At 40.5% G+C, this 72,089-nt stretch overlaps 1 protein-coding gene across 3 annotated transcripts; it reads left to right on the plus strand.

The window, feature by feature from the left end:
• Nucleotides 1-9,115: 9,115 nt before the first annotated feature.
• POLD3 (DNA polymerase delta 3, accessory subunit) lies at nucleotides 9,116-59,388 on the plus strand. 3 transcript variants are annotated; one of them, XM_034933362.3, is made up of 12 exons: nucleotides 9,116-9,307; nucleotides 10,650-10,705; nucleotides 21,236-21,338; nucleotides 28,015-28,054; nucleotides 29,394-29,526; nucleotides 35,054-35,321; nucleotides 36,531-36,603; nucleotides 41,910-42,075; nucleotides 45,703-45,809; nucleotides 51,233-51,345; nucleotides 52,847-52,925; nucleotides 57,215-59,388. In XM_034933362.3, exons 1-12 carry the CDS (start codon nucleotides 9,248-9,250, stop codon nucleotides 57,415-57,417), a joined length of 1,401 nt encoding a protein of 466 aa, XP_034789253.2. In that variant the 5' UTR covers nucleotides 9,116-9,247; the 3' UTR covers nucleotides 57,418-59,388. The 3 variants fall into 3 exon arrangements, with proteins under 3 accessions (XP_034789253.2, XP_054950629.2, XP_034789254.2); XM_055094654.2 differs by lacking the exon at nucleotides 9,116-9,307 and adding an exon at nucleotides 9,329-9,799; XM_034933363.3 differs by lacking the exon at nucleotides 9,116-9,307 and adding an exon at nucleotides 9,329-9,626.
• Nucleotides 59,389-72,089: the final 12,701 nt, after the last annotated feature.

The following is a 72,089-nucleotide window of genomic DNA, read 5'->3' on the forward strand; positions in this document are numbered from 1 at the left end:
CTGTAGCAATGTTTGTTGAATGAATGAATGAATGAATGAATGAGTGATCTAATTACTAAATACATCTGTGTCAACAAGAAATATGTTGGTGTTAAGATTACTTCTTTTTTTGTTTTGTGTTTGATACAGGGTCTCACTGTGTTGCCCAGGCTGGAGTGCAGTGGCAGGATCTTGGCTCACTGCAACCTCCACCTGCCAGGTTCAAGCGATCCTCCCTCCTCAGCCTCCCAAGTAGCTGGGATTACAAGAGTGAGCCACCACACCTGGCTAATGTTTGTATTTTTTAGTAGAGACAGGGTTTTGCCATGTTGTCCAGGCTGGTCTTAAACTCCTGGCCTCAAGCGATCCTCCTGTCTTGGCTTCCCCAAGTGCCGGGATTATAGGCATAAACCACCGAGCCTGGTCTTAAGATTACTTTAATCTTATACTCCTTAGTTGACCTGTTACCCTGCTTGGAAAACGTTACCCCCAATAAACCTGTAGTATCCCTGAAGGCTAGCCAACTGATAGGGTTCCTAAGTTGCCCCCAAGGGCTTCCTTTCCTGTCCAGAGGCCTGGCCTCCTTCCCTCCTCTGAGTTTGGGGATCCTGTCTGCATATAGGTTGATTGCTCATCACCCTGCCCCAATATTGAGCCCTGTCTAGATTTCCCACTCCATGCCCTGTCAGAATCATTAGACTGTCTGATGCAATTATTTCTGGGATGAAGCGGGGATGAAGAAGAAGACAGAGGAGGGTCAGCCTTCTACTTCTGACACCTGTCTTAGGTTCTTTTTTGAGGCATGGAGGCTGAGGTGGTTCGGTCCTATGGTTCCCACTGCTGGTGGCACCTGACACCAACATCCCCAACAGTTTTGTCTGACCTCTCTTTTGGCTAGAAAATGCTTTGGCTGATTGATTATTCTGGCTTCTGGAGAACTGCTTTTGTTCTCAACATGAGGCACATATGGTAAGCCTCATCCTTAAGGAATAAGGAGTGAGTTTTTTTTTTTTAAGTGACATTTAAGATGTTGTAAGTAGGAATGGTGGTTCTAGTCCTTTCTGAAGATTGCCTTTTACATTTTATTTTTTTTGAAATGGAGTCTTACTCTGTTGCCCAGAGGGGAGTGCAATGGCAGGATTTAGGCTCACTGCAGCCTCCGCCTCCCGGGTTCAAGCGATTCTCCTGCCTCAGCTTCCCGAGTAGCTGGGATTATAGGTGCCTGCCACCACATCCAGCTAATTTTTGTATTTTTAGTAGAGACAGGGTTTCTCCATGTTGGTCAGGCTGGTCTCAAACTCCCGACCTCAGGCGATCCGCCCACCTCGGCCTCCCAAAGTGCTGGGATTATAGGCATGAGCCACCTCGCTCAGCCGCCTTTTACATTTTAAATAGGGAAACATTACAGAGAACTGGAATAAAAAGAGTTAATTTGACATTGCTAAATGCTCCATTTTTTTCAAAATGAAAATATGTTCATTCTTTTCTGATTATAAAAATGATACAGACTCTTGGCCGGGCGCGGTGGCTCACGCCTATAATCCCAGCACTTTAGGAGGCTGAGGTGGGTGGATTGCCTGAGGTCGGGAGTTCGAGACCAGCCTGACCAACATGGAGAAACCCTGTCTCTACTAAAAATACAAAATTAGCTGGGTGTGGTGGCACATGCCTGTAATCCCAGCTACTCAGGAGGCTGAGGCAGGAGAATCACTTGAACCCGGGAGGCGGAGGTTGCGGTAAGCCGAGATCGTGCCATTGCATTCCAGCCTGGGCAACAAGAGTGAAACTCCATCTCAAAAAAATAAATAAATAAAAATGATATGGACTCTTGTTAAAATTTCCAAACACATATAAGAAAAAATAGATATAAAGAAGAGAACAAAAATCAGCCAAATGCTATCGTGTAAAGATAACCACGGTGTTGAGAACATGGGCTTTGGGCATACCTGGGCTGGAAACACATCTTTACCACTTACTACCTATATGGTTTGGGATAAGTTACTTAATTTCTCTGAGCTCCAGTTTCTTCATCTGTACAATAGGGATAATAATTTAAGCTAAGTGACATCTATAAAATAGAGATAATAGTAGGTAAGTAAAAATACTTACTTTATTGGTTGTTCCAAAGATTAAATGAAAATATTCAAGTAAAAGGCCTAGCATCGTGCCTACACATGCAGTGAATGGTAATTCATAGTGAACACTCTTTGAGGTCTCCTTTTTTCTCAGTCCTATATTTTTCCCCTTAAATCTCACTGCTTTTAGTGTAATTACACATAAGTCAGGACAGGCGCCGTGGCTCACACCTGTAATCCCAGCACTTTGGAGGCCGAGGCGGATGGATCACCTGAGGTCAGGAGTTCAAGACCAGCCTGGACAACATGGTGAAACCCCATCTCTACTAAAAATATAAAAATTAGCCAGGCATGGTGGCAGGTGCCTGTAATCCCAGCTACTCAGGAGTCTGAGGCAGGAGGACTGCCTGAGCCCAGGAGGCGGAGGTTGCAGCTAGCCAAGATCGTGCCACTGCACTCCAGCCTGGGCAAGAGAGTGAGACTCTGTCTCAAAACACCAACCAACCAAACAAACAAAAAAACTAAATCAGTAAACATTTATTAAGAAGCTATTAGACACTGGTGGTGGTGTTGTCATTATTATTATATTAGGATGAGGCTAGTTGTAAAGTGCTACTTAGTTATTTGTTTAAGCAAATCTTGTCTTAGAACTTACATGGAATTGTTTTCTACTAACTCTTCCCATTAACAACATAAAATTGATCTCAAATTTGGGTCCTTTTTTCGTGAAGGGATAACTGAATCTAACAGGATTGGCTGAGGATTAAATGAGCCACTCTAGGCAAGGTACTCAAAACACGGTATGTGCTCAATAAATGATAGTTATTATCATCCAAGCAATGTATACAACCTAAAAGACTCTTCCTCTAGGATTCATGGCAGTAAAAGTACAGAGGAGTTCTCTTTTCTGGTTTACTTTTGACCCTAAAATGAAGCCTTCAGGCATTATCTAGATAAAATACTAATCTCCTGGACACAGTCCTAGGTTTCTTCACTGGCATTTGCTAGCTGTAGTTCCCTTCTAAATCTAATCAAAGGTCTATACTCCCCCCAAACTTCCCTTACCTCCAACACCTGACTCAAAAACTTTCAAGATTAACTTTTATTTGCCTGGACTCTATGTTGTCATATGATGTGATACTCAACATATCCAATTTGTTACTTGGTTTCTACTGAAAGCAATTCTCACTTGACTGATGTGCACAGGAATCCCAAAATTCTGCAATAAAATGTGTTAGAGTTCACTGTACTTATTATTGGTTTTATATGTACAGTTGTAAACTAATAATGAGATGGCAAAACACAGTGTTTAAGATCATGGATGCTGTAGCCAGATTGCCTGGGTTATACTTCTAGCTGTGTTGCTTTGTGACCTTGGGCAAGTTATTTAACCTCTCTGTGACAGAGTTTACTTTTCTGAATAAAGGGAATAATAACACGCTTTACTTTCTAGGGTTGTTACGGAGATTAGATGGGTTAATATTTGTAAAGCACTTGGAATGGAGCCTGTCATGTAGTCAGTGGTATATAAGTGTTTGTTATATAATAATAGTTGCCGTTTATGGAGCACTTAATTATCTCCAAGGCACAGAACATGTTACTTTCAACCCTCTCAATCATGCAAGGTAGATAAATTATTTACAGTGATGCACGAGAGCTGGTTGATGCACTTGCTTATGAGAGCTGAATGTTAAATTTTCAGAAAGTTTGCAAGTCAGTTAAACAGAACCATTACTAAAAATTAAATTATATAAATGTACAATCAAATTATATTAAACACAAGACAATATTCAAATTTCATCACTTCCTAAGTGTTTTACTACTATCTATGCTCTTTTTCATTTGTGTTTTTCTTTTATAGAGAGACAGGTCTCACTATGTTTCCCAAGCTGGACTCGAACTCCTGGGATCAAGGGATGCTCCTGTCTTTGCCTCCCAAAGTACTGAGATTACAGATGTGAGTCACTGTGCCTGGCCTATCTATGCTCTTGAGGTTATTTATGTTTATTGTGTCTGTATGATGGAAATAATGGTGTGATACTGTGCATCTCTTCCTAACTCTGCATTCTATGGCATCAATATCTGTAGCTTGAATTCTGCTATGTGGAGTATTTATACCACAGAAGTGCAACCACTTCAAATCAGGGCTTTTTTATTTAGCAAGTTGGTTATTACACATTTATCTGTACATCACTGGATATTATTATCTCTCTTCTTTTAAGATGATAAAAGAAGTTAAATGATTTGCCTAAAGCCACACTGCTAGTAAGTGGTAAAGCTGGAATTCAGGCCCAGATGTTTGTTTGTTTGTTTGCTTTCTTGCTTTTCACAAGAAAAATTGTTTCCAAAGCCCATATGCTTTTCATTCAATTACGCTCCAAATTGGAAAAGGAAAAATCAAACTGGATAGGCCTTAGACACAGAAACAGAAAAGCTATCTCTTCTCTTCCCCCTCCAGCTCTCCTGCCCTTAACCCAACCCCCAGCCTACCCAATCCTGTGCAGAGCTGTAGTCATTCCTTTCTAGTTCCATTATCCCAACCCAGACTTGGAGATACCTTTCATTATTTATCTTGATTTGATAATCCAATTACTGCCTTGCTTTGCACCACTTTTGCCCATTATCCCTTCTTCCCAGAATCTCCTTTCTATTGTGCAAGGTTAAGATTAAACCCATTCTTTCTAATACCTCTACCTATTTTCTATTTTCCTAGTTTGAAAAGACTTGACACTGTAGTTAAGATTCCTCAAATAATTTCCTTAAACTTTTGATTCATGCAAACATCCATATAGAAAACTATATATACATATCAAAAGTATATACCTCAAATCATTTTCACAAACTCAACACACCATGCAACCAGCACCAAGATCAAGAATATTACCTTCATCTCAAAAGCCTCCTCATACTCCCTTCCAGTTTCTACCCTCCCAAGGGTAACCACTAATCCAGCTAAGTCATTCAACCCTAATAGTGGCAGGTCCATTGGGTTGGGCTGGGTACTCTAAACAGTGTGGTTGATATAGGAGTTAAGAAGAAATCACTTAGGCAGATAGTAAGGGTATAGAAGTCCATGGTAAGGCTTTTTTTTTAAATGAAAAGCAGCCCCAAATCATTTTCTAACAAAGACCAGCCTGTAAAGTTGAGCTTCAGACATAGACAAGCAAGCTGGGAGCTTGCACGGGTGAATGTGGGCGGGAACTAGGGACTAGACATGTTCAAGATGGCGGCTCCATCATCCCTTCTCTGCCAGCCACGTGTACAGTAAGGAGCAGACAAGATGGTGCCAGCCAAGGAGAGTTCATTTGCATCATAAGATTAGGGTGGGGATACCAGCCTTCCCCCTGGGCTATGTAAATGTCACACCTGATCGAAACAATCTGTGAACCCTACATAAATCAGACACCACCTCCTCAAGCTGGACTATAAAGTCCAGTGCATCTGCCACCATGATGACTAGGAGACCCCTCTCTCTCTCTATAAAGAGAACTGTTTCTCTTTCTCTTCTGCCTATTAAACCTCCGCTCCTAAACTTTTCGTGTGTGTTAGTGTCCTAAATTTTCCTGGCGCCAGACTACCAACCCCAGGGTATATAGCCCAGACAATGTAGCCACCTCATTGTTATCTGCTCCATTTGGCATAGGGATAGTATCAAGACTCTTCCCTAGCTAATTATCTTGACTTACTTCCCACTCCTGTGGAGCATTGACAAGAGGCCTGAGTTCTGATCCCACAGCAACCACCTAATAATCCTGGAAAAATCTATTTCTCTCTGAGCCGCAACAATCCAGTCTCTAAAATATGGACAATGGCCAGGCACAGTGGGTCACACCTGTAATCCCAGCACTTTGGGAGGCCGAAGCGGGCGGATCACTTGAGGTCAGAAATTTAAGACCAGCCTGACCAACAAGGCGAAACCCCCTCTCTACTAAAAATACAGTTGGGTGTGGTGGTGCATACTTGTGATCCCAGCTACTCAGGAGGTGGAGGCATGAGAATCGCATGAACCTGGGAGGCAGAGGTTGCAGTGAGTGGAGATCATGCCACTGCACTCCACCCTGGGCGACAGATCAAGACTCCATCTCAAAAAATAAAACAAAATAAATAAATAGGCTGGGCACGGTGGCTCACACCTATAATCCCAGCACTTTGGGAGGCTGAGGTGGGCGGATTGCCTGAGGTCGGGAGTTCGAGGCCAGCCTGACCAACATGGAGAAACCCTGTCTCTACTAAAAATACAAAATTAGCTGGGCATGGTGGTGCATGCCTGTAATCCCAGCTACTCGAGAAGCTGAGGCAGGAGAATCGCTTGAACCCGGGAGGCAGAGGTTGCAGTGAGCAGAGATTGCGCCATTGCACTCCAGCCTGGGCAACAGGAGCAAAACTCCATCTCAAAATAAATAAATAAATAATAAAATAAAATATGGACAATATAATACATTTGCAGCATTGCTATGAGGACTGAATGAAATATTGCTCTTAAAATACCTGGTATAGTATGTCTGGTATATAATAATGTAATAGTCAACGATCATAGATTTTATTGTGTGCAGGTACTGCATGAGAGTTTTATGTATATTATCTCATTTATAACTGGCCAAATAGAATTATTTGATTTTCTCTTCTGCTTCCAGTCTTTCACGTCTCAGTCAAGGGCATCACCATTTACCTAAAGATTTATGTTCCATATCTAGGTATTTTCCTTGATTCCTGTTTTTTCCACACTCCACTCGTGTAATTCATCAGCAGGTTTTGCCGACTCTAAAACAAAACTCAAGTCACTCAGTTCTCTCGATTTCCACTACCACTACTCTATTTTTAAAAATGTATTGGTTGGGCGTGGTGGCTTATGCCTGTAATCCCAGCACTTTGGGAGGCCAAGGCGGGTGGATCACCTGAGGTCAGGAGTTCGAGACCAGCCTGGCCAACATGGCGAAACCCTGTCTCTACTAAAACTACAACAAAATTAGCCGGGTGTGGTGGCGCATGCCAGTAATCCCAGCAACTTGGGAGGCAGAGGCAGGAGAATCACTTGAACCCGGGAGGCAGAGGTTACAGTGAGCCGAGATCGCGCCATTGCACTCCAACCTGGGGAACAAGAGCAAAACTCTGTCTCAAAAAAAAAAAATTATTATTTTTTGAGACAGTGTCTCACTCTGTCACCCAGGCTGTATGCAGTGGCATGATCAAGTGCTCACTGCAACCTCTACCTCCTGGGCTCAATTCATCCTCCCACTTCAGAACTGGGACCACAGACCACAGACCACAGGCTCGTGCCACCATGGCTTTTTTTTTTTTTAGTAGGGACGGAGTTTCAGTATGTTGCTCAGGCTGGTCTCGAACTCCTGGGGCTCAAGTGATCCACTTGCCTTGGCCTCCCAAAGTGCTGGGATTATAGGTGTGAGCTACTGTGCCTGGCACTGCTACCCTATTTTATTTTATTTATTTATTTTGAGGGGGGTCTCACTCTGTTTCCCAGGCTGGAGTGCAGTGGCACCATCTCAGCTCACCGCAACCTCGGTCTCCCAGGTTCAAGTGATTCTGCTGCCTCAGCCTCCCGAGTAGCTGGGATTACAGGCGTGTACCACCACACCTGGTTAATTTTTATATTTTTAGTAGAGACGGGGTTTCGCCATGTTGGCCAGGCTGGTCTCGAACTCCTGACCTCAGGTGATCTGCCTGCCTCGGCCTCCCAAAGTGCTGGGATTACAGGTGTGAGCCACTGCGCCGAGCCATTTTATTTTATTTTTAGACGGAGTCTCCCTCTGTTTCCCAAGCTGAAGTGCAGTGGCATGATCTCGGCTCACTGCAACCTCCACCTCCTGGATTCAAGACATTCTCATGCCTCAGCCCTGGGAGTAACTGGGACTATAGGCACGTGCCACCACGCCCGGCTAATTTTTATATTTTTAGTAGAGACAGGGTTTCACTATGTGGGCCTGGCAGGTCTCGAACTCCTGACCTCAGGTGATTCATCCCCCTAGGCCTCCCAAAGTGCTGGGATTACAGGCGTTAGCCACCGCGCCCGGTCTGCTACCCTATTTTAAACCACCACTATCTTTCACTTAAAAATCTCAGAATATAAGTTACATGTGAACAGGCTCGGTTTATTATTGCTCATAGCTGCAGCCCCAGCACCTCAACACTCAGAATAGTATCTGGCCTTTCTCAGGATTTTGCTATGCTTTGAATGAATGCATGTCGCGACAAGCCTTTGAAGTAGGTACTGTTATTATTCCCATTTTATAGATAAGGAAATAGGCTCCTAGTGGCTAAAGAATTACCTAAGTTTACACAACAAACAGCAAAACCAGGATTCAAACCCAGTAAGTCTGACTCTAGAGCCCACTCTCTTACGCACTACACCTGCGATACTGAACTGCACCGGCTTATGCTTAAGTCAATTACTAAAGATTTTTGCGGGGGTGATACTAGGAGAAATTTGAGTTGAAATTCCCCAACCTGATAACTTTCCTCCAAGTTTTCCTGAGAACACAGCTCAAGCGCCTCTTCACAGTCTCCTAGGCACAACGATTTGGTTTCTCCCGTCTCTCTCATCCGCCTCTTCTCCTAACAATCCAGAGATAATGAACTCTTTTCCAGCAAATTCTCCTGCTTCTATCCGAAACACTCAGCCTCTCCTCAACCCCTCTGGAAAAACCTTCCCTAATTTCTCAACTCTGAGGGATTATAACAGGCAGTACTTTTCCCCAGTTGGCAGCACTACTAAAATTATTGTTTTCAATAGTCTCCCCTTTATCCTGGCTTTCCCGGGTTTCATCACGCGCAGCCAACCTCGGTAGGGAAATATTATACCCAATGACATCTGTTGAGAGACCATATTCACTAATGTTTATTACAGTATAATAATAATTGTTCTATTTTATCGTTAGTTATTTTTGTTAATCTCTTACTGTGCCTAATTTATAAATTAAACTTTATCATAGGTACGTAGGTATAGGAAAAAACCAGCCAGGAGGCCCCGCACTTCGGTGTTTTCTACTAGCTCTGCCTACCTCCGTCTGCGCCGTCTCCCTGACTAGTTTGACCCTTCGAGGGCCGCCGTAGTGCGTCGCCTCCGTTGCCGGGGAAACGACCCGGGACCTGGGAGGGAGCAAAGACGTTTCCCGCCGGCGGGAGCTGTGGCTGTGATTGAGAGAGGGGTTAGAGGCGGGTCCCAGCGCTGCCGCACCATGGCGGACCAGCTTTATCTGGAAAATATAGACGAGTTCGTCACGGACCAAAACAAGATCGTGAGCAGCTACTACTGGGGAACGCGGGCGTGCGACCGGGGTCCTGGGCCCGGCTAGGGCGGCGGGAGCCTTGACCCCCTGTCTGCTTGTGGCTTCGTGGGGACCAGGGGAGACAGGTCCCCACGAGGGGACCTGGGCGAGCTCTGTGCCCCAGAGCGAGCGAGGACTCGTCGGGAAGGTCCTCCGGCACACACGGAAGTCCGCGTCCCTTGGGTGGGCGTGCTGGGAACAGAGCCTGGGGCTGGAGCCGCGGAGACCGGGCGCGAAGGGAGGGCCGTTGGCTGAGAGTTCTAAGGCGTCCCTACACTTTTCTTTTAAGGTGGTTGGCGTTTAAAGTTTTAAGTTTACAGTTGAGGAAATCGTGTCTTAACTGTGTTAAGTTACAAGTTGCGTAACCTCCAGATACTGTTTCCTCTTCCTGGAAATTTAAGCATTGGTAGAGGTTTGATCCGCTTCACACGGGTGAGGAAAAAATCGAGCGAATTGATGGATGTGAGTGCACTTTGCAAACCGTGATGATTGAGTGCCTGCTGTGTGCCAAGGCACTTTAATCTTTACAGTGACCTCCCCGCACCCCATCCCAGGTCGGTGGTGGTATCCCGAGATGAGGAAATTGAAGCTGAGGGGCCAAATAACTTGTTTATTTGCGGTTGGTAAGGGATAGGCAGTTTTTCAACCTAGGTCTGTCTTCTTACTAATGCTTTCTTCTACATCACACTGCCTTTGCCTAACCTGTGCAAGTCTTCTAACTATTGGAAGCTTGACATTTGGAATTGGAAGAGACTTTGAGAGAAGAGAGTGCAGGCATCCTGGGTCTAGGAGGGATGAAGGCTTGATGCTGGTAGTTCCCAATCTAATCTCTTATAAAAATATTTACCCACTTTTTTCGTTTCCTGACCCCTGCACCACCTGTGCCCTTTAATGTTTGCATGGGTGCAACTTTCTTTAGAAGTTTCTGAGACATCACACTTCAAAGTCATCTAGCTTCTGAAAGAGTTTTAGGATGGCTTTGGCTGGTGGCCCCCAAAAAAAACATCATGAGGAAAGGGCCTGAGTAAAACAAGGAATGTGAGGAAAATGAGAGTTTTTTCTGTTAGGTATGTTCAGCTTGTCTTTTTAGATTACTTTTCATTAGTTCATGAAACAAACTTCTTAGCATTTTTAAGATAAATAGGTCCTGCCTACCCAGATAGATAGTTCTTGGCAAAACTGCAGTGGCATTTATTGTAATTTATAAGGCATAATCATCTAAGAATAGGAATCTTTAGCAACAGACCCTCGGGACTGATGTGCACTCTGGAGTCATCTAATAAAACATTTGAAAAATTTTTTCTTGTTACAGGTGACATACAAATGGCTGAGCTATACACTAGGGGTTCATGTTAACCAGGCCAAACAGTAAGTCCAATTTACTACCAATTTTAATCATATTGGAATTTTTTGTTGTTGTTATGCTTTGCTTTTAACTCTACAGATAGCCTATATAGATTAGAGCTAATTTGGTTTGCTGGCAATCATTGGCATTTCTTGGCTTGTAACTGCGTAATTCCAATCTCTGCCTTCATTGTCATGGCATTCTCCCTGTATATCTGTATCTTTGCATGTCCATCTTATATGAACACCAGTCATACTGAATTACGAATCCACCCTACTCCAATATGACCTTGTCTTAACTAATTACATGTGCTATAATTCTATTTCTAAATAAGGTCACATTTTAAGGTATTGGGGGTTAGGGCTTTAACATTACCTTTTTGGAGACATGATTCAGTCTGTAATATGGATACAACAAGTTTTGTTTATTCATCATTAATGGACATTTGGGTTATTTCCATATTTTGACTGCTATGAATGATGCTGTTATGAACATTCATGTATAAAACATTCATGTATAAGTGTTTATATGAACATATATTTTCAGTTATCTTGGGTATAGTGTTAGTCCATTCTCATGCTGCTATGAAGACACACCTGAGATTGAATTTATAAAGACGAGGTTTAATTGACTCACAGTTCCGCATGGCTGGGGAGGCCTCAGGAGACTTGGCGGAAGGCATCTCTTCACGGGGTGGCAGGAGAGAGAATGAGTGTCGAGCGAAGGGGGAAGCCCCTTGTAAAACCATCAGATCTCGTGAGAACTCACTATCCTGAGAAGAGCATGGGGAAACTGCCCCCATAATTCAGTTATCTCCACCTGGTCCGTCTTTGACATGTGGGGATTATTACAATTCAAGTTGAGATTTGGGTGGGGACACAGCCAAACTAGGATTGGAATTGCTGGGTCATGAGATAATTCTGTATTTAACATTTTGAGGAACTGACAAACTATTTTTCAAAATGGCTGCACTGTCTTACAGTCCTAACAGTATATGAGTATTTCAGTTTCTCCACATTCTGGTCAACACTATCACTTTTTTTTCCCTCAGACTTCTCATGGATGAACTCTTTTTTTTTTTTTTTTTTGAGATGGGGTTTCACTATGTTGCCCAGGCTGGATTTGAACTCAAGGATCCTCCCGCCTCAGCCTACCAACTAGCTCTACAGGTGTACATCACCACACCTGGCAAAAACTTTTTATTATGTCTTATTTTAACCATCCTAGTGGATGTGAAGTGGTGTCTCATAAATTATGTTGATTTGCATTTTCCTAATGACTAATGTTGCTGAATATCTTTTCATATGCTGCTTGGCCATATCTTTGGAGAAATAGATATTCAAACTTTTGCCCATTTTTGTCATTGGGTATTTTTGGTTGTTGTTGAGTTTTATGAGTTCTTTATATATTCTGAATACAAGACCCTGATTGAAAAATTATTTGCAAAAATTTTCTCCCATTCTGTGGATTGTCTTTGTACTTTCTTGATGGTGTGCTTTGAAGCACAGACATTTTTTGTTGTTGTTGTTGTTTGAGACAGGATGTCACTCTGTTGCCCAAGCTGGAGTGCAGTGGTGTGATCTCAGCCCACTGCAGCCTTGACTTCCCTGGGCTCAGGTGATTTTCCCACCTCAGCCTCCCGAGTAGCCGGGACTACAGGTGCGTGCCACCACACTCAGCTAATTTTTAAATTTTTTGTAGAGATGGAGTCTTGCCATGTTTCCCAGGCTGGTCCCAGGCTGGTCTTGAATTCCCAGGCTCAAGCCCCTGCCTTGGCCTCCCAAAGTGCTGGGATTACAGACATAAGCCACCATGCCTGGCCCATGGAAGTTTTTATTGCTGATGAAGTCCAATTTATTTATTTTTCCTTTTGTTGCTTATGCTTTTTTAAGTTTAAATTTTAAAATGATTAATTTTTTTAAATCTTATTATTATTATTTTTTTAATTAGAGATGAGATCTTGCTGTGTTGTCCAGGCTGGTCTCAAACTTCTGACCTCAAGTGATCCTCCCACCTTGGCCTCCCAAAATGCTGGGATTACAGATATGAGCCACTGTGCCCGGCCTAAGAAGATTTTTTTTTTCTTTTTTTTTTTTTGAGGCAGAAGCCTTGCTCTGTCGCCCAGGCTGGAGTCCAATGGCGTGATCTCGGCTCACTGCAACCTCTGCCTCCCTGGTTCAAGCTATTCTACTGCCTCAGCCTCCGAGGTAGCTGGGACTACAGGCATGTGCCACCACACCTGGCTAATTTTATTGTATTTTTAGTAGAGTTGGGGTTTCACCATGCTGGCCAGGCTGGTCTCGAACTCCTGACCTCAAGTGATCTGCCCGCCTCGGCCTCCTAAAGTGCTGGGATTGCAGACGTGAGCCATCATGCCCAGCCAAGATATTTTAAATTGAGAAAGTTGTATGTATTTATTGTGTACAACATTACGTTTTGAAGTATATATACACTGTGGAATAGTTAAATCTAGCTAATAAATGTATTACATCACACAGTTATTTTGGTGGTGAAAACATTTAATGTCTACCATCTTTGCATTTTTCAAGAATATAATATATCATCACTAACTGTAGTCACCATGCTATACAGTAGAGCTCTTGAACTTATTCCTGTCTAACTGTAATTATGTATCCTTTAGACCGACATCTCCCCATTCCCTCTCCCCTAACCACCTCAGCCTATGGAAAGAAAATTCTGCTTTCCACTTCCGTGAGATCACCTTTTACAGATTCCACAAATGAGTGAGATCATGTGGTATTTGTCTGTGTCTGGCTTATTTCAGTTAACATAGTCTCTTCCAGGTTCATCCATTTTGTTGCAAATGGTAGGATTTTATTCATTTTTATGGCTGAATAGTATTCCATTGTGTATATACACTATATTTCCTTTATCCATTTATCCATTAATGGACATTTGTTGATTCCATATCTTGGCTGTTGTAAATAGTGCTGCAATAAACATGTGAGTGCAAATATCTCTGACATACTGATTTCATTTCCTTTGGATGTTTATCCGTAGTGGGACTGCTGGATCATACGGTAGCTCTATTTTTGATATTTTGAGGAACCTCCATACCGTTTTACATAATGGCTGTATTAATTTACATTCCCACCAACAATGTATAAGCATTCTGTTTTCTCCATACCCTTGTTGTGTTTTCTTTTTGATGTGTTGCTTGTGCTTCTGACATAATATCTAAGAAGGCTTTGCCTAACCCAGGGTTATGAAGATTTACTCCTGTGCTTTTTTCTAAGATTTTTTAGTTTTTGCACTTATATTTAATTCTGTAAGCCACTTAGAGTTTAAAAAAATCATGGTTATCACTATGTTTTAAGTTTTCTACAGATCATGTGCTTGTTAACATCATTATTATTATTATTGTTGTTTTGAGACAGGGTTTCACCCTGTTGCCCAGATGGAAATGCAGTGGCGCAATTTTGGCTCACTGCAACTTCGGCCTCCCAGGCTCAAGTGATTCTCCCTCCTCAGCCTCCCGACTAGCTGGAACTATAGGCGCATGGCACCACACTTGGCTACTTTTTGTATTTTTTGTAGAGACGGGGTTTCGCTGTGTTGTGCAGGCTGGTCTCGAACTCCCAGGCTGAAGCCATCCTCCTGCCTTGTCCTCAAAAGTGCTGGGATTGCAGGCATGAGCCACTGCACCTGGCCATGTACTTGTTACCATTAGAAATGCTTCAGTCGGGTGGCTGTGGTGGCTCAGTTGTATTAGTCCCAACACTTGAGGAGGCTGAGGTAGGAGGATTGCTTGAGCCCAGGAGTTCAAGACGAGCCTGGGCAACATAGTGAGACCCACATCTTTATAAAAAGTTTTTTTAAAACATGAGCCTGGTGTGGTGACATGCACCTGTAGTCTTAGCTACTTGGAAGGCTGAGGCAGGAGAATTGAGCCTGAGCCCGGGAGTTCAAGGCTGCAGTGAGCTATGATCACACCTGGGTGACAGAGCAAGAACCTGTCTCTAAAAGAGAAAGAGAGGAGAGAGAAAAAAGGGAGGAAAGAAAGAAAAAGAAAAAAATGCTTTAGTTCCTACAGTAAGACTATACTAAAGCTTTCAGATTAGGTGTTAGTTCAAGCTAATTTTTAAATGAATCACTGAAATGTATAAATATTGACTATATCTTCTAGGAATCACTTGGAGTTGATTTTTTGTGTATGGTGTAAGGAAAGCGTCCAGCGTCAGTTTTTTGCACATGGGTATACGGTTATCCCAGCATTTTATAATTCATATTATTGTCTTGGCATTTTCTTGCTAATTATATGTCTTTCTCCACTAGAATATAAACTCTATGAAGGCAGGAAACTTGTCAGGTTCATCACTGTTCTGATTACTATTGCTGTGTCAGAAATCACCCCAAAATGTAGTGCCTGGAAACATTTTATTATGCGCATAGATTCTTTTGCTTTGGAATTTGGATAGGGCACAGTGGGAATGGCTTATGTCTGTTCCATGATGTCTGGCATCCCCGCTGGAAAGTCTCAATAACTGGAACCTGGTCATCTCTAGGCATCTTTATGCACATGTCTGGCTGTTGATTCTGGCCATCTGTTGGGCCTTTAGCTGGGGCAGTGGACTAGAGTGCTTGCATGTGGTCTCTCTGTATGGCCTGGGCTTTCTCACAGCCTGGTGTCTCCAGGTAGTCGGACTTCTTACATAGAAGCTCAGGGCTCCAAAAGCTTGTGTTCCAGCACAATGTAGAGCCAATTGCCTTTTCTGACTAGCCTCAGAAGTCAAGCAGTGAATAACTGGCCATACCAGATTCAAGGAGTGGGCTCTATTTCTCAATGAGAGAATGTAGAAGAGCATATGGAATGGAAGATGCTGTCTCAGCCATCTTTGGAAAATATAACATGCCACAATTATTCTGTCTTCAGTGTCAGGCACTCAATGAATGCCAATACATACTGAATGAATACCAAGCACTATGGTTTATGTTTGTTTTGAGATAGAGTCTCACTGTATCACCCAGGCTGGAGTGCAGTAGTTCAAACATGGCTTCCTTTAGCCGTGACCTCCTAGGCTTAAGGGATACTCCCACCTCAGCCTCCTGAGAGTAGCCGGGACCACAGGTATATGCCACCATGCTAGCTGATTTTTTTATTTCGTAGAGATGGGATCTTGCTGTGTTGACCAGGCTGGTCTTGAACGTCTGGACTCAAGCAGTCCTCCTGCCTCAGCCTCCCAAAGTGCTGAGATTATAGGCATGAGCCACCATGTTCGGCCTCACTATAGTATTTTCACAAACATTTCTCTCACTTAATTTTTTTTTTTTTTTTTTTTTTTTTTTTTTTGACGGAGTCTCGCTCTGTTGCCTAGGCCGGAGTGCAGTGGCGGAACTCAGCTCACTGCAACCTCCACCTTCCAGGTTCAAGCGATTCTCCTGCTTCAGCCTCCTGAATAGTGGGGATTACAGCGCCTGCCACCACGCCTGGCTAATTTTTGTGTTTTTAGTAGAGACAGGGTTTCACGATCTTGGCCAGGCTGGTCTTGAACCCCTGACCTCGCGATCTGCCCACCTCGGCCTCCCAAAGTGCTGGGATTACAGGCTTGAGCCACCGTGCCCGGCCTCATACTGTTTTTTTTTAGCATTATTTCAGGCTATGTTATACAACAGTAAACCTGACAGACAGGGTCCCTCCCCTGGTTGATTTAAACAAGATAATTTCAGACTGTGAAAATGCTGTGAAATAATTAAGTTGGGTTAGAGAAAGTGGTATGGGCAATACACTGTTCTCATCCTGGGGAACATTATGGGTGGAACTGATCAGGAGGGAAGATTAATGAATTAAAATGGGAAGCTATAATTAATCATATGTGTAGGAAGTGTATCTTGTAAGAAGTCATATATGTTGTTATTATTATTATTATTTTTTTTTTTTGAGACAGCTCTGTTGCCCAGGCTGGAGTACAATGGCGCAATCTCGGCTCACTGCAACCTCCGCCTGCGGAATTCAAGCACTTCTCCTGCCTCAGCCTCCCGAGTAGCTGGGACTACAGGCACATGCCACCATGCCTGGCTAATTTCTTGTATTTTTAGTAGAGATGGGGGTTTCACCATGCTGGCCAGGCTGGTCTTGAACCCCTGACCTCGTGATCCGCCTGCCTCGGCCTCCTAACATGCTGGGATTACAGGCCTGAGCCACTGTGCCCAGCCTGTTGTCATTCTTATTTAAGAATATTTTATATTTTGTTTATTAAAAAATATTTGGCTTAGGCTGGGCGCGGTGGCTAATGCCTGTAATCCTAGCACTTTGGGAGGCTGAGGAGGGCAGATTGCCTGAGCTCAGGAGTTTGAGACCAGCCTGGGCAACACGATGAAACCCTGTCTCTACTAAAATACAAAAAATTAGCCAGCATATGCCTGTAGTCCCAGCTACTTGGGAGGCTGAGGCAGGAAAATCACTTGAACCTAGGAGGCAGACATTGCAGTGAGCTGAGATCGCGCCACTGCACTCCAGCCTGGCGACAGCCCAAAAAACAGAAAAGTTTGGCTTAAATTAGATAAGACATGTTTTAAAGACTCAAAAAGTAGGCAGGAATTCTTTCCTTTTTTTTTTTTTTTTGAGATAGGGTTTTGCTCTTGTTGCCCAGGCTGGAGTGTGATGGCACGATCCCGGCTCACTGCAACCTCTGTCTCCCAGGTTCAAGTGATTCTCCTGCTTCAGCCTCCCGAGTAACTGGGATTACGGGCATGCGCCACCATGTGCCCGGCTAATTTTGTATTTTTAATAGAGATGAGGTTTCTCTATGTTGGTTAGGCTGGTCTCAAACTCTCGACCTCAGGTGATCTGCCTGCCTTGGCCTCCCGAAGTGCTGGGATTACAGGTGTGAGCCACCGCACCCGGCCACAGGAATTGTTTTTTAAAATAAGAGTTTGCTTTGCATTTTCTGTTAATATAAGAGAGAAGAACTGGGGTCAATTTGGGGAGACAAGTGCATAGAGGACAATGACTGATGATATGGGCAGGACTATTAGTTGTGGATAAAAGATAGTGCATTTGGCCAGCAAGCTTGCAAGCATTTTGGGCATGGTACCTGCCTATCATGTCTTCCTTTAGCATGGTCCAAACTAGCATCAATAAACCAAAATGTTCATGGATCCGTTAGCTCATTTATCCTTCTAACACAATTGTTGTAATGGAAAGAAACATTAGAGGGCAAAGAGGAGGAATCAGCAAAAATCCTGACTAGGGCACCTTTTTGTACTCAAGGTGTTAACAGTCTAGAGGGGATGCCTCATATGTAAAATAAATAGTTAGAAGGCAGGGTGATACGTGCTGTAATAATAGATATGGGATAAAATTTGTTAGAGCTTGGACGGCAGAGGCTCATTTTCTAGGCATGAAGGCTCACTCCTGTAATCCTAGCATTTTGAGAGGCCAAGGCGGGAGGATCGCTTGAGCCCAGGGGTTCGAGGCCAGGCTGGGAGATATAACAAAAGCCTGTTTCTACCAGGAAGAAAAAAAAATAATAATAACCAGGCATGGTAGCATGCACCTGTGGTCCTGTTTACTTAGGAGGCTGAGGAAGGAGGATGGCTTGAGCCCAGGAATTCAAGGTTATAGAGAGCTGCGCCACTGCACTTCAGCCTGGGCGACAGAGTGAGACTCTATCTCTTAAAAAAAAGATGTGCCCTGGTGACCTGATGGTGTTGGGGAAGGGTTCATACTTCATAGAGGAGGTGACAACTGAGCTGCTGTCTTGATGAGAAATTAGGTAGTTGCGGCCTGAGAAGAGCCTTCTAGGCAGAAGGAAGGGCATATACAAAGGAATAAAGAGAATTGTAGAATGTTTCATAAGGATGAAGATAGTGTAGGTATGATGGGGAATGGTCAGAGATACAGAGCCCAGAACAAGAAGGGTCTTACCTGTCGTTGCTAGAGATTTGAAGTTGATCCTTAGGGGATGAAGCTACTGAAAGCTTTGTTACACTTTTTTTTTTCTCCTCCCTTTGTGTGGAACATGGGGTCTCGCTATGTTGCCCAGTCAGGTCTCGAACTCCTGTGCTCAAACTATCCTCCTGCCTCTGCCTCCCTGAGAGCTGGGATTACAGGCGTGAGCCACCACACCTGGCGCTACTGAAAGCTTTATAACAAGGAATTATGTTTCAGACAAGACTCTCTAGCAACCTTTTCAACATCAACAGTGACTAATAGGCATTGCAAATTTAATATGCCCCCAAACCTAACTCCTGACTTCTCCCATCAACACCTGCTTTTCCTGCTGTTCCCCCATCTCAGTGAATTACAGCTTCCTTCTTTGGGTTGCCTAGTCCAGTCATTTTTGACTCTTCTTTCTCTTACACTTCAACACAGTATATCAGCAAATCCTGTTGTTTCTCACTTTAAAATATACCCAGAATTCATCCACTAATTACTACCTGCACTGCTACCGCCTCAAACTGAGCCACCCTGGTCATCTCTAGGCTGGGTTATTGCAATAGCCTCCTAACTGGTCTTGCTTCCTCCCTTGCCCCTCTACAGTATATCATCCACATAACCTTCTCAGATCCTTCTGAAAGGTGAGATCACATTACCTCTGCTCTCAACTTTCTAATGGCTTCTTAAAGTCCTATGGTAGCCACAAAGCCCTATGTGCCTGGCACTCTGCCCTCTCTCCCCTACTACTGTCCTTATTCCACTACAGCACACTGGCCTCCTTTCTGTTCCTTGGATCTTGCTGACCTTCCTGCCTCAGAACCTTGGTATTTGCTGGACTCTCTGCCTAGAACATTGTTTCCCAAGATATCCACCTTGCTGGCTCCCTCCTTCCCTGCAGGGCTCTGCTAATGAGGCCTTCCCTAATCACCTTATATAAAATAGCAAAACTTCTCAGGCACCCTCTGTCCTCCTTAACTTACTTAACTTTGTTTCCATAGACTTACTGTCATCTGAGATTATATATTATATGTTTATTGTGTGTCTCCTTTCTAGAATGTAAGCTCTAAGAGTGGACTTTGCTTTATTCACTGTTCTGTCCCTAAGGCATAGAACATAAAGTAACCACTTGGTAAAGTTTTGTTGATTGAATGACTTGATTTGCATTTTTTAAACTTCACTCTGGCAGCATCATGGATAATGAAGGTGAGGTGGGGAGGAGAAGAGGAATTGATACTTGGAATTGAAATAGTCTAGTCAAGAGATTTGGAGGGCATGGAGTCAAGAATTACTTGGGAAGGAGAGCTGATGAGACTTGGCAACTCATTGGATAGGAAGAAGTGAAGTATAATGACTCCCAGATTTCTGGCTTGCCTGGTTTCAGCAGATGATGATGTTGTCAGAGATGGATGAAATAAACCGAGGAAAATATGTAGTAGGGTGACTAGCCACCCTGGGTTTGCCCAGGATGGTTGGTTTTGTCACTGAAAGTTCCACATCCCAAGAAACCCCTCAGACCCAGGCAGACAGGAATGGTCAGTCACTCTAATACAGAGTGAAAAAATAGCTAAAGACAGAACACCAACAGTTAAGGAAAGGGAGGAGGTAGAGAAGTCTCTTCAGAAAGTAAAGCAGAAGCAGTGAGATGGGTAGCAGAAGACTCAGTGGGGCATGGTTTTATGGAAGCTGAGAGAGCAGGCTCTTCAAGAAGAGAGTGAACAGCAATGTAGGTTGAGTTTCTCTGGGGATTTTTAAATTTCTAGCTGTGCTTGGCAGAAGTATATTATAGAGAGATTGTAAATGTTTCTCGAAATAAAAGACATGTTATGTCTCTTTGTTGTTTTTAAACTAGATTATTGAAGGGAGCCAACTTCTGATACTTGCTGGATCATAGAGTAAAAATGAATTTAGAGATTTTACTAAAAGCAACATTATTTCTGCATTTAGTATTTGGCTATCTCAGGTTAATGAATTATTCTGAATACTGGGCAATGTGAGTAAGCTGTTACATTCTGCAATTCTGAACCGGCATTAAATCTGAGTAATCATAAAATTGGAATTTCAGAGCTGGACATTTGTGATCATATACTTAGTAGTTCTTAATGTTTTGGAGTAATTCACTCTTCAGAATCCATTGAAAACCCTCACACATCTCCCAAAAAAGCACATAAACATTTGCTGAAACTTTAGGATTGGAGGGTTATAGATGGCCACCTGAATCCCAGGTTAAAAGAATCACTAATCTAATATAACCCTCCTGTTTACGCCTTGGGATATTAAGAGGCCTAGACAAATTAATTAACTTATCCAGAGCTTAGACAGTTACCAAACTACTTCTTGATTCAGTGTTCTATTTATTATGTATCATTGCCACTGTTTTAATGCAGGTTCAGTCCCTCTTGGTCTATTATTAATCTTATTTCAGTTAATGTACTGATCACTGTGCCAGCTCCAAACACATGGACTCTACTCCCCATGTCCTGTCTAAAGTCCATCCTTTTTTTTTTCAACTGTCCATAGGCCAAGCAAAAATGCTACTGTTCAGAAAATCTGATGGACTACCAGATTTCATTTATCTTTTAAGTCATTAATTAAGAGTTGATCATGTAAAAACTCTTACTGATGTCTTACTTGTGCCTTCTTTTCTTTGGAATAGGATGCTGTATGATTATGTTGAAAGGAAACGAAAAGAAAATTCAGGAGCCCAGCTGCATGTTACCTATTTGGTGTCTGGCAGTCTCATTCAGAATGGACATTCCGTAAGTTCTCAGAGCCTTGTAATGAGCTTAAATGTGTTTGTGTTATGAAGAGTGTTATAACATAGTTCAGGGGAGAGAAAAAATCAAGATTCTGTGTTATAGTAGTTTTAAAGAGCTACTTGATGGTGATGATTATTTTGGATTTTTAGATTAAATCTAAAACTGAGAAGTTTGGGTAATATCTTGGCTGTGATGCAGAGACTGTATCATTATTATGCAATAAGATGTTAGGAGACTGCTTCTGTTATTCCCTATATCTCTTTTTTTCCTCTTGAAGGTATATGGAGAACAATGGTGTTTAATTTTCCACCTGTTCAAATTTCAAACCATGAATACAAGTGTTCAAAAATTATACTTTTTTTAACTGAACTTCTTTTAATTTTGAACATTCATTTGGGTAGGCTTACGTCTAAGTGCCTGAAGGGTAAGAGTTTTTGGCAGGAGCATAGCTAATGCAGTGCATAGGCTGGGAACATTTTATTCTCCTTCCTCTTCTTTTTGTAGTCCCACCTGGTATCTGGTCATCTGGCAACACAGGTGACTGCTGGATTTCATCATCCTGACTGTAAAGCTTTCTCAGGTCTGCTTGACTTTTCTCTTAACTATTTTCATGTCCCTCTCAGGGGCACAGGGATCATTCTATTACTCCCATGCCTTGGTGGCTACCAGAAGCTCTGCTAAGATATCTTGTTCCCTCTCCTGCACCAAACTGGGCCTTGGGAACTTTAATAATTCCCCCTCTCTGGCATCCTCCCAAAAGTAAGGCATACCTCCTCTGTTCTCACTTCCTCAAACTTCCTATCTGAAGGTTCTTTCGGGCATAAAAAGCCCCATGGGACTTGGCCCAAAGGTCAGGTGGCCGTTTCTCAGAGATCCACTCTTTTCCTCTTTCCTTTGATTTTCCCTTAGAATCATAAGTTCAGAGCCCTGATTTGTCAAAATATTGACTGGATTTGTTTTTTAGCGATTGAGTCCCCAGCATGTGAGATTTAAAACTGAAATGTCAGGCTGGGTACGGTGCCTTGCTCCTGTGATCCCAGCCCTTTGGGAAGCTGGGTTGGGAGAATCACTTGAGCCCAGGAGTTTGAGACCAACCTGGGCAACCTAGCGAAACCCCATCTCTACAAAAAATACAAAAATTAGCCAGGCATGGTGGCATGCGCCTGTAGTCCCAGCTACTCAGGAGGCTGAAGTGGGAAGGATTACTTGAGCCCATAAGGTCAAGGCTGCAGCGAGCTGTGATTGCGCCACTGCACTCCAGCTTGGGTGATATAAAATAAAATTGGAATGTCAATTTAGTAATTTACAAGGAGCCACAAAACTGCTAGAGGGATCCTATCCTTATACTCTGTAGCGAACATATTCTTTTCTTGTTTCCAGGCTATTTGGCAAGCCAAATGATAACCAAGATATTTGCAAGTGTAAAATAAGATGTCATTTATATGTCTGAAGCAAAGTTAAACAGACGTGACTCATTTACTTGCAGAGATAAACCTGCCTCCAGAGTTCTGCCACTGTAGAGCTCTTGAATGGATACTGTCAAAGTTTATGGCTGATTGTCATATTTTCTTCTGTTTCCAGGGTCAACTGACCTTCTGTCTCTTTCTCTAATTATGTCAGTACCCTCAATCTAGTCATATTCAAGCCTTTACTTGGAAATCATTATGTTTCTTTAAAGCAGTGATTTTTATTCTTTTTTTGGTCATTGATCCCCTTGAGAATCTGAAAGAAAAATGCATATGTTGACATTCATAAAATTTTGACCTCATGGATCTTCTGGAATAGGATCCAAAGTTAAGAATTTACGTTTTAAGATAATGTAGATTTTTACTCAAACTAACCCATTATAACAGGGGCTCTTAATTTAGGATTCTTAGATGGTCTTTATGGTTGGTCTTCAAAGTCCAGGGTTTTCTTGGATGACACTGAAAGTGTTCAAATTGTGTTCCTCAGTGCATATTTCCGAGACCATTTTTCAAAATGATGTATAACCTATAATCAGTTAAAAACTAAGCCATGGCTTGCTTATAAAAAGGTCTTCTGTTTCTAAGTATAAGATGGCATTTAAATTCTGCCTATCTTTTTTTAGCAGCAGAGTGCTTTTTCAAACAAAATCTTAATCAGAGTTCTATATATAAAATTTATTAAGAGTGGGGTTGCTGTGGTTGAAGTGGTTGTGAGGATTTCAGAGCCCTGGACTTGCCCTCCCACTAGCCTCACTGGGAAGCTCTGTGGAACCCTGTAGAACGAACTGACCAAATGTGGATGCTTACGTATGCCTTTTTTCCCTTAAAGGGAACCCTCCTAAGGAAAGGCAGATTATTAAGCATTATGATCAGGTTTTGTTCTTTTAATTCTTCTATTAATAATTTCCTTTTTAAGTTTTTAGTGCTTCTAGAAAGAAAAAAGACATTACGCAGCTTTGTATGGAATTTATTATTATTATTATTTATTTATTTATTTATTTATTTTTTGAGACGGAGTTTTGCTCTGTTGCCCAGGCTGCAGTGCAGTGGCGTGAACTCAGCTCACTGCAAGCTCTGCCTCCTGGGTTCACGTCATTCAGCCTCCTGAGTAGCTGGGACTACAGGCGCCCGCCACCACGCCCGGCTAATTTTTTTTTTTGTATTTTTAGTAGAGACGGGTTTCACCATGTTAGCCAGGATGGTCTCGATCTCCTGACCTTGTGATCCACCCGCCGCGACCTCCCAAAGTGCTAGGATTACAGGCGTGAGCCACCGCGCCTGGACTTATTTTTATTTTTTATTTATTTATTTATTTTTTGAGACAGGGTCTCACTTTGTCATCCAGGCTATAGTGCAGTGGCAGAATGTCGGCTTACTGTAGCCTCAATCTCTTGGGTTTAAGCCATCTTCCTGCCTCAACCCCCCCAAGTAGCTCGGATTACAGGTGCTCGCCACCACGCCCAACTAATTTTTGTACTTTTCGTAGGGACGGGGTTTTGTCCTGTTGCCCAGGCTGGTCTTAAACTTCTAAGTTCAAGTGATCTTGAACTTAACTCAAGTGATCTGCCCTTCTCGGCCTTTCAAAGTGCTAGGATTACAGAAGTGAGCCACTGTGCCTGGCCTGGATTTTTTTAAATGTAAATAATTTTTATTTTTCCAATGATTATTATAAAAAATGTTTAACAATATATAGAACGTGAAAGCTTCCTTCAAATCTCATCCCAGAGGTTCTTCCAGAGGATTATTTGAAAATTTCAAGGAAATGTTTGGTTGGTTCTTTTTGTAATGTGAAGAACTGTCAACCTGATCTGTGCTTTATGGGTTCCCTGTTAGCTTTTCATCTAATAATTTTAGCTGAGATTAGTTTTAAACATTGCCTAAATCATTAATTCACTAAAGGTTACAAAATGGTGATGTTTTGCCTTGAACTCCTGGGTCCAAGCGATCCCCTTGCCTCAGCTTCCTCAGTAGCTGGGACTGCAGACATGCACCACCATGCCCAGCTTATTTTTTATTTTAATTTTTATTAGAGACGAGGTCTCACTATGTTGTCCAGACTGGTCTTAAACTTCTGGGCTCAAGTGATCCTCCTGCTTCGGCCTCCCTAAGTGCTGGGATTACAGGCATGAACCACGGCACCTGGCCTTTCTGTTTTTTTAGCTGTAATTTTTCTGTGAATAATTTTCTCTCATCAACTAGCCGTGTTTTCCCTGTTATGCTAAGAACAGAGGGCTTACCCCCTCCTAGGCTCTGGGTTTGTGGATGCTCCCTAACTCCCGTGTCCACTTTAATAGGAACCCATTGAATCAGAGCTCCACTCTGGTCTGCATTGTTTTAGCACCAGCTGGCATTTCCATTCTGTTGTTTTTATGTACTTTCAGTATCCCCCAAGGCAGTATATAGCCACACGGACCTGTCTGGTCTATTCAGATCTTCTCATGAGGTGCGAATTACTGTTTTTAGGGCTCTTACTGCAAAGCTGCATAGGTTTTGAGTGGTTCATTCCTAATGGTCTGTAATTTTTATAATAAGCTCTGTAATTTTTAGTGTACAGTTTTACGGAACATGACTTTTTTCTTCCCTTGAATAAACCAATGAAAATGACATTTTTAGGAGTGCCAGTTTTAAGAGAAAATGCATTATGAGAACATTAATAATCCCAGCTCAAACTTATGGTTACACTTTTTAAAAAACTTATTTGATGTTTAGATTGCTGTTTTTTTATGTTGTGAATTTTGGTGGTTCTGAACATTAACAAAAATATCTATTTGCTTTAGACAAATACACGAGGTTTAGAAAAGCAAAACCAGTATTATTACCAACAATTTGATTACTGAAAATAAGATTTCTTTGCAGTTCTTTGTCTGTAGGATATGTTCTGCTAAGGATGCACAGTCATCCTGTATTTTAGAATCACTTGAAATAATTCCTCACTGTACTGAAGCCACCAATTCAATATCTAGTTCAATTCATTTTTTTTTTTCCATTTTGCTTTCAATTGATAGGTTCCCTCCTTTCCCTTAGAGGTAACTGTTACATTGAGTTTGCCTTCTCCTTCCATTGTTTTTAATATATATATATATATATATTTTTTTTTTTTTTTTTGAGATGGAATTTTGCTCTGTTGGCCAGGCATTGGAGTGCAGTGGCGTGATCTCAGCTCACTGCATCCTCCGCCTCCCAGGTTTAAGCAGTTCTCCACCTCAGCCTCCCGAGTAGCTAGGATTACAGGTGCCCACCACCATGCCCAGCTAATTTTTTTTGTATTTTAGTAGAGACAGGGCTTCGCCATCTCAGCCAGGCTGATCTTGAACTCCTGACCTCGTGATCCACCTGCTTCGGCCTCCCAAAGTGCTGAGATTACAGGCGTGAGCCACTGCGCCTGGCCTGTTGTATATATTTTTAATATAAGAAAATATGTATTCAGTTTGCCTCTCTTTGTTAGATAAATGTTTTCATACGTGCAAACTATTTTGCACTCTGCCTTTTTTTACATAACAGATTCAGAGCATCACTCCACAGCAGTTATAGAAATATTCCTCATTAATTATTACAGCCACATAGTGCCACATTGATAGATATACCTTAGCTTATTCAGCAATCCCTTATTGGTAGTTGTTATTTATGATCTTTGGCTATTACAAATATTAATAGTGCTGTAGTGAATAGCTTAGTGTCTGTGTGTTTTGTATATTTTTGCTAGTGTGTTTTAGGGTTACATTCCTAGAGTAGGATTGCTCGGTCAAAGGGTGAGTGCATGTGTACTTCTGTTGGATGTTGCCAAATATCACTCTGTTTCTTGTTCCCACCAACAATGTATGAGAGTGCCTGTTTCCATATAGCATTATGTTATAATATGTTTTAGGGCTATTTATATTTCTTTTTCTGTGAACTGTCTGTTCCTACCACTTGCCCCCCTTTTTTTTTTCCTTTTTTGAGACGGAGTCTTACTCTGTCACCAGGCTGGAGTGCAGTGGCGCGATCTCAGCTCACTGCAACCTCTGCCTCCCGGGTTCAAGTGACTCTCCTGCCTCAGCCTCCCGAGTAGCTGGGACTACAGGCATGCGCCACCATGCCCAGCTAATGTTTGTATTTTTAGTAGAGTCAGGGTTTCACCATGTTGACGAGGGAGGTCTCCATCTCTTGACCTCGTGATCTGCCTGCCTCGGCCTCCCAAAGTACTGGGATTACAGGCATGAGCAGCCAGCCACATCTGGCCTTTCTTGCCCATTTTCTAAAGAGTTGTTAGTCTTTGTTTTCTTTATTTTTAGAAGTTGTGTATTAACCCTTTGTGATGTAAGTTGCAGTTTTTTTCCGCTTTATCATTTGTTTTTGTACTTAAGTTTTTTTTTTCATTTAAAAGTTGTTTTTTTTAAATAGATTATTTCAGTTATTTCTGGATTTTGAATTATACTTAGGAAATGTTCCCTCTTTCTTAGCTTATAGCAGGTTATAGAATTCACACATGTTTTCATGTGCATATATGTGTTCTTCTCTTTTTTTTGAGACCAAGTCTCACTCTGTCACCCAGGCTGGAGTGCAGTGGCACAATCTCAGCTCACTGCAACCTCTGCCTCCCAGGTTCAAGTGATTGTCCTGCCTCACCCCCCTGAGTAGCTGGGATTACAGGCGCCTGCCACCACGCCCAGCTAATTTTTGTATTTTTAGTAGAGACAAGGTCTCACCATGTTGGCCAGGGTGGTCTTGAACTCCTGACCTCAGGTGATCCACCCACTTCGGCCTCCCAAAGTGTTGGGATTACAGGCGTGACCCACCACACCCGGCCTTATTTTTTACATTTAAATCTCTGATCCATTTAGAATTTATTTTGGTATATGATGTGAGGAACAGATCCAATTTTTATCTGGTTCCATGTGATTATACAGTAATTCTTATTAAATCACTCACTAAAAAGCCTTTGCTCACACTGATTTGAGATGCTGTATTTTTTTAATTGTAGTACTGAAATCTGTGCTAGATCACTTTCCTTAACCTTATTGAGAAGTTTTAAGATAAGCAAATTATTATTTTTTTTCCTGAAAGTAAGCAAATTAAAAGTGAGTCTGACTTTATTAAATTATAACATATATTTTAAGGAGTGCCTGGTGTTTTCCTAATTTCACATCCAAGCACAATTGAATTATTGGAGCAAGGAAACTAAAATTGCAGATTCTTACATTAAGCACTAATAAAGTGTTATTTTCTTACAGTGCCACAAGGTTGCAGTAGTGAGAGAAGATAAATTGGAAGGTAAGTGTTTTAGTGACTTAGCAACTTTTTCCTCTTATGGCATCAGTGTAGGTGCAATAAAAAATCTGCCTCTAACATCTGCGTATAATATATTTAGCTATTTAACTGAATAGCCCAATATTCATTTTATGAGTAGTTTTTAAAGCATGTTAAAATATGATACTACAGCTGCCTGACTTCCCATTTTTAGGGCCAATAGCTGCTGACATTTATAAAGCACTTTTATCACAGAATTTCAAAACTCGTGACACATGCAGAAACTGTTATGAATACCATATGAGCTACCTCATCAACTGTAAAAAGACAGTGGCAGTTTTTTTAGGAAACAAGTTAAAGAATGCTTTTCTGGAAGTCAGAAAGACTTCTAAATAACTTCTAAATTAAATTTGTCTAACTGTTTCAAGACTATCAGTGCTACCGTTCGATTGTTTAAAAACCCAATTCAAAGGAATTTAATAACAGTCAGGGTCCTCATGATCTTGGACCTATATCTCAAGACAAAACCTGTACTGTTGTACTTTGTATATAAAGGCTCCTTGGCCTGCAGGCCCCATTTCACAGATTGGGACTGAGGAGGGTGGAGGGCAGCCACCCCAGGGACACAAAAAATATGTGTATTTTAAAAAGAAAGCGTTCTTGTCCATGGGGGTAGGGTGGGGGTATTTTACCAAATTTAACTCTGAAGTATTCAGAGTGGTGGGTTTGTCCACTTTTTACTTTCTGAATTCCCACAGTGTTAAGCAAAGCAAAATGTCTTTATTCTGTAGATATGTAATGATTATCTACTATGTGCCAAGCTCTATACTAGGCACTGGGGACATGGAACAAGTTAGCTGCAATCCCTTCCTTCGCGGAACCTAACATTTATTCTTGTGGTGTTCTTTTGTGTTTCTCCTCCGTAGACTTATCTAGTTAGTAGTGTTTTTATTATAGAGTTGCCTTCTCTAAACTAAAATTGAAATATATAAATGAGTATTCTCAGATAGAAATTACTTAGTCCTCTTTAATTATATGCTATAGTGTAAGGCTCTTTTCTGACCGAAAGAAAAAGATCATCGTAGTCATCATCAATCATTAATATTTACTAAATGTCCACTGGATGAGTGATACCCTCACAGGTGCTGTCCTTAGAAATGACTCACCACCACCTACCTTGTCATAATGTCCCCATTGCAGACAGAAGAGTTGATGTTTTACTGTATATGTGGCTGTGTGGCCTTTAGAGTTTTTTGGACCACCACAGATTACAAATGCTTTAATGCAGAAGGGCTTCTTGTTAAAGTCCCCACATGCTATGAAGTTTGTATATTAACAGACTGCTTTTCCTGTTGACTTGTAGCAGTGAAGTCCAAGCTAGCTGTGACTGCCAGCATCCATGTGTACAGCATCCAGAAAGCCATGCTAAAGGACAGTGGGCCTCTGTTCAATACTGACTATGACATCCTTAAAAGCAACTTGCAGAACTGCAGCAAGTAAGCTTCTTAATGTTCCTTGTGGGCTTCTTTACGAATTGATTTTGTAAGATGTTTACACAGTGGCTGCCTCTTAAGAGTGAATGCCAAGTCTAGTAAAACCTCATTTATCTTGCAGTAAGAAACATGCCTGGTTTTATTAGTACATCATAAGGTGAAAAATAGCAGCCACAACCCATATTGAAAACCCCAGTGGACTCTCCATAAATCTGTTTCTCATGTATTTATCCTGTCACTGCCACCAGAAATGTTTGTCGTGCCCTCTGTAACTCCCTTACCCAGTCTCTGCTTGTCTAAATCCTACCCATCCTTCAAGAACCAGTTCAAATGTTGTCCTTAAAAAAACAGTTCCTAATTTGATATCCCTCTACTTTTCATCCAAAAGCAACTTTTTCTTGAGCTTCCATAGCCAGGATCAGGTTTTTAAAAATCTTTTATATCCTTAACAGCACAAGGAGGTAACGGACTATAATGCGTGTACATTTTGGAAATTGGTGGTCACAGGCTTGAGTTGTGGCTTTGCTGCTTAGTAGCCCAGTGGCATTGGATAAATTACTTAAACTCTTTGAGCTTTGGTTTCTTTGCCTTTAAATTCAATGTAATAATGTCTCCTTTGTGGGGTTGTATTGAGAATTCAGATCAGTTCCCCAGACATACATTGAGCACCTACTACTTTGACAGGTACTGAGCAAAATCATTTGAATTCATTCAGGAAATAACTCATGAGTACCTATGACATACCATACAGTATAGAGTGAATGTGCCCGCGTACCTTTTCATGTAACTGAGGGGAGACAGGCAGTTATGGTACAGTGTAAGAGTACTGTAATAGGAATATTGGGGGAAGATGTTGGCAGGGGCACTTATCTCCCACTTTTGGATGGAGTGAGGGGACAAGACTGTTATGACTTATGACACAGAAGGTTATGATATCTCAGTTGAGGCCTGAAGGCCCAGTAGAAATAGCCAGGCAAAGGAGAAATGAGAGACTAAGGACAGAGCTAAGAGAGAAAACATGCTTGTGCAGAACCACGATCGTTTTCTATGGGTGCAACTTAGACTGAAAGGTAGGAAATAATTAGATAGAAGACTAAAGAGGCCAAGCAGGAATTACATTATGCTTTGACTACTAGGATAAAAATTTAGACTCTATTCTGAGAGCGCTGGGGAGCCACTGAAAATATTTAAGCAGATGGAGTGAAATTATCAAAATTGCATTTTAGAAAGATTGCTCTGGTTGCAGTATTGAAGATAAATCAGAAGAGAATAATCTGGAGGCAAGGCCATCAGGGAGGAGAAATGTGGCAGTAATCCAGGTGGATACGACAGTTTTCTAATGTAAAGTTGTGCTGTTGGGGATGGAGAAGTATGAAGGTTAATGAGTCATGACCATCAAAAAACCTCAGTTTGGCTGGGCACAGTGGCTCACGCCTGTAATCCCAGCACTTTGGGAGGCCGAGGCAGGTGGATCACGAGGTCAGGAGATTGAGACCATCCTGGCTAACACGGTGAAACCCCGTCTCTACTAAAAATACAAAAAATTAGCTGGGCGTGGTGGCAGGCACCTGTAGTCCCAGCTGCTTGGGAGGCTGAGGCAGGAGAATGGCGTGAACCCGGAAGGCGGAGCTTGCAGCGAGCAGAGATCGCTCCACTGCACTCCAGCCTGGGCAACAGAGCAAGACTCCATCTCAAAAAAAAAAAAAAAACCTCGATGTATGGTAGTGGTTGGGGACAAGGTGTGTGGGGGTAGGGGATGGTGGAAGACAGCCTTTCTTGGTATTGAAAGGTTGATACCCATGCTTCTGGCTTGGGCAGCTGGGTACTAAGAAGGGGAATATAACAGGAGGAGCAGGCTTTAGGAGAGATAGAAAAATGACAAATTGGGTTTTAGAGATGTTGAGTTTGAGAAGCCTGTGAGAAATCCAAGTGAGGATGTCCATCGCAAAAGATAGGTGAATCTAGAGCTAAGGAGAGAAATCTGGGGTAAAGATAGAGATTTTGAAATCAGAATAGTAAATGGGCCATAGCAGTAGATAGAGTTTTCAGAGAGAATGTATAGAATGAAAGAAGGGCAGAAAGTAAAACTGTAGGCCAAAGTACTAGTTGTGTGACCTTGGGCAAATTATTTAACCTCTCAGTGCCTCCCTGTACTTGTCAGTAAAGCTGACAGTAGTACCAGCCAGATAGGGTTGTAGAGGATTAAATGGACTATTATATGTTAAGCACTTAGAATAGCACTTGGCACGTAGTAAGCACTATTTAATGATAGCTGCTTTTCAAGGGAAGAATAGAAAAAGAGGGGTCCAAGGGGAGCCACCAGAGATAAGAGTATATGGGGTTTCAGCCCCTAAGGAAAGAGATTCAAGTAGGAGGAACCAGTCAACAACGTCAAACATTGCTGAGAAGCCAAGTAAGTTAGGAAGTGAAAATTGTCCATGGCATTTAGTGATAGCCTTGGTAAGAGCATTTTCAGTGGAGTGACCAGATTCTGGTGAGCTAAGTAAATGGGGACAGAGGAAGTGAGACAGCAAATATGGACAGCTCTTTCCAGGAGATTAGACTGCAAAGCAGAAAAGAGGGTGGTAGCTAAGGAGGGATTGAGACGGGAAGGATATATACATTTCTTAAGTTGAGAATAACTTGAACTTGGGTTGTTAGAAAGGTGCTGTAGGAAGAAAAGGTTGAAAATCCTGGGGAGGTGGGATGACTGATAAAGATGGGTCCTCAAGGAGAGAAAGATACAGAATTGCCGTAGTTTCTGTAAGTTCCATGAGAATAGGGATCGTGTCTAAATTGTTAACTATATACCCAAAATAGTGCCTGGCACACTAATAAGTAGTTACTGAGTGAATTAATGATAGACATTAGTTCTTTTTTTTTTCTTTAGCTCAAAACCTTGAGTATAATAAGCATACAAATATTTATTAAATAAATATATGGCCAAAGAGGAATAATTTACAAGTCTCTTATCTTTTAGGGAAGGATTTCAAGAAAATATTAACACCCTGATAAGTTTATTTGAAATATATTACTAGATTTCAAAAAATTTTAAAATCTAGTTGGGTATTCCAGGCTCTAAAAATCAGTTCCCTTGTTATATCTAGCAAGTAAGCAAACAAGAATAAAAGTGACGCAAAAGTTCAAAATGAAATCTGCCAGGGCCCACTAAAATAAACATGGCAAGTAGAAATGTGGTAATAGGAAGCACTTCAGTGAAACTTTACCTAAATACTTAAAGTATCCTCAGTAGAAAAGTGAATTTATCTCCAACAAATGAGTTTGTATTTAGTCCCGAGAATTATGGGCCAACTGAGATCTGACTTATGATTTCGTGTGTTTCAAGAAGTGCCGTGACATGAAGAGAGTTGAAATTTTAGGATTGAGCAGAGATCTCTTGTCATCAGACATACTCCTAGCCTAACTCGGTCTCTTCCTCATTGCCAATTCCTGGTCCTGACCCTAAGGTGTAGAATTCAGACCAGAGGAGAAAGAGTTGTTTCAAGGCCAACTTCAGACGTTGACAGTGAAATAAAACATTACCCTTTTCCTTGTATGTGGAAGCACTGCAAGGTCAGAGAGGAAGAGCAGTGGGTGAAAGCAAATGATTTCCGTCTGTTCTTAACTCTGATGCATAAAAGATGTGTGTAAATACAGAGTTTTCTGATGAAGACCATAATAAATCAGTGGAAGATTTTTGGAGCTTTTGACTCTAGCTTTGGGGCTGCCCAGTCTAAAGTTACTTCTGAGATGAAATGATGTATCAGGGATTTTTTTTTTCATTAGGCCAGGTATTCTAGCAGTTAATCTTGAAGTTGTGCCTGGTTGATCTTTTAAGATAATTGCTATAACCACATAGCTTAGAAATCTCCCACCCCAAGTTGAAGGTGATACACTAAAGAAGGGAGAGAAGCCAGAAGCCTCACTTTCATTCACTTAGTCATTCTTTCAACATGTCGTTTCTAACACTTTTCTATGTGCCAGGTCTTGAGCTGGGTGCCTGAAATAAAAAAGATAAATAAGACTTCAAGGAGGTCTTACGTATGCTCAATAAGCAAGACTGGGAAAAATAAAATATTTTTCTTTGTTAGAAAAAGCTGGGGAACTTTGCTTTAAGTACAATCCTTTGAGAAGGCTAAATCAATTACCCATTCACAATGTGGAATGTTACATTATGGATTTGTGTGAAACGACACTTCTATAATGATTAGAGAGAGATGTATGTTCCCTTTAATATGCCACACAAGCTGTTCCACCAATTTTCTTCGCTTGGCCTTGGGCATACTTACTTGTCCGGTGCTGTTAGTATTATTAGAAATTATTAACAAATGGTTGTAAAGGACTATAGGTTATAGGAGCCAGTGGCTCTGCTTCCAGCTTCTCCCATTTTTTTTTGTTTTTCATTTTGAGACAGAGTATTGCTGTGTCGCCCAGGCTGGAGCGCAGTAGTGTGATCTTGGCTCACTGCAACCTCTGCCTCCTGGGTTCAAGCAATTCTCTTGCCTCAGCCTCCTGAGTAGCTGGGACTACAGGCACGTGCCACCATGCCCAGCTAATTTTTGTATTTTCAGTAGTGACGGGGTTTCACCATGTTGGCCAGGCTGGTCTTGAACTCCTGACCTCATGATCCACTTGCCTTGGCCTCCCAAAGTGCTGGGATTACAGGCGTGAGCCACTGCACCTGGCCTCTTCCTTGTTTTAAAGCATGATTTATTTATTTATTTTGAGACAGCATCTCACTCTGTTCCTAGGCTGGAGTTGAGTGATGAGCTCATGGCTCACTGCAGCCTTGACCTCCTGGATTCAGGTGATCCTCCTACCTCAGCCTCCTGAGTAATCAGGGCTGTAGGCATGCGCCACTACACCCAACTAATTTTTGTATTTTTTGTAGAGACAAGGTTTCACCATGTTGCCCAGGCCCGTCTTAAATTCCTAGGCTTAAGCGATCCGCCCGCCTCAGGTTCCCAAACCGCTGGGATTACAAGCGTGAGCCAATGCGCCCAACCCTACAGCATGATTTACTCTGGCCAAGAGAGTTGCCAGGAAATTTGTTAATATTTAAAGCTTAGTTTTGATTCAGTCAATATTTATTGCAAATCTAGCCCTATCAGAGGAAGGTCTTTAAAAACAAAGGCTATTTAATTTCCCAAGGATAATGAAATTACTGCATCTTTTATTATTGTTGGTTGCATTCCTACTCTTTTGAATTAGAATACTTTTATCAAAAAAAGCAAGAATATTGAATTAGTGGTAGAAGGCACCTAATTCCAATCCTATCTATTACTAACTAGATGTATAACCTAGTAAAAGTGACTCACTTCTCTCTAATATTTGTTTCTTTATGTAATAGAGAGTTTCATACATTTTTCTAAAGTCGATTCTAAACAATATTAGAGTTAAGTATTGTGTGGAAGAAGCAAGAGTTTGAAAATAAAGTTTTATACTGACATTAGTTTTTTTTTCTTTTTTTGTTGAACCACCCAAGAATGCATATGCTGACATTAACTTAATGTAACATTTCTGTCCCCAGATTTAGTGCTATACAATGTGCAGCTGCCGTCCCTAGAGCTCCTGCTGAATCCTCTTCATCTTCCAAAAAGTTTGAGCAGTCACATCTTCACATGTCAAGTGAGACACAAGCCAACAATGAGCTGACCACCAATGGTCATGGCCCACCTGCATCCAAGCAGGTTTCCCAGCAGCCCAAAGGAATTATGGGAATGTTTGCCTCCAAAGCTGCTGCTAAAACCCAAGAAACCAACAAGGAAACGAAAACAGAGGCGAAAGAAGTAACAAATGTAAGTCTTCTTTGAAGATACCCCTTCATTGCAGCTCAGAGTGGGTAACTAGAAAAGCATTAATGGTTGCAGTGGTAGTAGTTTATTTATATAAGATTCTGATATTCAGTTCTGATTTTTCTACTTTAGTTTGAACCCTTTAATACTTGATATTGTTATCTGAAAGAGTTCTTTTGCTTTTGATAATGATTCTCACCAAACCTTGGATTTCCTTTGCAAAATGGTAATGCCTACCTTGTGCACATTACAAGATTGTTGTGAAACCCAGATGAAAACATGTGAAAACACCTCGAGAATTGTTAACATTCAAAAAAATGTTTATTTGCAATATGTCATTCTGAGGAACATCTTATATTCTGGGCTTTGCAACATATACCTTCCTTCCTAGTGTATTTCCCATTCTTATACTTTATGCAGGTTTTTTTGTTTTGTTTTTGCCTTATTTGCTTCTCTTAGATTTTTATTGTTCAGTCATCTGAACTAACTCAACGGCATTGACTTAAGAAAAGTATCATTAAGATACTATTTTAAAAATCCAGAAAAGTATAATTATTGTTGTTACTATTATTATTATCACTGTCATTTTCCAGTGTCAAGTGTATTTAATTCAGATCACTGTCATTTTCAAGCATCTGTCTTGGGAAAGAAGAAGGATGGAGGAAAACACTAACGTTTATTGAATTTCAACTGTGTGCCAGTGTCTTTGTTTAAATCCTCTTATCAGTTCTGTGGGGGAGATATTAACTATTTCCCTTTCGCATATGGTAAAACTGAAACCTAGACTTAAGTAATTTGCCTGGAGCCCATATTGCTACTAAATGGTGGGAACCAGGAATTCAGATCTACTTCTGATGATTAAAAATGTAATGTTTTAGGTTTTCCCGCTTTGACATACTGCCTCTGATCTTTTTTAATTCTGTCAAATTAAATAGTTTTTAAATGTGCTCAAGAAAAGTTTAGATATATCCATGGATAATTAATTTTATAAGATATATAAGAAACTAAGCTTTAGAGATTAACACCAGTTACTATCTGGTGTGGATTATTGTTCTAGATTTGTTCTTATATCTAACACCTACGCGTTTTGGCATGATTATATAGAGACTATACCATCGCAACAGTTTGCTATAGAAGAGATTGTTTGAGACTGCTACTTCATGAACAGCCTAAATGCCAGCAAAAAATCATATGTGTTTTCTGTGCTTGTAGGCATCTTCAGCAGGCAACAAGGCACCAGGGAAAGGGAATATGATGAGCAACTTTTTTGGAAAAGCTGCTATGAGTAAGCATGTTCTTACCTCACTTTGACTAACGAATGAATGTTAATGTAATGACATATTATACCTGAAGTGAAAGCCACTTTGTCTAGTTTTTGCCAATCCAAGAGACTACCTGCATTCTAACAAATTTACAGTGTACTGCCCAATATATTGATGAAAGTAACTCAGCTAGAACTTTATGGGTGAGTTAGGCTCAGTTGAGATCTCTTCGAGAGCAGTTTATTATTCCTGGTTTAACTTCCTGCCTTGAAAAGATAATGAACTATTTGCTTCATAGGGCCCTTGAAAATGGGTGATTAAAATAAAAGGGAGGCTGCCTGGCTACGCAGTATAGTGTTGAGGTTAATAACGTGGATGCTAGAGTCAGTTTGCCTGGTGTGACCTTTATTTCTTCTATCTCTCAAGGGTCCACAAAAGCAAATATTTTGCCTTTCTTCAGTTATTTTTTGCAGATTACTCACAGTAATGAATTAGACTTCCAGTGTGAATTAGAAGGGCCCAAGTAGTAGTGAACGTTTAAAAATCTTTTTTGAGAAAGCAAAAATCTTCTTTATTTTTAAAAAGATACTTAAGTAAGAATTCTTTCGTATGGAAAGAACCAGTAGTCACATATTTTCATACTTCTCATATCAAGTGTACATCCCCTGAGAGTATGTGGTAGAATACCAGGAAGAATGCAGGAGCCACAAGATAATTATGGCACACTTTCTTGGAGCATCAGTTTTACAAAGATTTTTCAAGGAGGCATTTTGTTACATGCCTATGCAAGCAAAATTAGTTAGAATTCTGCCTTTCCATGATGGCTAAATTGGTGGTCACGGGAGGGATTGAAGTGACTTTTTTTTTTTTTTTTTCATATTCTGCTTATGTAAGGGTGACAGTTTTTGTGTTTGCTGTAAAAGCTATCAGAGAACGTTTTTGTGTTCTTGCAGCTCAGAATGGGTAACTAGAAAAGTGAATGGAAAATGTGATACTTAAAGGTTACTCGGAAGCATTATTGTATTACTGCAGGCACAGTCGGTGCACAGGGAATGCTTCCTACTTCTGTTAAAACAGGTCCCCAACCCACAGGCCACGGATGGGTAGCAGTCCGTGGCCTCTTGGGAACCGGGTGGCACAGGAGGTGAGCAGCGAATGAGCAAGTGTTATTATGCCTGAACTCCACCTCCTGTCAGATCAGTGGCGGCATTAGATTCTTATAGGATTGTGAACCCTATTGTGAACAGCACGTGTGAGGGATCTAGATTGCGGGCTCCTTATGAGAATCTAATGCCTGATCTGAGGTGGAACGGTTTCATCCTGAAACCACCGCCCCCGACCCCCCACCGCCGCCCACCACCACCCCTGTCTATGGAAAAATTGTCTTCCATGAAACTGGTCCCTGGTGCCAAAAAGGTTGGGGACTGCTGTGTTAAAGCATCATGCTGTCACTGACCTGCCTGGCTGTTACGGTTTTTTTAAAAAAAATCAAACTATACAGAAGTATGCTTATTTAAATCATGTGTTTAGTTAGCAAATAGATTGAGCACCTGCTATGTGCTTGGCATTGTTATGCAGTGGTGATACAATAGAGGAAAAAGACAAACAAGGTCCCTGCCCTCAAGTCCTTATATTCTACTGAGAGAGATGGACGAATAAATATGGAAAAAAAGCCAGGCATGGTGGTACATGCCTGTAATCCCAGCTACTCGGGAGACCGAGGCAGGAGATTTGCTTGAGCCCATGAATTCAAATCCAGCCAAAAATGTAGCAAGACCCCATTTCTTTTTATTTATTTATTTATTTATTATATTATTATTATTATACTTTAAGTTTTAGGGTACATGTGCACAATGTGCAGGTTAGTTACATATGTATACATGTGCCATGCTGGTGTGCTGCACCCATTAACTCGTCATTTAGCATTAGGTATATCTCCTAAAGCTATCCCTCCCCCCACCCCACAACAGTCCCCAGAGTGTGATGTTCCCCTTCCTGTGTCCATGTGTTCTCATTGTTCAATTCCCACCTATGAGTGAGAATATGCGGTGTTTGGTTTTTTGTTCTTGCGATAGTTTACTGAGAATGATGATTTCCAATTTCATCCATGTCCCTACAAAGGACATGAACTCATCATTTTTTATGGCTGCATAGTATTCCATGGTGTATATGTGCCACATTTTCTTAATCCAGTCTATCATTGTTGGACATTTGGCTTGGTTCCAAGTCTTTGCTATTGTGAATAGTGCTGCAATAAACATACGTGTGCATGTAAGACCCCATTTCTTAAAAAAATAAAGGGAAAGGAAAGAAAGAAAACATTTGAATAGTGGATGATTGTAATTGCTAGGTAGGAGTAATAGGGTGTTATGATGGCACGTAACACAGTGAGGGGGAAAACCTGGATAAAATAAAATACTATTAAATATTAATCTAAAAATTGCTTACAAAGTTAATTTATTTGACATTTCTTCAAGGCTGAATGTTCAGAGTAAGATTATGACTTTTTTATTATATTTGACACATGACAAGATCATTACAATGAAAATGAAGCTTGAGAATAGGATGAAGAGAGTTCATTGTGGGGACTTGAACCATTTAAAACTTAATACTGGACAGTAACAAGTGTTGACAAGGATGTGGAGAAATTGAACCCTTGTGCTCTGCTGTAGGGAATGTAAAATGATGTGTACTCACTTTGGAAAATGATGTGGCAGTACTTCTAAAAGTTAAACGTAGAGTTTACCCAGCAGTTCCTCTCCTAGATATCTACACAAGGGAATTAAAACTGTATGTCCACACAAAAACTTGTACAAGATGTTCATAGCAGCATTCTTCATAATAGCCAAAAATTGAAACAATCCAAAAGTCTGTCATCTGATGAATGGATAAACAAAGGTGGTATATCCAGACAATGAAATGTTATTCAGCTATAAAAAGTAATGAAGTACAGATGGATATGTGATATGCCATGGATGAACCTTGAAATATTAAGTGAAAGAAGCCAGATAGAAAAGATCATATATTATTTCATTTATATGAAACGTCCAGAATAGGCAGGTCTATAGAGACAGAAAGTAGGGGCCGGGTGTGGTGGTTCACGCCTGTAATCCCAGCACTTTGGGAGGCCGAAGCGGGCGGATCACGAGGTCAGGAGATCGAGACCATCCTGGCTAACGCGGTGAAACCCCATCTCTCCTAAAAAAAATACAAAAAATTAGCTGGGCCTGGTGGCGGGCGCCTGTAGTCCCAGCTACTCAGGAGGCTGAGGCAGGAGAATGGCATGAACCCAGGAGGCGGAGCTTGCAGTGAGCCGAGATCGCGCCACTGCGCTCCAGCCTGGGCGACAGAGAAAGACTCTGTCTCAAAAAAAATAAAAATAAATAAATAAATAAATAAATAAATAAAGGTTGTCAGGGGCTGGACTGGGGTTGAGGAGGAATGCTAATGGGTTCAGGGTTTCTTTCTGGGGTGATGAAAATGCTTTAAAATTCGACAGTGATGGTGGATATACAACTAAAACACACTGAATGTAAAGTGATGAATTTTATCGTATGTGAATTATATCTCAATTTTTAAAAGTAACGCTTTATATGTAATAAAATTCAGCATTGATGACAAAATTTAAAGGTCATAATTGGTTATCTTTATTTGCTTAAAAAGGTTTCATGTTTTCTTGAGTATAAGAAGGAAATGCTTTTAATCAGCTAGAAGATAGGTGACTTGATCATTCAGGTAACAAAAAAATGTCATTAAATTTTCCTTAATAATCGCCTTACAATGTTGCATTGAACTACCTCTTTACCAGTTAATTGGCTATTGGTAGCTGCATATATGTTTAAGTTGGAGTTCTCAAAATTCTGTGAAACCAAGACAGAAGAAACTCTGGATGCTGAATCTAATGTTTGATCAGTGGCATTTTAATTCAGATCAGTTTTCTGTAATTGGTAAACTCAATGCAATAGCCTCTCTTTCCTTAATCCATAGGTAGGTAGGAAGTATTTGGAGGTTTTTTTCTCCTAATGATGCAATTTTTAAAACAATTGCTATTAAAACAATATAATTTATGTGATAGATTGCAAAATTTGCATAAATTTTAAAGCTACACATGTGACTCCAGTGAACTGTATTTTTTGGCTTGGCTGTTGACCCCTAGACCCCTGGAGATGCATGTTTACTCTTCTATACAATTTGGGATATTTGAGAGGCACTGACACTTGAGAACAACAGTTGAAAATGCAAGAGTATGCCATCGTTGGGAAGGTGGATTCCACCATTCGCATTTTCCATTCAAGTCTTCAGGAAAAAGAAAAGTATAAATAGATTGCATTTTACACTTTGGTCCATCAACTACCCTTCAAATAATACATATTATTTATAAAGTATTATACTAAGCTATGCATAATAGCCCAGATTATGATGCCAATTTTTTTCTGCACTGTAGATGGTTTAAGCTATTATACAACATATAACCAAAACTACTTATTGAAGCACCTCCAGCTAATGACAGCTTTCTAATAGTATTTTATGCCTTTACTTGTGAAAAGCTATCACTAAGTACAGCGTGAAGGCTAGATGACATGCTTCTATAGTTCCTCAGATGGCTAGGCCTGTTTGCATTTCTTAGTTCTCCCTGCTGCACTGTAGTCATTCTTCAGCTTGGTGTAGGGAAAGGGTTAAGGACTTTGAGGAGTTAAACTGACTTTGGTTCAAATCCCTACTCTTTTCTGTCAGTGTTACCTTGGATAAATCATTTAACCAATACTGATCTCTTTTAATCCTTATGATAATCTTGTAAATATTATCTCAGGTTTAGAAAAGACTGACTTAGATAAAATAACTTGCCCAGAGTGAAGCGGGGTTTGAACCAAACTTCTTTGACTCCAAAATAGTCTTTAAATTTTATCATTAAGGTAGTAGTGAGATATTAAGGGTATCCAGGCATTAAAAGATAGAATATATAGAAAGCAAAGGTCTTGCTGCAAATCGTTGTCACCATTTGTAAACTGTGTATTGTTGGGAAACGTCTTGTAATCCTTCTGATTCTTGATGATGATACCTCATAAAGTTGTATGTGTTTTTTCTAAGCCTTGCTTTTACTATCATTTAGCCTGGGGGCTGTGATACAATGAGGGATTAGCAGGAGGCAGAAATGAAAAGTTACAGTTAGAGTGGTAGTTGGAAAGGAGGAATGTTTTCTGAATAGTCCATGAGCTCCTTTTTGCCCCTGCTCCTAACATGTTACCTGGCACACGGTAGACTGTCAAAAGAATGATGTATTAATATTGCATGATGGGGTCATATGTCGTCTGCTATACTTTATTTATAGATAAACTTAAAGTCAATTTGGACTCAGAACAAGCAGTGAAAGAAGAAAAAATAGTGGAGCAGCCTACAGTGTCTGTCACTGAACCAAAGCTGGCAACTCCTGCAGGCCTGAAAAAATCCAGCAAAAAAGCAGAGCCTGTTAAGGTGCTGCAGAAGGAAAAAAAAAGGTAGGAAAATTTTGTTGCTTATTGGGGAAGAGTCTCCACTGGGGGTGAGAAGGTCTCTTTGGGCTTATTGACAGCAGGCAGTTTTCAGTTAAGTACTAAATCCCACTTAATGCCTAAGGGATACAACTATACAACCAAAATGGAAAGAGAAGCCCAGTAGCTTATCTAGTGGAGTAGGACCGTGGGATCAGCCAGTTTGGATGATTTAAGGACCAAAGTCGTATTTTTGGCCGTATTGATCTAAATTGATTGTTGATTTTTGTTTTAAATTTGTGGACATGGCATAAGTGTGCCTAGTTTGTGTGTGTGTGTGTGTGTGTGTTTCACTTCAAATTGCCAAATGAACAGTTACTGTTTCCAGTCAAATTTAAGAGAAAAACTTCTTTGTTTTCTTTTTATATCAATGAGTTTATTTTTCAAGTGGTAAAATGTAATTAGAAAAGAAAATAAAAAGCACATAAAGCTATTAAAACTAGATCCAGGAATTGGAGACACTACCTCATAGTTGGTAGAATTAGTCTGCTGAAAGAAATTCTAAAGGACACTGTCAACACTGATAGGCCTAGAAAGACGACTTTTGTGACAAGATTGGGACTACTCTCGTTGAAAACATCAACAAAATGGTGAAATTTTAGAGGGTTAAAGTTCTGTCCAGTGGGCCTCACTGCCTAGGAACATATGACTTGTATGGATTAAAATGTCCACAACCATGGGTACGTCACTCACTGTTGATACTTATTGCCAGCAATGCATTCAGTATTTCACTACGAAATGTGATGATAAATGTAGATTTTTAATAGATGCCCTTAACCAGATTGAGGAAGTTGTTTTCTGTTCCAAGTCTGCTAAGAGGTTTTACCATGAGTGGGTATTGATTTTGGACAGATGCTTTTTTGAATTGATTGGATGCTCAGATGGTGTTTTTATTAATGTGGTGAATTACACTGATTTTAAAATGTTAGGCCAACCTTGTGTTCTTGGGATAAACTCCACTTGGTTATGATGTATTATACTTTTTTATATATTGCTGGATTAGATTTGTTAATATTACACTAAGCATTTGTTGCCTGTGTTTATGAGGTCTACAGGTCAGTTACATTCTTTTCTGGTAATGTCTTTATCAAGTTGCTGTGTCAAAATTGTGCTAACTTCATAAGATTACTCATGCGCTGCAAACGATGTTTGGGTCAACAATGGGCTGCATATATGACAGTGGTCTCGTAAGATTATAATGGAGCTGAAAAATTCCTATTGCCTAGTGACATCATAGCTGTCATGACATGGTAGCGCAACACATTCCTCACGTGTTTGTGATGATGCTGGTATAAATATACCTACTGTGCTGCCAGTCATGTGAAAGTATATCATATATATTAATAGTTATATATACATAATACTTGATAATAAAAATGACTATGCTACTATAATTACTGCACTATACTTTTTATCATTTTAGAGGGTATTCTTTCTACTTATAAAAAAAGTTGACTGTAAAATAGCCTCAGGCAGCCCTTAGGAGATATTTCAAAAGAAGGCATTGTTATCATAAGAGATGACAGCTTCATGTGTGTTACTGCCCCTGAAGAAGACCTTCCAGTGGGACAAAATGTGGAGGTGGAAGACAATGATCATTGATGATCCTGACCCTGTGTAGGCCAAGGCTAATGTGTGTTTGGGTCTTAGCTTTCAACAAAAAAAGTTTAAAAAGTAAATAAAAAATTTTTAAAATAGAAAAAGGCCTATAGAATAGGGATATAAAGAAAATATTTTTGTACAGCTGTACAATTTTTTGTGTTTTAAGCTGTGTTATTACAAAAGAGCCAAAAAGTTATAAAATTGAAAATAAAGTTAAAGTAAGCTGTTTATTATTGAAGAAAGAAAAACATTTTAAAATAAATTTAGTGTTGCCTGAGTATCCAGTGTTGATAAAGTCTACAGTAGTGTACAGTAACATCCTAGGGCCTTCACATTCACTCACCACTCACTCACTGACTCAGCCAGAGCAACTTTCAGTACTGAAAGCCCCATTCGTGGTAAGTGCCCTATACATGTGTACCATTTTTAATCTTTTTTATACAGTATTTTTACTGTATCTTTTCTCTTTTTAGATGTTTAAATACACAAATACCGTTGTGTTACAGTTGCCTACAGTATTGAGTACAGTAACAATGATGTACAGGTTTGTAGCCTAGGAGCATAGACTATACCATCTAGGTTTGTGTGAGTATACTCTGTGATGTTCACACAGTGAAATCACCTAACAATGCATTTCTCAAAATATGTCCCTGTCATTAAGTGATCCATGACCGCAGTTGGGAGAAGTTTCCTCTGTTTTCTGAAGGAGTTTATATATACGTGTATATTTTTCAAATGTTTAATAAAATTTACCAGTGAATCCAGGGCTGGATTTTATTTGTGGGAAAGGTTTTTATTGTGAATTTGATTTAACTAGAGCTGTTCAAATTCTCTAGTTCTTCTTGGATCAGTTTTGACTGAGTTGTGTTTTTAAAACTCAGTCAAAATTTGATCTAAATTGTTGAGTTTATTGGCATAAACCTGTTCATTATATAACTTTATTCTTCGAGTTTGTAGAACCTGTACTCGATACAGATTTCTTTACTGTTTCATTCCTGATTGATAATTTATATTTTTCTGTTTTCAAAATGGGTTTTATAAAAGGCTTATTAATAAAATTAATCTCCCAAAAATAACAACTTTGGCTTTGTTAATTTTCTCTTATTTTTTATCTCATTGTTTTCTGCTCTTATCTTTATTGTTTCCTTTTACTTTGGGTTTAATTGTTCTTTTTCTAGTTCAAGGTAGAAAGGAAAGTTGGTATTTAAAGTTATATAGGACATAAGGTACTTGATGGCAAAGATTATGTCTTGTATATATTTGTTTCTCTAACATTCAGTAGGCCTTTGATAAATTACTTGTTGGTTGCATGAGGAGTGTGATGGAGTATCCATTCATCCAGAGGAGCTAAATAATGTCATGATGGAGTCTAGGATTTTTTTTTTATTATTATGTCATTAGAATCACCTTAAAAGGATATCTCTGCCTTTGCTCATATTGTTCTTTCTCTTTAAAATATGTTTCCCCTTTCTACATGATGAACTTCTACTTAGCTTTTAAGTTTTCCAAATATGAATTATATTCCATAACATTTTATTTGTCCAGTTAAATCTACCACATTGCCTTATAGCCAGTGGTGTTTGCCAGAGCTTCTTGAAAACAGTATTTTCTTCTGTATTGTTGCATTCTCAATGGCTAGCAAAGAGCCTTGTATGTATGTAGTAGCTGCTTATTTAAATGCTTGTTGGATAATTGAAAGGCCAATCAGGGAAGTAAGAAGGAATTTGGAAAGATTCTTGATAACCTGGTTGTAGCTTCCAGCAGTCTCTAGAGAACTCTAGAACTTTTTTATTCAAGTCACCTCATGAAGTGACCTAGTTGTGGTCAGTTAGCAGAGTATCCTTAACAAGAGTCCTTCTTGGACTATTTGGCCGTCCTTTTCTACCCTCTGGAATTAAGACCACGAGTTATAAAGCAAAACCCATAAGAGCATGTGAATACTTACATTTTTGTTCTGTGTAACACGCTTAATTTATTTCTGGATGGCAACAGGGGGAAGCGAGTAGCATTATCTGATGATGAGACAAAGGAAACTGAAAACATGAGGAAAAAGAGGAGAAGAATCAAACTTCCTGAATCTGATAGCAGTGAAGATGAAGGTGGGCATTACCATTCATTTTGGGTTAGGGGGATCAATTTTACTTTCAATGTTCAAGGAGCTAAAAAAGTAATGGATTAAGGATCACAATGAGAGTAGTAATTCTAGCATTAAGAGACACCATAACACCTCTTTCTGTTTGAAATCTGCATTAGCCTTTTGACTAGAACCATGATCTTTTGGAAATTTGTCAAAATAACACAGAAGGAAAGAGGATAAGAATTATTATTATACATACTATCTAAGACTTTTTCTTTCCTTTTTTTTTTTTTTTTTTACTTTTAAGGGGACGATATTCCTTTAGCTACCTTCATGTGAATCTTTTAAGAGTTGTGACGTTCTAGGCAGCCAGGGTATTACTGGTGGTGGTCCACACAGGTAAAACTAGGGTTAACTGGAATAACCTACAGTGTCATTGTTAGAAGGGAATGACACTGTGGACCCTTCTAGTTTTAGGCTGTGGGCAATGTTGTAAGATAAGCAAACCTCATAAGGGCAAGAGTCTTACCGGGAACATTAATATGCTTTTAAAAAAATATCAAGTATTTTGAAGAGCCAAGATCTTGCCCCAAATTGTATAAAGTATATAGAAAAAGAAGGAGGTTAAAAAGAAAGTTAAATGGGTTGAACTGATATGCTGGACGACTCTACCTTGAAAAGCCCACTTTGAGACATAGTGGTGAAAAGTTTGAACTGCTCTAATCAATTGTCCATGAATTCATGGCATAATGGGTATAAAACATTTTAAGTAATGAGGGGAAATCTAGTCCAAAGGATTTCAGCATCACATAAAGATGCAGAGACAAACACAAACAGATACTAAAAGGGAGAGTAAAGAAGAATAATGAATGCGAAAAAGGAACCTACTGAGCTATCAAAGGACAAACTTGTAAGATTCTGAAACTTGTAAGATTCTGCTTTTTCCAGAAACTACTCTAAGAGGAATTGAAAATGGTAAGAGAGGCTTCCGAAAAAAGGATATTAGCTCAGCTATACAAGTGAGTGAAAAAAAAACAAATTATATATACAGATGACAGTAATGCAAAAGAAATGAACAGACCCAAGAAATAGTAGCAGGAAGCTGAATCTGTGATAGAGGTGTAGCATCTTTGACACTTCTGTGGATTTAGATTCTACCATTCATGCTATGTGTTTAGAATTACAGCCTGTGATATCCTGTGAGAGGTACGATGTCCTTCTGTGGGTTTTAGTGGCTCTTTAGAATGGGTAGGAGTAAGACACGTGAGCATCCCAGAGAGGCAAATGCTGTATTTTCATTCCATTGTCATTTATCAAAATGCTTTGGCCAAGGCTGCTGAAAGGAACAACTCCATGTAGACACATGGGAAAATAATTAGGAAGTAAATGTAGGAATAGGTGCTAATTGGAACAGTCTTCCCTATTTCCAATCAGTAAAAGACCTTGGGAAGATTGTGGAAAGGTCTTTGAAGCTATCAACTAGATACTCTAGTATTAGTAAAGGAATCAGTTCTAAGTTAAGGAATGACTATGGTTGGTTGAGCACTCATTATATCCTTCTGAAATATTCCCTATAGTTCTGATCTGTAGCCTACAAAAATAATACTGTTGGGTGATTAGAAATGTGAGTGGGGTTATTTAGTTTTGAAAGGAATGTGAAGAAATGCAATAGAGGTGCACAGCCTATAATAACAGATGATATACAGCAGAAGCTCTTAGATTTTTTTCCTCTGGCAAAGATAATTTTTGGCATCTGACTAAATTTATAAACCTCTGCCATTTTATTCTTAAATTTCATCTTTGTATCAAAGCCAGTGGGATTTTATTTTCAACCTTTACACAGTCTTTAACTTATTATTGCTTTATTTCTGTTACACTGAATATGTCATATTAGTTCAATATGCTGTCTTCAGCCAGAAGTTAGAAAAGGAACAGCAGGAGTAGAGAAAATACAAGAACTTTGGAGTCAGGCAGACCTGGGTTTAAATTTTACCGTGACCACTTATTGTGTGACTTTAAGCAGATTAGTTAACTTGTTTAATTCCTTGTTTTTGCATCTCTAAAATGGGGATTTTTATCACAGATGGTATAGGCTTTTTATGAACATGAAATAAGATGATGTGTCAGAAGTGCCAAGACAGTGCTTGGTACATGGTTTTCTTTTGTTTTGTCTTGTCTTTTTTTTTTTTTTTTTTGAGACGGAGTCTTGCTCTGTCGCCCAGGCTGGAGTGCGGTGGTGCGATGCGATCTCGGCTCACTGCAACCTCCGTCTCCCGGGTTCAAGCGATTCTCTGCCTCAGCCTCCTGAGTAGCCAGGATTACAGGTGCCTACTACCACGCCCAGCTAATGTTTGTATTTTTAGTAGAGATGGGGTTTCACCATGTTGGCCACGCTGGTCTTGAACTCCTGACCCCGTGATCCACCCACCTCGGCCTCTCAAAGTGCTGGAATTACAGGCGTGAGCCACTGCGCCCGTCCTGTTTTTTTCTTTTACCTGTGTCTGGAAACAAGTTGAGATAGTTTTCTTATTACTCACTCTACTCTTCCTGCTGAGGTGCCCATACTTGCAAGTACCTTCAGTTTTTTCAGAAAATTCCCCTCCACTTCTGTTTGTAACTTTCTATGCAAGGGACTGTTCCTTTCTCTTTTACCCCTGCGGGGTCATAAGCACCTGTAGTACTATATACTCTCTTTTTAAAGCAAAAAAAGAGGCCAGACCCAGAAAGAAATAACATTAATAATAACATCTACATTGCTAGGAAGAAATGTAGTTTTAACTGATATAGTTAAGTCTTTGCTAATATTTTCAGTCCTTGCAAGTTGCTTATGGAGAATGTTAAGCAAATGATCCCCATTTTTAGGTAAAGGTAGGTATTTTTAAAAAATAGTCCTAGGAAGCTGTGAATGGTTTCCAGGAATTCTAATTACCTGTCTCTGCCAGAGAACTCTTTGACACACTGGATCTCTGAAATTAGTTTCATTGCAGTTTTTATTCTGTCCCAACAAAGGTTGCTTTCCTGGAATAAGTGATATTTCATTACTTACCTTTTGCTTGAAGAGCTGCAGATTGGCTACAAATCTGTTTAAAATACACCAGTGCATTGGACATTCTTTATGTCTGTGTCAGTAAAAATGTATTGAGTGGGGATGTTTGGCTTGGTAAAGACTAAGGCAGACAGACATATATTCTAGTACATGAATGGCGGCAAGTTTAAACAAAGCAGTAGATATTTACAATTTTAAAAGTCAGATAAAAATAGAAGTTTTATAATAGATAATAATCTCTACTCTCTGGCTCATCTAATTTGACTGATGCTTCTTTTGTCAACTTTCTCCCATCTGCCTTCCACCTTCCATGGATTTGTTGAAATTTCTTAATCGTTAAGGACTCTTGACTCTACTATTCTCTTCCCTGTTTGGGGGAGTTATAATGTTTTACTCATTTATTATCAACAGTGTTTCTCTCAGGGAGTGTGTGGAAGGAAGAGAGAGATATATGTTGTCTTCCTTGACCTGGATGTTCCTCATCCCAAATTTAGTTCAGAAAGTGGTGGTTTTCCTTTATTTAAGTAAATACACACACACACACACACACACACACACACACACACACACACACACACACACACACACACAGAGTTACTCTATGTTTATGCCAGGGAAATCGTGGTGTCTCTGCCTTTTTGGAGCTTAGAGTCTAGAGTGGGGATCTAGATAAACATTTGCCTACTGTGCTGTGAGAGAGGTCTTAGAGGGTGTCACTAGGATTGTTTTCTTTGGTTGAGTCAACTGGTTTCAGAACTGGAAATAGAATAAGAACGCCTAAGTTTATTACTGTGAGTCTCAAAATTCCTTTGGCTTCCTCATTGCCTAAATTTTCCTCCTCCCATTATAACACATCTACCATTGTGGCCCAGCTTTCTTCATAGCTGTTCCTTCAGAACAATGGAGGCTTGCTTCTGGGGTTTGACTTTTCTCTTGCCTGAGCTCCCATCATGTTCTAGCCTCCCAGAGCTGGCTAATAGCCGGACTGCTTTCCTTTTATGTTTCTCTCTCTTGTTTCCCAGAGCTTATAAAGTTTTGGGGGCCCATTTTATACTTAAAGTGTGTAATTTGTTGTTCTTTCTGGCTCTTGTTCTGCTTCACCTCTTTAGGCCATTTGGCCTTGAACTCTTCACTGTCATAAATTTTAACACTGACCTAATCAGTTGGGAGAATTTCAGATCCAAGACTTGTGTTAAGAATTTGAATACAGCCAGGAGATTCAGGGAGCAGGTGAGGCTAAGTTGCTACCCGGTCCCCTGACCACCACTTTCTTTGTGGTGATTGAGTAATAGGTCAGTTGAGGATTTTTATTTCCCCTCTCATGGGCTGTTTACTAAGACCACCAATTCTGCAATTGTTGAGAAATGATGGGATCCCTCTGGTGGTGCTCATTTCTTGGGTGATGCCACTTCCACAGCAGTATTTTTTTCTGTTTTTTTTTTTTTTTTTTTTTTTTTCCTTTTTCTGGAGAACGGGGTCTCACTATATTGCCCAGGCAGGTCTCGAACTCCTGGGCTCAAGCTATCCTCCCGCCTCTTAGCCTCCCTGAGAGCTGGGATTACAGGCGTGAGCCACCGCGCCCGGCCATTTTTCCTAAAAGTGTTCTTTCCTGTTAACCTCACTGTAGCAGAACAAACCTTATCAGTGAAGCAGTCACTAGAAATATGCAAAATATTAAGTAGGTCCTAGTTGTTAGAGTTTAAATAATGATAATTGTTTAAAAGATGACTTCACCCACCTCCAAGTTTATACTGTTAACATCAGCTGGAAATTTTCAGTCTAACAAACATCTCAGGTGATTAAAAGTAACCCTTAGGTCACAGTGAAAGACTCTGGCATGGAACATTTGTTATAACCTGAGGATTATCTCCACATAGATCTTGAGAGATAATGTCCTCAATGGTAAGGCGGCATGGGATAGTTGGAATAGCAAGGCTGTAGAATTGGATTGACTTAGGCTTAAAACCTCCTGTCTCAGTTATAAGCTGTGTGACCTTGGCAAGTTTAGGAACCCCTCTGAACCTCTATTTACTGTAATGTGCAAATAAGAAAATCTGTCTCTTAGAGTTGTTGTAAGAATAAAGTGAAATACGTGGCATATGAAAGGCAATGAGTGGATATTTGTAAACCAACTTCATAACCTGACTAGCTATAAAAGAAAACATTTAGCTAAGATACTTCCGGCTGTAATAATTCTTGATTCTCTGATTTTATTTGTATAAAATTCATAAAATATGTATTTTAAAGATAACTATATAACTACAGAGTTCTTGGTTGTCATGAATTACTGCTTGCTAAATCCCCTTTGCTGGACATGTCAATTTAGAGAACCAATGGAGAAGGCTTTATACCAGATAGTGCTTGTAGTTCTCTGATCTAAGTCTGTTTCATTATTTCAGTCTTCTCAGACTCTCCTGGGGCTTATGAAGCTGAGTCACCATCCCCACTTCCTCCTCCGTCTCCACCTCTTGAACCAGTGCCAAAGACTGAGCCTGAACCTCCTTCTGTCAAGGTAAAATTATACTGGGATTCTTGCATGTCCATGTATCCTTTGTGTCTTAAGGACCTACAACCACTATGCTAAATTAGTTCCCTTGCTGTATACTTCACAAATGCCAGTAGATGGCTCTTGTCTCATTCTGCTCTCCTACAGGTTGTACAGAATGGGCGTTCCCTCCATTCTTACCTGAAGGGAGATTTTGCTAGTGGGTATAGTCTCAGGAACGTTGCAGAGGTGGAACCTGGGAGCTGTTCTGTTTTCATGACCTTCAGCATCTCTGCTGTGCTGTACAGCTCCTGTTAGAATGGTGTAAAAAGAGATCCCCCCTGCATCAGAGCAACACGTGAAAGACAGAGGGGAACAAACAACTTAACACACGTTTGTTGCTCTTCAGAAGCAATTCTGGAAAAGGGCTGGATGGGAAAACTGTCAACCAAAGGGGAAATACAGCTTTGAACGCTCTTCAGCTGCATCTTATCTACATCTATTAGTGTAGATAATGAAGAGTTGAAAAAATAGTCGCTGACAATTTTTTTTTCCTTTGTGGCTGTTAGTTTTTCTTAATTCATTGTGTTAAGACCATCATTTAAATCTTACGCTGATTTCCTCATTAGCTGAAGAGAAAATGGGATGAAAGAGACCAGTGGAGATAAAAGGAAGTTGATACTAGTAATACCTATTTTGAGACTAAATTAGATAGCTATAATGTTGAAGTGTCAAGGCTGGCCAGGCGTGTTGGCTCACACCTGTAATCCCAGCACTTTGGAAGGCTGAGGTGGGCAGAATGCCTGAGTCCAGGAGTTTGAGACCTGGGCAACACAGGGAGACCTTGTCTCTACTTTAAAAATATCTGGGCATGGTGGCACATGCCTTTGAGTTTCAGCTACTTGGGAGGCTGAGGCAGGATGATCATTTGAGCCCAGGAGTTGGACTATTGCAGTGAGTTATGATTGCACTTCTGCACTCCAGCCTGGGCAACAGAGCGAGAACTTGTCTCTAAAAAACAAACAAACAAAAAAAGAAGACAAGAAATGTGAAGGCTGACATAGCAAGTATCTACAGCAAGGGCATATGCCACAGAAATCCCTGGTGTGGTTTAGGGGCCATCCCTGTGTACTCCCATAATATCTGCCTTAGCCCTCACTACACTGTATTGCAGTGGTCTGCTTTCCTTATCTCTCTCCTCCACTAAGGTCCTTATCCTATATGTCTTTTTAACCATGCTGCCTGCACTACCCAACAATAGTTTATTGACTGAATGAACAGAACACAGTTCTTTCTTCAGCATGCTACTTTCCTTCTTATGAACAATGAAGTATCAAGCCTGTGTATATAGTGGGCGTAACTTGTCTGTGTGATGGGGTTGGTTCTCTAAAACTAATGTAGAGTTTCTCTTTCTACTTTTTATCATAATGGAGTATTGGAGAGTGATTAGTATAGATTTAAAAGCTTTTGTTATTTTTCTGTATAACATAATTGATCCAGCTTAACATTGTATCCTCTGATCTTTTAGAGCTCAAGTGGAGAAAACAAAAGAAAACGAAAACGCGTACTAAAATCTAAAACTTATGTGGATGGGGAAGGCTGCATAGGTAAGACAAATATTTGGCTCCAAATCCAGAGAGAGAATCTCTTATTACCACAGAGGCACCATAATCCCTTTTAGAACAGGTACATCTCAAACTTTAATTTACATGTGAATCATCCCCAAGTGGTACTGATGCTGTTTGTCTATGGCATACACTTTGTGTAGCAGAGTGTAAGTCAGAACACCTAGGTTCTTGTTTAGGTCATAGACTATAAAAATAAGCACTGAGATCTTGGCTAAAAGTTATGTCGTCCCTGGTGAAGAGTTTCTTATCTATGGAATATCCATTTTGCCTAAATGTGCAGTTGTTATGAAGATTCAGGTGGCATAAATATATCCAAAAACAAGATGGAAACCACAGTACGGGCTTAAGATGTTATCATAGACATTGAGAAGCTTTTTTTTTTTTCTAGAATATTTGTTTTTATAAATTTGAACAGTGGAAAAGAAGCTACAGATGATTAGACTGTAATCAAGAGTCATCTTTGGTATTTGGTTCCATTTGTTCTTCAGAAGGGTATGACTCATCGAGATTGCTTCCTTTATGTTTCCTATTTGTAAGCCATGTTAGGTAAAAGCATGTGCTTGTTATGAAGGCCTAGGGAGGAATTAGAGTTCAGGCTTTGAGTCATTGGCTAGTTCTTCAGCCATGTTTTAGCTTCTTCTACCCTTTCCATAATCAAACTAGACTTCTGTGGAGCTTTTAAGATTTAGCACTTGAGGTTTGATGGGATGCTCAGATCCTGGTACTGTATTTTCGTGTTTGAAAAGAGTTGTGGGTTTAGGCTCTTACCTTTGTTAGTTGGATAGCCCATGGTTGTCATTTTGCCTTTTGTGGCACCTGCTACAGCTTGGATCTTCAGAGAAGATTATTTTCCCTGTTACTGATTTTTTTTTTTTCCTAGTTCGGACTTGTTTTGAAAAGATTGGCTCTGAAGAATCAACCTTTCCAGGTTCTTAAAACTAGTGAAGACATTTTGTCATCTGTGCTCCCTGTCCCACTATTCCCCACCTCCCAGTCCTCTGAAAAGGCCTCTGCCATTTTAATTGTAACATGTGATTGGGGAGTAAAATTCTTTACGTGTGGAAATTCTGTCTTTTCAGTGCCAAATTTCTTGTGAACCTGTGAATTCTGGACTTTGAATGGGTTTTTTTTTCTTTTTCTTCCTTTTTTTTTTTTTTTTTTGGCTTTCAGTCTTTTAATAGTTGCCATTTTCAAGCCTCTTGGTTTGGCCATGGGTGATAATATATGTGTTTACTGTTGAATTTCTTAATTCAACAGTGTATTTTTTAAATTTAAGAGGACAAAAGCATTGGTGCCAGTTTTTTCCTCCTCTTTCTGCCCCAAAAGAAAAAAGTCAAATGTCTTTGTGAGAGTGAGAGTTCATTGGGAATTTGTGGGTAATTATTTATTGCTTTGTTTAAAATATAGTACTCGAGTTTTTGCCAGGTGTGTGATGTGGACTTTTTTGCACTCCTGTTTCCAGACAGGACTGTTAAGAGTCTTGGATGCAGCAGTGAAAACTGTGCTCACATTGCACTTTTTTTTTTTTTTTAAAGGTTTTTGGTCCAAGCTCAACCTAATGAATCTTGGCTTTGGTTACCAACAAAGGAGTTCTGCTTTCCTCTCTCTGCTCAGACTGTTCCAAATGTACCAGCATAGGGGCCTTGCCCTGTCCTGTGCTGGATCAGATTTGTTCTATGGGTTTAGAAAGCTCATCTTTCTCTCTTTGTGAGTTTGCAGCAGAAACTGGGTAGTTGGGCCCCTGAGATAAGTTTGGAGTAGACTTCTGGACAAGGGAATGGGTTTCTAAGAGCAAAGCAGTTAAGTGGAAAAGAAATCTGATGTTACCCACGAAAACCAGGTTTGTTTGCCTTTTTTTAATGGCAACCCAGAAAAGTGGCATGTTGTTCAGCTAAAATAAAGGCTCTATATTTTTAATGGAGACCTCCTTTTTTCTGGGGTTTGCGGTAGCTACAGCTTTGAATATAGAAATATTCCTTTTAGTTCTTACAGTATACTGAATATGCTGCTAAAGAAATTTTGTTGGTGCTGCCCTGTTTTTTAACTCCCCCGAGCAATGTCTCACACAAAATTGGCAATGAGACAGCCATTGATTTCATTAATAAGTAATGAAATAATGAGCTAATTGATGCTGAAGTATAATGTAGACATGCTGCCATTTGAGTACAGAATATAGCTTATGAAGGAGCAAAGTCTTATACCACCAACTAGTAGAAAGTAATTTCCTTTCTGTATCTGTAGATGGCTCTTCAGACTTTTCTAATTTAAGATATTGAATAAATAACAGCTCGTAATTTTGTCCCATTAATTCAGTTACATAATGCTTTTGAAGATGCATGTGAGATGGAGGTGGTGTTCTGGGGTCTAATTGCTGAACGAATAGGTATGCCATGGGAATTCTCTAATTATCTTAGAGCAACATTTCTCAAACTTTGCCGGCTATGTGCATTACTTGAAGATCTTGCTAAAATTGAAATTCTGCATCAGTAGGCCAGGAGTGGGAACTGAGAGTGCATTCCTAATAAGCTCATGGGAGATTCCGTTGCCTCTGGTGTGCGGAGCACAATTTGAGTAGTAAGGCCTTTCAGAATACTTAATATATATCTAAAGTTTATCAGTATTTTTTATCCTCTAAGTGAACATCAAAGTGAATTCTGGGCTCTTACAAAATTAAAGACAAACTCTGGGAACTCTCTGGGAAGGGATTGTTGATTATGCAGCCTTAATGGGATTAGCTGGATAAGAGGGACGGAATGCTCCAGTGGCAATTGCACTTCAACATTTAAAACAAGGAAGGAGAGAACATTAATTCCCAGAGTGTGGTCCCCAGACCAGCAGCATCAACATTATCTGGGAGCATGTTAGAGAAGCAAATTCTCAGGTCCCACCCCAGATCTGCTGAGCCTGAAACTTGGGAAACAGAATCTGGCAATCTATGTTTTAACAAGCCCTCCAGGTGGTTCTGATGCACAGTAAAGTTTGAGATGATATCTTAAGTAGCAGAGTAGGTATTGGGACACACATACATTTGATTCCAAAGCTTATGCCTCTAGAACAATTTGATATATTTTATTAGAAAGAATTATCAATAAAAGCTCAAGACTGTCATTGTTCTTTAATGGAAAAAAAAACCTTTTACTTTAATCATTTGAGCATTTATTATGCATATTAGGTTACGCTTTTCAGCTAAGAACGGGCTCTTTTCCTTCAATGTTTCTCTATCGCTTGCTGCAACCAGGAAGGCTGAGAAAGAATTTAGATAGCATTGGTTATACAGCTGCCACAGCTCTCTAAAATTACAGAAAGGTGGCATGCTGTTTCTTGTGGTTGGTATATGTGTTGCAGTAGTGTAGATCCTCCTCGGTTATGTGACGTCATGGCTGGAAGCCACTATCTGTGCCTGTGTCCTTTGGGGCTTGCTCGTAATGACTGCTTACTGTTATAGTTCTTTTCCAAGTTTCCCTTGGGAAGGGTTCAGTGAGTTTTAATAGCAGGGGAAAAGCAATTTATGCCTTCGGCTGATAGGGAGTAAGAAAACTGGTAACTTTGTTTCTCAATTTATCACTGTCATTCCTTTAACACGTGTGTCATCCAATAGCATTTGCTTGAGATAGTTAACCTTCATGATACAGACTACTACTAAATTTTGGGTTAATTTGCAGCCATTAAGAACTAAGAACCGAACAGTTGAGTAACTAATCTTCAATTCTCTGTACCTAGGATGTGCAGAGAGTGGGTGGCATCAGGATAGAGCTAGACAGGAGGGTCCATGGTGACCTTGGCTAAACAGAATGGAGGCAGGCAGATAGGCCAGCAGTTTAAGACCAGTAATGGGAATAGGCAGGCATTGTAGGTCAGAGAGGTGATACTTAAGAAGCCAGTCAAAGCATGGAGTTAGAAGTAAGTGTTTGAGATATAGACAATTCAGATATAGAATTCAGGAAGTTAGCTAGCATAGGCCAGGACCCAAATAAAGGATTTAGGCAATTCACTGATAAAGGGCCATTTAAAGGCATGGGATATAGCTGTGAGGGAGAAAAGTGAATGTTAATTCTAAGCATCAAATAGAGACTGTGTGAGCTCAGGATCCCACATAGTTCCTACCTTAGGCTAGATCTGATCTCCCAGTGGGAGAAAGATTCAGTCCTAAGTAAGCATATTTGCCTTGATCAGAGTCTGAAATGATTGGGGTTAGCAAGACATCCCATTTTGTTGATAGAGTAAATGATTCAGCCCACCCATGTTCCATTTTTTTCTCATCCTACCAGTGACTGAAAAAGTCTACGAGAGTGAATCCTGCACAGATAGTGAAGAGGAGCTTAAGATGAAGACATCCTCAGTACACAGACCCCCTGCCATGACTGTGAAAAAAGAACCCAGAGAGGAACGAAAGGTCCCCAAGAAAGGGACTGCTGCTCTGGGCAAAGCCAACAGACAGGTGTCCATTACTGGCTTCTTCCAGAGGAAATAAACTGCCATCTCTGGTAGATCAGAGACTTGGAGTGGTCAAGGGAGAAGACCAAGAAATGTACTCCTCACTTACTATGTAAGTTCATCTAGATCTCCACCTCACCTGTATCAAAAGACTGTTCTTTCATCCTGTGAGGTTTATACTACTTCTGGTTTTTAACCAAAAGGAAATCATCTGGAAGCAGGAGGCAAAAAGCTGTTACCTTCTAATGACATTTAAAAAGCACAATCTTTGACCTGTCCAGGAGAAGGATTTATTCCAAAATTATACTGGAACAGTTTTCAGAATTCTCACTGAAGCCATTTAGTGGCTAATCCACTGTGCCCCACTCACCCTATGCCCTGGTCCGCATATGGCACAGGAATTATTCCTTCTTGTTCCTCTGTATTCTAAGAATTCATGTGGGTGTTTCTTATCCTTACATTCTGCTGGATACGTTTACCCCTCTTGTCTTCCTGCAGTACCACACTTCTGTCCCCTAACCTCCTGAGGCTGTTCTCTGTAAGTCTTTTAAGTTTTGGTTGGACTAAAGGCTGAAGTGAAAATCTCCCTGTAATCCTCTTCCTCCATTATGCAGTACACGGACACCTGGCTACAGACCAGGACATGGCTTGTGTTCTGTTCCTTTCACAAAAGCTCTCTGGGACCTTCACTCGCAATTAGTGGTTAGGGAAAAGCCTCAGGCAGAACACAAATAGAAATTTAATGATGTGTTCAACTCCACCAGAAATTACCTCGAGTCAGCATTGACGATATTGGAGGAGCTGCCGTGCTGCTGACACGGGGTGTGCTTTATGCTGCTCTTTGCGGTTTGTTGATCCCCTCCTCCCCCACTCTCAATACCTAGAGAGTGAAACCCGTACAATGAGATAAAGACTAAAAAGAGAAATCCCTTCCTATATACAGTGTGCTACATTTACAAAAAATTTCTCCTTAAGAAAACAGAATATTCAAAAACAGCACTTTTCCAGGAAGTTAGTGAGGAAGATAAGGCACACATTTATTTATAAATGGATGTTGCTCCTTTGTATTTTTAGCTTCCCTATTTGCTTAAAAGTACAGGCTCCCTAAGAGAGGATGGAGAGGGAGAGACTGAATTGTTAGTAGGTCTAAACATCAAAGAAAACATTTTTATTAGTTACTTATGGAAAATCATCTATTACAATGATAACCTTCAAGTGACTTCCATTATGGCTGGACAGGCGGTGAGCTCAGTGGATCGCAGTGGTGTGCTGGTGATTTTGCACAGTGAGCTCTGCGGAAGGGGTCAGGCTCAACTGCTGATGTGTCTCACACGTAGCAGACAAGGGGTGTCTGACTGGCTTCTTCTGCCTCAAGATGGTGTATGTCGTAAGTGATGCAATCAGCTGTCTGCTTTTTAAGGTTGGGATTGTGCTGACTTCGGGATTAACATGAGCTTCTTTAGCAACCAAGCATGAACTTGATTAAGACCAGAAGTTTGGGAGATGAGTCCTGGCATTATGTCTAGGACTAAAGCAGTGCCTTTGTATAGCAAGCTGAGTAAAGGTTGACATATTCCAAAACCCTTCTTTTTAAAATGAAAAAGGATGGAGAGAAGGATGGAAAGCCTGGACTTAAACCTTTAGAAAAAACTTCTGGAGAGAAGTCCCTTTTAAACAGTTACTTTTGTCATTGCCTCTGGTCATTTGTCTAAATAGGAATGGAAAATTAAAAGAAAAGCAACAATCCAATCTTTTTTCTAAAAATTATGCTGGGGTCTCGACTAAAACTGAATTTGAATTGGAAAATTCTGGTGCTGGTTGGAGTTCCATCTTGCAAGGGATAATACAAATCCTATGATCTCTATGCCCAATATGCTGCCTCAACTCTGAGCTGTCTGCAAGGCTTAGTAAGTATTGAGTGGTGGTTTTTTTTTTCTTTTTATACAATACCATGTTAACCACATGAGTTAAATAAATTTGAGAAGTTGTTTTAAAACAGTGCTTCAAACTGAGTATCTGATGAGTCTCTTATTTGATGGATGTAACAGTGTTGCAATTATTTAAGCTCTGAATGGGAAGAAGGCTGGTTTTCAGTTGATGTTGTTAAAACTGCATACCCATAGTCTGAGATGAACAAGTTATTTGCTGCCTTCATCGTTTTTTTCAGCACTGGGGAAATGTTAGTTTCAGCCAACCTCATTTTTTAGTTCATCTAGAAGAAAATCTAGCACATTGTATTAGTTTGGCTTCATCACTTGCTAGCTGTATGACCGTGGGCAAGTTTCACAGCCTCAAGTTCTTTATCAAAATAAAACTAAAATGAGTTACCACGGGTGTCAAGACTAAAGTCAAGTGTATGTAGCATGAATTCGGTCCATGATGGCAGTCACATACACGCTCTACAAAATGGTGGCTTTCTTTCTGATGTCATAAGTGATGTAATCAGCTAGCAACTTCCTGAAATGTTATCAGTTATACGACCCAGGTGGTATATTCTTCAGTCATTCTGGCTGTACATGTAGTAAAAAGGGGAAGATAGTTGTCCTATTTCATGAAAGGTTTAAAGAGAGTAGATATTTTCCTACTGAAGGAATTATAGATGCCTATATTTACTGTTCATTTATTGTGTATCTACTATGTGTCAAGCCCATGACCTGGGGACTAGAGGATATAATAGAAACCATAGAATTTGGCACTTGATCCTCACAATTTAGTGGAAGGGAAAGCCAGTAAAATGAAATGACAGTGCCATATGTGAGTGCAATGTACAGGGTCCTCCAAGAGTTCCCAGGAGGATGGGTATGAAGGCAGTCTTCCTGGAGCAAGCAGTTCTTTGAATGATGAGCAGGATTTCACCCAGCAAAGAGGAATGGAAATGACTTTCCAGGCAGAGGAGCATGGCTTTTGGGAGAGGTGGGCTGTAGAACTTGAGAATAGGGAGGAAAATGTATTCAGAAATGAAGTTGGGGCCTTGCTAAGCAGTTTGGATTTGATTTGTAGATAATGGGGGCCAACTGAAGAAATTTAAGAAGAGTAACAGAAGTTGGTTCTCAGTTAAGAGTGACAGCCAGTATTTACTTTGATTTTGTATCCATGATAGTATTTCTACCCTTGCATATGCACATTGTATCTTAAAATTCTAGCGGGATTAAAGAAAACCATCTTGGTTAAAACAAGGCTGCTTAATTCTGGCAGTCAGCATAGACAATTGCAGTGTTTCCCTTGTCTTCCCCCGTCAACATAGATTTCTGTAGCAGAATCAATTTTTTAAAGTGATTTCAAAAGCTGGTATTTCTTCTTTGACACTCTCAGTGATGAGCCTCCACTCACCTCCCTGGAAAAAACTGGGAATTTAGGGGCAGAGGGGGCTGGTAAACGAGTGAAACAGTTCTCTATTCCTTTTCTATCTTTGTTTCTTTAAGAAGACATTAGTTATTATACAGGAGAGGGCTGAAGAGAAGGGCCATATAAGGAAATGAAATAGTTTCTCCAGGACATGAGTAGAATGAGTGCCTAATAATGTATTTGCCAGAAACGTACTCTGTGTCAAGACTCGTTTTGGTAAACTTGTCTCCTTTCATTGGTTCCAGGATCTCAGTATGCTGTAATGCAGCTTTTACCACCATGAAACATTTTGGGGCTGCCTCGTTTTGTTGTGAGAAGGCAGTATTGCTTTCTGAGTTATTGCCCTGGCAGCTCTGTAAATTAGCCCATGCTGTCACCATGCCCTCTCTGAAGGGCACATTGTACCCAAATGACTGCATTTAGGATTGACTCTTACCACTCCCTGCTGCATGACACTTTTCTCCACTTGTATCTGTGTCCAGTTTTTTGTGTTCTTACGTGCGGACCACCCACAGATTGCCACCCAGGCTCTTTAGCCAGAGAAACTTGGTAAGGCTTCTGATCCAATATTTTTCCATTGGATCAGAATCCACCTTAACTCTACAATTCCCCTTCTACTTCAAACCCTTAATGTTTTCTGAACACCCATTCCCCTTAACTGTTCTCATTTTCTCTTTCCAGACTCCATGTTTCTTGAGGTTTCACCTTGGCTCCCTGTACCTACTTTTTTAATATTCAGAGTTCTTCATGGCTGGTTCTTCAGCTTCATTCTTTTGGTGTTTTAGGCTTTCTCAAGGCTGTTCATGGCATGTCTTTTACTGGACTGCTCTTGAAGAATGGAAAAACTACTTTGTTTAGTGTCTGTTTGGGATCATTCAGATCCAAAGCATAAAGCAGTTATTGGAAGCTAGTTATGTTTAGTCCTGGATAAAATACTTCGGGGATTGTAAGAGCCCGTAAGTTACCATTTTGGAGTGACAAGACAAACATACTAAATAGCATTTAGCATTTGAGACAATGCTTAGATGAGTGATAGACATGGGACTTAATAATTTAGGAATGAATTAGGACAATCATTATGGGCAAAATGTTATATTCCTATGCAAAGAACAATAAAAGATTTAAAGAAAGAAACAGGCTGAGGTAGGCTAACCATTTTATTGGGTGTTATTCAGCTATTTGAACTTCACTTGCCACTTGTACATTCACGGTGTAAGTAAACCATGATTTAGTGAATCTTTAATTAATGGAGTTATTTCTGTTGTGCTTTAAGCATGAGAGTATTGACGAGAAAGCAAGCAGTTATCAGGAATTACTTCAAAAGGCAGTTTATACAATATAAAGTCTGTATAGGCTCCACTCAGTTTTGTACACACTCAACAATTTTGACCTACTAGGGAGGCAGGATGCTGGGATGGAAACAACACAGGCTTTAGAGACAGAGGGCACTGGATGCAAACCCTGCCTGAGGCACTGACCTTAAGCAAGATATGCATCCTCTCTGAACTTGTTTCCTCATCTTTAAAAATGAGCTACCCACCTACCTTAAAGGGTTGCTTTAGGGCGTTAATGAAATAATGCATGGGCAGTCCCCAGTATTTTGACACCTATTAAACTAATACAAAGCAGAATAACTCACATTTACCTCTTTTAATCCTCATAGCAGCCCTGTGAGATAGGTACTTTTATTCCCATTTTGCACATGAGAAAACTGCGGCAAAGAGGTTAAGTAACCTGCCCAAGGTCAGAGCCACGATATAAATCATGACAATTTGGCTTCATTGCCCTCAGTCTTAACCACTGTGCTATATTGCCTCTTGGCTATATATTAGTTCATACTTCCATACCGCCCAGTGATGACTGATTTTTTTTTTTTTTAAAGACAGAGTCTCGCTCTGTCACCCAGGCTGGAGTGCAGAGGCACAATCTCGGCTCACTGCAACCTGTGCTTCCTAGGTTCAAGCAATTCTCTGCAACCTCCGCTTCCCAGGTTCAAGCGATTCTCCTGCCTCAGCCTCCCGAGTAGCTGGGACTACAGGCGCATGCCACCACACCTGGCTAATTTTTGTATTTTTAGTAGAGACGGGGTTTCACCACGTTGGCCAGGCTGGTCTCAAACTCCTGACCTCAGGTGATCTGCCTGCCTCGGCCTCCCAAAGAGCTGGGATTACAGGTGTGAGCCACCGCGCCCAGCCTGATTTTCATTTTTATAAGTGAAAGTGCAGCTGGTTGTTGAGATCCCAGATTGTCAGATTTGAAGGCAGTCTTAATGCTTATTCAAATCAACCTCTTATCTGATGTCTGCATCTTCTCTACAGCATCCCTGCCAAGTGGTCTGGAATCTATAAACAAAGGTTCAATTATGTTCAGTATACCATACTTAACTAAATTACAAAGTTAGATAAGTAGGCTAATAAATGTTAAGAATTTAAAGAGAGGCTGGACTAAAATTAAGTTTTCTGATTAATTTTAGATCACCAGGAAACTTCCAAATAGAGCATACTGCTGTAAGCAGTCCATTTAATTGCTTTCAGTTTAAGTCGAGAACATTGTTTTCCTTGAAAAAGCTTGTCTGATTCTTGGCCTTGCCTCTGACTTAACATTTATAAGAAAATCAAGAGGACATTTGGCATTTGTGCCCTGTTTAAGCTATGCTACAGGTTCATAGGTTGAAAAGTGGTCCTGGGGTGCTTGCAAGTGGGTTAGGCCAGGGTGGTGTTCTCCACTTTGAATGTCAAAACCTTGTTTTCCTAGGATACTTGGTTTCAAGCTTATAAGGTATGTGAAGATTACATAAACATAGCATAACGACGGTACAGTGCAGTGGTCCCCAACCTTTTTGGCACCAGGGACCGGTTTCATGGAAGACAATTTTTCCATGGCCAGCTAGGGGAGATGGTTTCGGGGTGAAACTGTTCCACCTCAGATCATCAGGCATTAGTTAGATTCGCATAAGGAGTACACAACCTAGATCCTTGCATGTGCAGTTGACAATAGGGTTTGTGCTCCTGTGAGCATCTAATGCTGCAGTTGATCTGACAGGAGGCGGAGCTCAGGCAGTAATGCTCTTTGCCCGCCTGCTGCTCACCTCCTGCTGTGCAGCTAGGTTTCTAGCAGGCCACAGACCAGAACCAGTCCGCAGCCCGGGGGTTGGGGACCTCTGGTATAGTACTTTTTAAAGTTCTATCCTGGAATGGGATTTACGGAAGGCAGAACCATTTTCCTGCAAACCATAAAACCTGATAGGAGTGTTTTCCCTTGTCCCTCTTAGTTGTGTTCTATATGTATTTATATACTTTACTTTATCTTACTTCATCCTCATGATAACCTGCAAGGTCTTTCTCCCACATTTTGCAGAAAAGAAGCCCAGGGAGTTGAGCTAGTATGGCCAGCATCTCACAGTGAGAAAGTGAACCAGGGCTAGAACCTAGCTCTTGAGACTTTGTGTCTTCAGATGCTGCATCATGTGACTTTCCCACAGTATAGCAACCCCTAAGAAGAATATATTGGTGCACTTACAAATGTGGCTTGAGTCATTAAATGCTTGCTTATTTGCCCAACAACTATGGTGGCTACTGTGGATTCAAGAAAAGTACATGACAAGTTCTCTGCCTTCCTGGGACTGACCATCTGTTGGGAAGGCAAAAAAACATGTACATATTTGTATGTTTCACAGATTTTTGACTAAAAGTTTACTGTGTACCCAGCACTGGTGCATTAAATACTGGGGATACAAAGATGAATTTCTTGCCCTTGATACATTTACTATCTAGTGAGGAGAGAGACAGACAAATATGCTATAATTATATTATAATAATATTTATAAGAGTGCTTACCACGGGCTCAAATTTTTGCTAGATATTTAATACACTTTCTCTAATCCTCACAACACTTTATTTACACATGAAGACAGGAAGGCTCGGAGAGTTTAAATGATTTGCCCAATAAGTGGCAAAGGTGAGACGTGTCTCTGTTTAATAACTTATAATGAAAAGTTAGAGAAACTAGTATATTTGAACGCTTGTGATTAGCAAACCTGCATGGAAGTCAACTTCCCTTTGGGTGGATCAAAAGGAGCAAAATGAATTATACCTTTACAATTGTCATTCTCAGGTAGGTGTGATCTTGCCAGTAAGTCTGAGTCTTTTTGGCTACGATCTGCAGCTTGTATCTCCACATAAGGAAACCACACCAGTGGACTATATGTTAGGCTAGAGATGAAGGCTTTCTCCCCTCTGGTTGGTGTTCTAGCTGGCCTGGGGAGAGGGCCTCATTTGAACTCTAGTCTTTCTGACTTGAAGTCTATATTCTGACTACCGTACCATGTCCTTCCTCCTCCTGTGTAAAGGAGGTGTGTGTCCATAGGTCAGTGTGGTCCCAAGAAAGGGTTGCCTGTGACTGCCTGAGGGATTAAGGGAAGATTCACAGAGGAGGAAGTGCTTAAACAGGTCTTGAGAAAAATAGGAGTTTGCCAGATGGAAAGCGAGAAGGGCATACCAGGCAGAAGGAACAGGACATACAAAGGCATGGACACACGAGAAAGCACAGACTGTTTAGAGAGTTGTAAGTGGTTTAGTGAGAGGCAGAATGGTTGGCTATGAGGCCATATAAGTAGGCAGAGGCCAGCTCACAGAGGTCTTTGCTAAGTAGTTTAGACCTTGCACTATAGGCAATAGGAAGCCACTGAATTTTAACATGTCAGATTCGTACATTAGAAAGATCAGCTTTAGTAGCCTAAAGGTATAAAGTAGATCATAAGTAATAGCCAAATTGAACCTGTATCTTGAGTTAGAACAAGCAGAGGAAAATAATTTGAAGTTAGATCTAGTTTTGTTTTAGGCAGATGACTCCTTTGATCCCCTTGGAAACTCAGGAGAGGAGAGTATTAGGAGTGACTTCAAATGTGGAATGATTAGCCTTTTGCTAGGTCGTCTCATGCTTGGAAATTCTCTGGCTCTTGCCTGAGCCATGGTCCTAGTTAAACCATGGAGATGGGATTGGTTCCACGGTTTCACCAAGGATTCATGTAGGCCATTCTCTGACGCACATACACACTCTGATTCAGACCTGGAACTGACTGCATCTCCCTGGAATTCTTTGGGTCAAAAATGACCCATAGTCCTAGACTGATCAACTAAATTCATCCCAAATCTTACTAACACGTATTCTATGCCAGATGCTTTCATATACTTTATATCATTTGATCCGTAACAACTTTGTGAGGTGTAGGTATCAGCCCAATTTGATGAATTAGGAAATTCAATGGTAGAAAGGCTGTCCAGCTAGTACATGGTAGAGCTGGGATTTGAGAGGCAGACAGAGTATCCTATTGTCATCCATTCTTAGTGTAAGTTTTTTCCAGTGGCGTGGAGTGTTGTAAACATTCTTGCATATCATAAGTGACATTCATATTAGACATTGAATGACCATTATACTTAGAAATGTACCAATGATTTAATTCTTTTCTAGCAGTAAGTTTTGCTGTGAACTCCAAAGCTCACCCCTAAAATACAGGAACAGCTATCCTGAAGCTCCTGCATGAAACCCCCCACTCTATCTTAGAATTGTGCATAGTTCATAATACATGTTATGTGTCTTCCCAGCCTGTACACTTTAGAAGCAGCAAAGCAGCAAGAGACAGTTGCTTTTTGGCCACGTGCGGTGGTTCATGCCTGTAATCCCAGCACTTTGGGAGACCGAGGCAGGTAGATCACTTGAGGCCAGGAGTTCGAGACCAGCCTGGCCAACATGGTGAAACCCCATCTTTATTTATTTGAGAGAGAGAGAGAGATACTTACATTTTGGAAAGTACTCTGGCTGCAGTTGGAGAGCAGACTGGCTCACTTTTTGATGTTGTAGAAAGGCCTTGGACTTTAGAGTCAGGCAAACTGGAGTTCATGCCCTTTTACTATCAGCGTGACTCCCAGAAAGTCACCGAATTTCTCTGAGCCTCAGTCTGCTTATCTGTAAGATGAAGCTTGTATCTACCTCAAGGTTATTGTGAGGATTAGAGATAACAAATGTAAAGTGCCCAGTTTATAGTGGTTGGGTTTTTATTGTTTCAGAGTAATGCTTTGGACTTTAATCTTACCTGTGTGAGAAAAATGAGTTGTCGTACTTTGCTAATTTTTTTGCCAACTAACCTTTATTGGAGTGCCTACTTTGTGCTGTAGACAGCACATCAGACTGTCAAAACTGAGGTTCTAACAAAGTGAGGAGGGAGGGCTAATGGACCCAGTGTTTCCTTGCAGTTCTGCTCACCTGTCAAATTCCTGACTCCCCTTTGTCCCACCAGCACCCCTACCTTTCAGGTGGGCTGCGTGTCATTCTGTGTGCTACACAACACACCCTTGTTTCAACCATATTTCTACTTGAAGTCGTTTAGAGGAAAGCCAAAGGTCTGAGTATGCATTCTATTTCCTCAAGTACAGACATCAGAGAATGCTGTTTATTAATGAAAAAATAAACAGATCTTTAGCAGCAAAGAAGCCTCTCCCAATGATGTATGGGGTGCTTGGGCTATAGTCACGCCTGCAGTTTGAGCCCATCTGTTTTCTCTGTTCACCTCCTGAGCACTGTCCCCTTGTGGTTTGCATCATTCCTTAAGACCAGCCAACTCCAACCCTCCTCAGTCCACTCATTCAATAGCTGTCTTATTTAAACACACACTCTCTCTCTCTTTGGGTGCCAGATGTGAAGTTTCAAGGCAGCAGAGGCTGGGCTGGCTAGTGCCATGACACCTGCTTTAGTAGGCAAGCCAGTCAGCTGCCACTTCTGATGATGTTGGCTCTTCTTCATGGACAGCATGAGGGTTTCACCCCACCAAGTGCACACACAGGCAGCTGAGGGAGCCTCATAAATTATGGTTTTGTTTGTTTACTTCGGGCAGACAGCGTGGTGTAGTGGAAAGAGCCCTGCACTTGGAAGCAGAAAGCACGGGTTTGAGTGCTTGGTGGTTATGTGCTTTCTGTCTACAGAGCACCTCTTCATGTCACTTATCACTATCTCTGCTAATTGTGTATCTGTTTATCTGCTTATTGGCTATCTCCTCCACCACAGTATAAGTTCTAGGAAGTCACGGACTGTCTATCATTCTATCTCCAGTACCTAGGACAGTGCCTAGAACATAGTAGGCTCTTAGAAAATATTTATTGAATGAATTAATGAATTATAAAACTGCCTCTTCTACTCACTGGCCATGTGATCCTGGGAAAGTCATTCTCTGGGCTTCAGTTTTATCAACTTGGTTGAAAGCATTAGTTCTCTATCCCTGATGCTGTAAGAGTTTAAGAATTCATTCATTTAACAAATTACCTTGTGTCTCCATAGAGGGTGCTGCCAAGCCCTAAAACTACACAGTCATGAACAAGGCAGAAACAGAACGTGCTCTCAAGGAGTTTTGAAAGAGAGAGACAACCAAATAAATAATTGCATGAACAATTATGTAATGACCATTGTGATAAGCCTTATAAAAGGATCTGTACAGGGCACTAGGAGAAAAACCACACAGAAGGGCCATGTTGGGGGTTGTCAGAGATTTCTTGGTGAAAGTGACATTTAAGTCAGACTTTACAGATAAGTAGTTGACCAGGCAAAGATGGTACAGTATTTCAGGGAGAGGGAAGAGCATTTGTGAAAGTCCAGGGTGGGCATGTGGCTGTAGCCTGGTGACCAACAGGGAGGTCATGCCAAGATCACGCTAGAGAGGGAGGCTGGGCCGGATGGTTCAGAACTTTGTCGGCTATGGTAAGGATTCTGTCATATCTAAAGACAAAGGGAAGTCATTGAAAACAATTCCTGTCATTACAAAGGCTTTACTAGTACATACAGAGGGGAAAGCTGGACTCAGCCTTACGTGGCTATCAGAGGTAGATAGAGCAGATAGTACCTCCATTTTGTAGCTGAGGAAATAGGCCCCAGGGATGATAGGTAACTTACCAAGACCACTAGGCAAGTCAGTGGTAGAACTTGATCTCTAAAATTTTAGTCTACTTTTCTCAATACTATATCACATTACAAAGTTGAGAGGGTTTTCTTTCCCTTCACATACTCTAGATGGCCAAATTTTAGACCTAAATGCCTTGTAATAACAGCTCTCATCTGCAAATTGAATGTCTCGAAAGCAACTTTTAAGCAAGTCTGTTAGCAACAGATCCCTCCAGAGCATTATGCTTGCATTTTGGGTAACTACAACCATATCTTTGATGCCCATTTTAGATTATTGTTAGGATAGATTGTTAGGAATAGAATTACTGTGTCAAAGGATATACATTTTAAGAAACTTTTCATACATATTGCCAACTTGTCTTCCCAAAGGTTGCGTATCATCATCAGTATATGACAGTGACTTTCTCAGTGCTTCAAGTAATAGAGACCAACTCTAATTTAAGCAAAACTGAATAGAGCTTACTTTCTAATCATACATATTTTGTTCACTTAGAGATGGGAGACTCAACCAGGCTTTGGCAATTTGAATTGAGGAAGAAGATGAAGCTATAGAGACAGTGCCCAAAGGAGGCAGAAAACTCCCCAAGGCATTGTTCACTGTGAAGAGGCACACAACATAGACATTAAAGACAGGAAAGTGAAGGCAAACTCTATTGTATTCTACTAAAGGAAGAATCCTCAGCATTGTGACATTCTGCTAAAAGTAACTCCAACTTGGAAAAGCCCTTCCTCTGGCTTGCTAGAAAACTAATTGGAGACCCTAACTTGGAGTTTGTTGCCATGCTTGCCCTTGCCCCACAAGAGGTTGTCATGGACCCAGCTTTGGCAGCACAATATATCATGATTTACAGGTTGTTCAAATGTTCTCCCGGATGAGAATGATGATCTGTAAGAAAATTAATCTGGAGCCCAGCATCAGAAGTATAGTTTTATAAGCATCTGTGCTGTGCTGTCAGTGGTGTAGCGTGTTTGCCATTTTATTGTGTAGCTAAGCAGAACATGTGCTTTATCTTTGGGATGCTGAAGGAGATGAATGGACTTCAAAAATACCTTCAATTTTTGGACCTGCATATTTAGCTGTTTTTGTTGTTTCCTTCTGGAGTTTCATATATATTAGGTTAGTACAAAAGTAATTGCAGTTTTTGCCAAAGTATTGCAAAAACCACAGTAACTTTTGCACCAACCTAATACTTAACATCATAATATTCAGTGGTGAGGATCTTATTTTACTGCCATTCCCATTCCTTTTCATTTAGAAACAGAATAAAGTTGTATTTCAAATACCTAAGAGAGATACACACACACAGACACACACACACACACACACACACACACACACACACACACACACGTAGTGTGGTCCATAACATAAGTAGAAATAAAATACTTGACAAAACTAGCACAAAGGATGAGGAGGGAGTATGGAAGTATAGTATACTCTTCTTATGTTATACTTGAGGTGGTATATTATTTTTAAATTAATAACTTTTTAAACAATTTAACTGTTTTAAGTTAAATATGCATATTGTAAACCTGAGAGCAACCACTGAAAACCACAATGTATAACTCCAAAGTATAGTTAATAAGCCAATAATGGAGATGAAATGGAATACTAAAATTACCAATGAATGTTAGAAAAGAAGGAAAAAAAGGACAAAGAATAGATGGGACAAATAGAAAGCAATAAAAAGACATTAGACTTAACCATATCAACATTAAATGTAAATGGAATGAACACTTCAATTAAAAGGCAGAAATTACCAGGCTAGATTTTTTTTTTACAAATGGATACAAACATGCTGTGTGCTAGTCTGTTCTTGCGTTGCTGTAAAGAAATACCTAAGACTGGGTAATTTACAAGGAAAGAGGTTTAATTGTCTCATGGTTCTGCAGGCTGTACAAGCATGGTGCCAGCATCAGCTTAGCTTCTGGGGAGGCCTCAGGGAGCTTTTACTCATGGCAGAAGGTAAAGCAGGAACAGGCATGTCACATGGCCAGAGCAGGAGCAAGAGAAAGAAGGGGAGGGGAGATGCCACACACTTTTGCTCAACCAGATCTCATGAGGACTTACTATTGGGAGGACAACACCAAACCATGAGTGATCCCCCCAGATGACTCAAACACCTCCCCCCAGCCCTGACCTCCAAGATGAGGGATCACATTTCAACATGAGGCTTTGAGGGGACAACATCCAAACTATATCATGCTGTTTACAGGAAAGCATGTTAAACATAAAGATGCAGATAGGTTAAAAGTAGTAGGACAGAAAAAGACCATGCGTACACAAATCATAAGAAACCTGGAGTGGCTATATTAATATCATATGAAGTAGACTTCAGAACAAGGAGTATTACCAGATGTAAAGAGACATAATAAGAGAGTTAATCAAGAAGATATAATACTCGTAAACGTGCACACACTTAATAACATGAAATAAAACAACTAAAAACAAGTAGATAAATCTGTAATTTAGGGGAATATAGAATGATGAGCAGGACTTCTGGAATGACAGAGTAAGAAGCTCAGAAAATCCTCTTTAAAAAGAAATTGTCAAAAACAAAATTGATTAAAGGCTTACAACAAATTGAGAAGCATTTATTCGTGAAAAACTACTGACCCTCAGGTAAAAATAGCGGGAGTCTGTGGTGTTTTAACCTGGGGCTGCTTCCAACCCACCTTCTCTCCTCTGCTCCCCACCAGCTTGGTCACCATAGTAATTGTGCTACAAGGAAAGACAAATCACGAAAACCTGCAGCTTTGCTGTGGGAAGGAGCTCACTTGATTTGAAGCAGAATTTGAAAAACTGCATGCCCGGGGTATTGAAAGAAAAAATAGCTGTCTCAGTGACGAACTAACAAAAAGCAAGACCAACAATTCAGCTAGCCTGAAGTTGAGGTCCTGGTTGGAGCAAGCAAGGGACCAGGGAGATAATGGGAATGAGAGCCATAGTGAGCTTCGATAAGCTGCCACATATCCCTAGCAAAGCACATGTGCAGGAGAGACCAAAGAGTGCCTTGGCTATCCACATACACCTGGTAGAACTTGAGGCCATGCACACAGGTAGAGGAAATGTGAGAGTGCCCAACAGAAAGGAAATGCCGAGGCAGACTTGTGAACTGCCTGAATTTTTATGCATTTCCCAACCCACATGTAGATGTGTGACATTGTGGAAAGTAGAAGTCTTACTGGCTCAAGGTATTTGAGCACAACCTCTGATCAATCATTAGCTGACCACTAAGCAACACTGACATGGGCGTAAGCCCTCGCAGCAAGGCTTAAAAATAAAGACAAGAATTTAAGAACGAAAATGAAACAAACGAGAGAGATCAATGGTCCCGCACCACAGACTCTATAGATTTAGTCTAGGCAAGTTACTAACAAAAGCAAAAACAACCCCTAGAGGGGAAATGTCAGATT

This window comes from Pan paniscus, chromosome 9 (genome assembly GCF_029289425.2).
Source record: "Pan paniscus chromosome 9, NHGRI_mPanPan1-v2.0_pri, whole genome shotgun sequence".
NCBI classification, from domain to species: Eukaryota; Metazoa; Chordata; class Mammalia; order Primates; family Hominidae; genus Pan; species Pan paniscus.

Coding starts and splice junctions, on each gene's coding strand:
- POLD3 (XM_034933362.3), top strand. CDS start 9,248: ATGGCGGACCAGCTTTATCTGGAAAATATAGACGAGTTCGTCACGGAC. Junction 29,527..35,053: donor AACTTGCAGAACTGCAGCAA/GTAAGCTTCTTA, acceptor TTCTGTCCCCAG/ATTTAGTGCTATACAATGTG. Junction 35,322..36,530: donor AGGCGAAAGAAGTAACAAAT/GTAAGTCTTCTT, acceptor CTGTGCTTGTAG/GCATCTTCAGCAGGCAACAA.